Below are 72,089 nucleotides of genomic sequence, written 5' to 3'. Positions count from 1 at the left end.
GGGATGTCTGTGGTCTATAAGCATGAAAACATGCTTCACATGCCCCTGATTCACACTGGAATCCAGGTACAGTAAAGCATGTTTACAATCTTGAAGTTGCTAGATGCAGATTAATAGACCCCAATAGAACATGGGCCAGGCAGATGAGATGAAGTGGAAAGTTTTCTTTCACTGAGAGGACCTATCTCAAGTCAGTAATTGAGAGAAGAATAACATCAGAGCTCTCCTCTGGCCTCTGTGTGTGTGAGTCTTTGGGCATGCTCACACTCTTACATGCCTATACCATATGTGTGTGTGTGTGTGTATACCATAGACAAAAGTGCATATGTGTTCACATATACAAAAAAAACACATTTTTATGAGTAAAATATTTTCTTTTTACATGAAGATGTGTTATATAATTCTAAATAAAAATTGATTCTAACCAATAATAGAATAAAAAATATCTATATAATGATATGTAAGGTAAAGCCTGTATGTCTGGTTTTAAATTATATGTAAAGTCTTTGTGTCTGACTTTAAGTGAAATGTTTCAGCAAAGCTTTTGCTGTGGTTGGTTTAATCAGTACAGGATGAGAAATTGTTTGAGACTATTTTAATCTTGAAGAAATGCTGTCTTCCTCTAAATTATGTACATGAGAGCTTGTAGCCGCACAAACCTTGGTCCTATGACACTCCTGGCAAAGTTGAAGTTCTTACTTTAGAATGTGGCTAGCCATAGCCAAAGGGGATTAAGATTTGTGTCAGTTACCTTCACTCTCAGGTAGCAAGGGCAAATAACTTTGGTAGTTGGAATCTTCTCGGCTCCAATTAATTTTATATAATGATTAAATAAAAGTAGCTGGAATGAGAAAGTCAGTGTCAGTTCTTTTTTCCAAGAAGCCCAAACCCTTTGGAAAATGAAGGCTTAGCATTTTGATCACCTTATCGCTCTACGGTTACACTTCTGACCAACAACAATCAATATACTTGCATGGCAATTTAGTAATATTTTTCAGAAGACAACTCATGTATTTTTTTAGTAATTTAATAAACCATATGTATTAATATTTGATACACTACTCTGATAATTTTTTCTTTTTTTTTAGTTAGGTATTTTCTTCATTTACATTTCCAGTGCTATCCCAAAAGTCCCCCATACCCTCCCCACCACTCCCCTACCCATCCATTCCCACTTCTTGGCCCTGAAGTTCCCCTATACTGAGGCATATAAAGTTTGCACGACCAATGGGCCTCTCTTTCCACAGATGGCCTAATCGGCCATCTTCTGATTCATATGCAGCTAGAGTCACGACAATAATAATAAACACTATCCTTCTTATAGTGTAAATTAAACAGCAATATATTAAGTATACAAAACAGTGGAAGACAGAAGAAAGACTTGATGTGAAAATCAAATGCTCCAAAGACATTGCAAGCATGGTCATCAATATTATGGCATATAATAGTACAAGTTCACTAGAAAAGAAACATGGAGCGACTGATAGGATTTTCTTTGTTTTCTCATGTAATGTCACTGAATGACATACACAGAGAAACACTTCTGAACATTTGTACACAGAGAGAAAAATGAAGGAAGCAGCCGAAAGATGTCCCTATACTACAATTCAACATAGAGCAGGTATTTTCTGCTAGTGAATGTAAAATGTAGGACATCATAAAAAATGAAATGTTCTTTTACCTTTAACAGTAAAGGCAATGATCACTTTGTAGAAAAAAATTTGCACTAAAGATATAATAAGTAGTCTTTAAGGAAAAGTATAATTCTGGGTGATTCTATGGCAGAACCCAGAAACTGTATTACAGTAGTGAGTATATTTATTAATATGCACAGGAACACTGCATTAGACAAAACTAATTACTAAGTTACTAAGCTGAAACAACATGTTACCAAAAGCCAGTTGTATTATGTTAATAAGTCCCCTTGAGCTTTATACAAAAGCAATGTACTTACAAAATCAAACAAACATAAACAACAGCAGAAAAAAAGGAAAGCAAAATAAACAATTCAGATCTTCACACACCATAAGGACATTGAAGTCCACGTTTATATGCTAGTGTTTTTCTAATCATTGTGTGACCATGATTAGACATGCTGACAGCATACCCAAATATGATTTGAAAACAATCTACAGGAACCTAAGAAGTCTAAATGGAACTATTATGATGACTAAAGAGAATAAATATATAAACAAATGCACATAGATGCCATATTATACCTTGCAGGAGGAATGCCACAAACAGCAAATAAATTCCTCATATGAATGTAGTTATTTTTTACTTGCAAATAGTATAAACCCTGTTCTTCATGCTTATAATGTATAAATACAAACACACTCTGTTACACTAGATAAATCCCTTATTAGCTTGCTAAAATTCTGCCTTCTAATTAAGAGGAGCCAAGGAGATGGCCCAACAGGTTAAAGGCCTTGTTATTGAGTCTTATCCTCAGGGACCACCACATGGTAGAAAGAGAGAAATGACTCTTGTAAGTTGTACTCTGGTCTTCGTCCACTCTAAGACATGCACACATATACAAATAAATTTTAAAGTGACAAAAGCATTTTTAGTGATGTATTCAGAGAAATATGAAATGGGTTGGTACAAAGCAGGGCTATCTTTAGATATACAATAGAGTCATTATTTCCAGGATAAACATTCTGACAAAATCATAGGAAAGGTTCATTCAATTCTGGTTAGTAGAAATCCTCTTGCATGTAATATTTATGAGAGTATGCTGTATATCTTTTTCAATGACCTTTGAAGTGCATATTTTACATCTTTGTTCCTCAAACTGTATATCATGGGGTTTAACATGGGTATAATCAGAGTATAAAAGATGGAAGCCACTTTATCCGTGTCAAAAGAGTGACTGGACTGAGGCTGCACATACATAAATATTAAAGTACCATAGAAGACAGTGACCACTGTCAGGTGGGAACCACAGGTGGAGAAAGCCTTGCGTCTGCCCTCAGCTGAGTTCATTCTGAGAATGGCTATAAGGATGAACAGGTAAGAAACAAGGACCACCAGAAGGGAGGATATCAAATTAAAAGCTGCTAAGACCAGAATAATCATTTCAATTTCATTTGTGTTTGAACAGATCAAAGATAATAAGGGAAGACTGTCACAGTAGAAATGACTGATAACATTATAGCCACAGAAAGACAATGTAAAAATCTTTATGGTAACTAGAAGAGAAACAAATGTGCAGTACAAGTAGGGGATTGCCACCAGTACCTGACACACCCTTTGCGACATGATGACAGTGTAGAGGAGAGGCTTACAGATGGCCACATAGCGGTCATAGGACATTGCAGACAGAATAAAAAGCTCACTAATTATAAACACAAGAAAAAAAGCTAGCTGTGTAGCACAAAGATTATAGGAGATTATGTTCAAATCTACAACAAAATTTACCAACATCTTAGGTCCCACAGCTGTAGAATAACCAAGGTCTGTGATAGCCAGGTGTCTAATGAAAAAGTACATGGGTGTTTGCAATTTGGAGTCCACTGTGGTTAGAATGATCATGCCCAAGTTGCCAAGCATTGAGCTCAAGTAGATGACTAGGAACAATCCAAACAATGGGGCTTGTAGTTCAGGGCGCTCAGTAATGCCCATCAGGATGAATTGAGTCACTGCTGTGAGGTTGTTCTTTTCCATTAGTTTTTATTAGAAAATCTGTTCCAGACAGAGACACAAAAATAGAATAAGTACATTACAGTAACATCAAAGAGCAAATACCCAACATGTGATCGAATTTATGCACATGTGAAATAGAAAACAACAAAGTTATATGCAGTGACTCACATAAAATGTCGTCACAAACCTTTTATAAAAAATATGTATGTGTATACCTTTCCTAATATATTCCTTATATAACAATATCAATGATGTCTCACCTATTATAATGTTTGCATAGGCCTTGAAAGATTAGTTTACATGAATAAAATCATATTAGCTCAATAAATTGATCTATTTTATTTCTAGATATTTTCATTTATAAAGGTCAAATGCCATCAAATATCTTAACATTGAATTTTAGATCTTTCTTGAAAGCCATCTCTTGATAAGGAGAAATGCCACCTTAAAACAAACAAACAAAAAAGTACATAATAACACATCTAAGTGAAGTTAATAGACTTTAATTTTCATCATCTTAAAATCTTCCAGGGGAACCTGAGTTTTCCCAGCACTGAAGAATCCCTAACCTTGATGATGTTGTTAAATCTCCTCATGTGTAAAGTAAGATAATTATTTTATCCTTTTTTTCCAATTTAGTATTGCAAACATCTGACAACAGCAACTTAATATAAATTACAGCACATTGAAGTTCCTTGTGTATGCAGGTGTATGTGTTTGTGTGCTTGTCTGAGAACATGTGAACATGGATACATTGCATGAGTGTGGATTGATGTATGCTAGGGAAGGACAGGTCAGTGTCAGTCAGTCTTTCTTAGTCAATTCCATTTTATTTTTTGAGACAGTGTCACTCATTAGTTCTGGCCTCACTTATTACATAGATTGGGTGACCTTGAGTCCTGTGGATCAACCTAGCCCCTTGATCTCTTCTGTGCTGGGATTCCATGAACCCTCAGGGTTAATCTCTGGATCCTCATATTTCCACAGCAAACACTAACAGCTGAACCATATTCTCATCCCTTTAAGATTCATGATTAAAAGAATATACCCTAACTCTGAAATTCTACAGATCAAATTTCCATTCTTTTGTAAACCCTTTCTATTTCCATACCATCATCCCTATCAAGCCCACTCTTGGCCTCATTTAACTCTTTTCTTTGACCATTTTTACATATAAAATATCTATGCAAGAATATTTGCAAGGCCAATAAAGTTCTTGAATTAACTTCTGTTGAGTCAGTAACCTACATAAGATTATTTTATTTCCCTTTTACTAAAAAAAAAAAAAAAAAAAGTCTACAGCTACAAAAACTGGGTAGAATAATATAACAAATGCTTGTGTATCTTGAACACAGTCTGTAAAACATAATATTGCAAAGTAACTTGGAAATCTCCAAGGTCTCAAGAACATCCCAGTTCTCTTTTACTAAGTGTAACTAGCACCAGTCATGGCTTGATACTCTGATACAGATCCCAAGTTTCCTATGTGACAGAGCACATATTCTTAATACCTGTATTAGTGTTTCACAGGATTTTCCTAACCTTTAGGTAAATCTTATCAATCTCTATATTTTTATTTCTTGCTCGAATTTAAGTTTCAAGCAACCATACTCAGTGATACCTACAGCACTGCTTGCTTTATGTTCCATACCCGTAACATTCCATTATATGAATACCATGGTTGCACAGGAGGGCTCAATTCTTCACATGGCTCCTGGGTAGTTCTTACTATATGTCTTCTCTCTTCTATAACATTTTCCTGAACACTCACAGTCTTTCAATGCAGAAACGACAAGCCCCACCAGACCAGTGCTTCTAATTCTTCCTAATACTGAGACCATTTAATATAGTCATCATGTTGTGGTGACCCCCATCCATAAACTTCTTTTCTTGCATGCTATAAATATAATTTTTAATTGTTCTGAATGTAAATATCTGATATGTAGACCCCTGTGAAAGAATTGTGTGACCCTGCTAAAGGGTTTGTGATGCACAAGTTGAGAATCTTTGCACTAAACCAAAGTAGGAGGTGGGCAGAGTAATGGTAACATGTTCTGCAGATATGAGAGATTGACTCATCATGCACATTTAAGTCTATTTAAGTCTTTTCCTGACATTAGGCTTTATAATTCTACTCATTTACTGCCTGACAATAGATATTTTTTAAAAACAAGAAGAGATAGAGAGGGGCATTGAAAGTTATTTGAGAAGATATACAAGAGAAATCTTCTTTATTACTTTCTGAGAAAAAAATCTACTGGAAATCCATGAAAGTTCAGGTGTATACTGAAGTCAAGTGTCTGGTTGAGAAAAAAGTTCCTGTGAACAAGCTCTCTAGGATCATTCTAAGATATATACAGATGCCAAATTACCTCAAGATAAACTCAGGCCTGCTAAGCTTCCTCAGGAGAAATACTTATGCACATAATCGGAGAGCAGAGAGAGATGTGGGGAAATGAGATCACAGGAATCAAATACTGCCATGCCACAGTTGGTGAAAGCTAATCAACAAAGATCCAAATAAATAGCTTCAGCAAGTACTTCCAACTATTGTTGGTTCTGGGAGTCTTGGGTGCAGTTCTATTTTTACCAGGCCAGAAGGAAAGTCAGCTCTTCTTTACATATGGCCAGCTTTAAGAAAATTGCAGCTTTTGGTACAACCACTCTGCATATCAGTCTGGTGGTTCCTCAGAATACTGGACATAGTACTACCGGAGGATCCAGCAATACCTCTCCTGGGCATATACCCAGAAGATGTCCCAACCGGTAAGAAGGACACATGCTCCACTATGTTCATAGCAGCCTTATTTATAATAGCCAGAAGCTGGAAATAACCCAGATGTCCCTCAACAGAGGAATGGATACAGAAAATGTGGTACATTTACACAATGGAGTACTACTCTGCTATTAAAAACAATGGATTTATGAAATTCTTAGGCAAATGGATGTATCTGGAGGATATCATCCTAAGAGAGGTAACCCAATTACAAAAGAACTCACTAGATGTGCATTCACTGATAAGTGGATATTAGACCAGAAACCTAACATACCCAAGATACAACTTCCAAAACAAAAGAAAATCAAGAAGGAAGACCAACGCGTGAATACTTCACTCCTCCCTAGAATACAGAATAAAATATCCATTGAAGGAGTTGCAGAGACGAAGTTTGGAGCTAAGAGGAAAGGACAGACCATCCAGAGACTGCCCCACCCAGGGGTCCGTCCCATAATCAGCCACCAAACACAGACACTATTGCATATGCCAGCAAGATTTTGCTGTAGGGCTCACAGTCATCTATAGGATGGAACACAGGGTCCCCAATATAGGAGCTAGAGAAAGTATACAAGAGCTGAAGGGGTCTGCAACCCTATAGGTGGAGCAATAATATGAACTAATCAGTACCCCCAGAGCTCTTGTCTCTAGCTGCATATGTAGCAGAAGATGGCCTAGTCAGCCATCATTGGGAAGAGAGGCCCCTTGATCTAGCAAACGTTATATGCCCCAGTACAGGGGAACATCAGGGCCAAGAAGTGGGAGTGGGTGGGTAGGAGAGCAGGGCATAGAGAGGGTATAGGGGACTTTTGGGATAGCTTTTCAAATGTAAATGAAGAAAATATCTAATACAAAAATGGGGGGGGGTGGAGAAAATTGCAGCTTTAAGCCAAGACCTATTTGTTGTTCTAGATGCAATATGTCTCAGCATCCTGAAAGATGAAAGAGGTTAGAGATTCGAAGGTCTAGGCAGACTCAAGAGAGTTCTAAAAAATTCAGTACAGCTCTAGGCTCTTGCTCAAACCACACGTGCTCTAAGTAGCACAGTCTCTAGTAGATGCCTGAATTTAGTCACCTAGAAGTCCCAACAAAAAGAAAACACAGGATACATGAGGAATGCCATATTTAGTATATTTAGTCTATCCACACTAAAAATATCTCTAATAAGTGAGGTATACATGATTAAAGATCTTTTACCACATCTTCCATTTAAAATAAAGAACAAGTATAATCTATGCTGCTTCCTGACTGTGTGAACCAGGCTCGATTCCTGATAATTCTGAAGGCATTGTGATGGGTTATCTCCAGGAATCCTGTTATAGCATTGGTTACAAAACTAAATGTAATTTCTATATGTAGTAATTTAGACTATGTATGTCTTTATCCCAGCATTTCAGAGAAGTACCTATGACTGTCACTCCCCAATGTGTAGAGTACTAAGTTAAAGCATAAAAACATACTATTCAAGAAATGATCTAAGTCTCCTACACATGGCTTTGAGTTTGGAGCCAGGAATAGAGACTGGAAATCTACAACTGAAGGATGTGTGCACAAAGTATACATAGGATGCTGTAGTATTATATCACACACATACACACACACACACAGAGAGAGAGAGAGAGAGAGAGAGAGAGAGAGAGAGAGAGAGAGAGAGAGAGAGAGAGAGAGAGAACTGAAAGATGGTTCAGAAAGAGATAACAGATCAAAGTATCTGAGAAGGAGAGATTGAGAGACTAACCCCTTTTGTTACTGGCGTAGGCACTGCTATAGGGTAAGTGACCAGAATGAGAAATCAAAGAAAGAAGTGGAAAATAAAGAGTAGAGAAGGACAAGAAGAAGCTGGTAGAGAAAGAAGAAAAGTAGAGGAGAACGTGCTGAGCTTTAGGGTTTTCAGAGGCACTAGGTGGCCACAGGGTGAATCATCCACCATGAACACCATAACTATTCCTCCCCGTGCACATAGAAGTATGCCAATGTCTCCTGGCTTTGCAGTTGCTTTTGTGCTTGAATAGCTGATGTACAGGTTAGCAAACTCAAGGTGGTCGAGAGTCAATGCAACTTACTTTTTTGTGGAGGTTGCAGAAAATTTGGTATTGACTATGGAATGCCTATTGCTTTAGGCATGGGGTAGATCCTTGATAGAGAGCTTGTGAGCGTAATTACACAGCAATGCTGGACCAGGCATTCTATTTCCTAACAGTCCTTAAAATTCCTTACACTGATAGGCAAAGAGCTGAACATTTTACTACTCATAAAAAAAAAATCAAATATCCAGTTTTCATCCTCAGTTCTCTTCCAGTCTCTTATGGGACCCGCCTCCCCTCTGCCCAATATGACATCTACTAGATCATGCATATCTACTCTTATAGCCATTTCACCAGCCCATTCTTTTCTTTCAGTCACCAACTCCTATAGGCATTACCTTCTCTCCCACAAAAGCAATCCCTAGTCTCATCCTCATTACTTTAGCCCACTAACTGTTGTGACCTCTCCTTCTTCTCTGCCTCCATTTCTAGGGAACTAAGTCAATTTTGGTGGCATACCTTTCTTTCCTCTCTCAAGTGGACTATCTCAAAACACCCACCTTCAAGCCCATCTCCATCTGTAGGTATCAAGTCCCAGTACCAATAAACACATTCTAACAGGACTCCCTCCCCCCAGAGACCCTACCTGGCAGGATGACAGAAGAATTCCATACCAAACAAACGATAACCACCACACTCTCCTCAGAACCAGAGAGAGAAATGGAAATCAAAGGATTCAACACCCAACCAAAATCACCATCTAAATCTGAGAGCAATAGTGGAATAAGAATATATATTATGAAAAACTGTAATAAGAAAATGTATTATGAGAAAAACCTGTAGGAGAAAATGATAAAATTTTTCTTTATATGAATGTATTTAAAATGACAAATGATGCTATATGCTTATAGAGTTTATGCTATACCTTAACTAGATTTACACACCTTTCTTGGCCAAAGGATTAACAGAAACTCTTTATTTAATTATAAAATGGCAACATTTCTCTGCAGGGTTGAAGAGAAGCAGGGTCGATGATTAAGTGATTTATATACCTGCTAGCCTTAAGCAGCGTTCTCTACCATGAGCTACATGATGTTTCTTTAAAGGTGACAAGAACCTACCAAAAGAAATCTTCTTTTAAAAATGTGTGTATGAATGCCTTTGCAGAGGATGCTACATTCTTTTCAGAGTTACAACAAAGTATACATGGGAGACAGGTAAAAGCTGACCAATACGTGTGTCTTATGTCCACAGATAATGCCAAACCAAGCTAACATACTATGACAAAAGTAGAGCAGTGTCTTCAAAACTAAAATTGTACATTTCCTCAAACATTTGGATAAAATTAATGCAAGCTACTTTAATATAAAATTACTTAAAATATTAATTTTTCTTCTGGAGGCACTGTCACTACACATGAACTATCATTTTCTATAGATATCAGATGCATTTTTCTCTCCACACCTTTGGGATGAAAATGAGAGAAATTAGGAGAAATACAGGTTATTACAATGAAGGTCCTGAAATTCCCTTTGGATAATGGGTGCTAGATTTCGAGAGAAAAAGGGTCCTGAAAGTTATTTCTATTCTTTCTCTTTATTAAAAGTAGATTTTTTTTCTCATAATATATCCTGATTACCATTTTCCCCTCTTCTAATTCTCCCACTATCTCCTCCTTCATCTGGATCAACTTACATTCTGTCTCTCATTAGAAAAGAAGCAGGTTTCTAATTGATAATAATGTAATATAATAAAATTAAAAATGTTAACAAAAAGAATTTGAAAAAGCCAACCCAACAGAAGAAAAAAGCACAAGAGAAATACCAAGACAGAGATTCATTCATTCATATAATCAGGAATCCTATGATACTAAACATTTAAAATTATTTTGAAATGATTACTAAAGAATATAATTCACTAGTTTAATATTTGTAAAACTATGAAAATAAACGACTGAAATTTTACAGCTTCAAATTCTACCATATATACATGTATATGTATATATATGTACATATATATATATATGTATATATATATATATAGAGAGAGAGATATTCAATGGTTTTATATAGACATATATACAGTATATATATATATATATATATATATACATATATATATATATACAGACACATATACCTACTCACACATGTAAATACTTATGACATTTATGCATCATCTCTTCCTTTCATTTTTGTCTTTCATGAGAAATCACATAATTTACTATCATAAACACCCATCCATATAAGTGCACATATACAAAATTAAGTTTTTCATGTTCCTCACTGTCCTGATTTCTGTAAGTTCAAATATAACCTGAAAGAGTAGGCAAAAAAAAAAAAAAAAAAAAAAAAGACGAAATGTTGCTCAGACATCTTGTGGAAATAGAAATCCAAGAAAGTCAGAAATGTTCACTTACGTATGATGAAAAAGCCAGAACAAAATCTTCATTGTTTTAGATTCTGGATGTATCCTGTCTATTATGTTACTAGTAATGAGACCTCTTTATTTCTCCATGTGTTCTTTAACAGGGCACTGGTAAGGACAATTTAAAGAATTTTTTTTTTCACCATTTGAGACTCCCTCCTCAGGAGATGCCACACAATTTGCAGATTATCCCTAAAGCATTTGAAATCTTAATGAAATGGCAGAAAGTTAGCCACTAATTGTCAGAAACAAAGTATATTTTCCTCTGACCTTGTGCACTTAGTAATTGTGTATACCAGCATTCCAACATTTGAATTTTGTCCAAAACAAATGATATTTTTATCATAAGATGTCTGTGTGTTAGTATTCATGGTAGAGGATATTTAAAAATCAGAGATGTGGGACATACATTATCTGGAGACATATGAATTAGATATAAATACAAATAAGGAAATATTATATAATTCATCATAAAAGAGAGCAGTGTGCAATTACAAGGATGAATCCTTAGAATATGATGCTGAGTGAAACACATCAGTGCAAAACAAAACCCTAAACTTGCATATTCTGAAATTGGAGTTTATAACATGACAATGAAACCGTAAAAAATAAATTGTATAATGAAACAAATCTTGCATCTTTTAATAGTAAAAAACAACATGCACTGAGTTAATAATATTTTAGTAGGATATGACATAATTTTGTATTTATATAAATGTTATGTATATCAGGAATTTACAATTTGAAATAACACAAGTTTTTCCAAATTTATTAAGCTGAAGAAATTCTACTAATATTAAAAATACTGGTAAATTTTGAAATCTCTCTCTATCTCTCCCAGTCTGTGTGTGTGTGTGTGTGTGTGTGTTTATGTATATACATGGGAAAGTACATGTATGCATATGTCATTGAACACATGCAGAACTCTTCAAATTACAACTTGATTGTAACAGTCTTTTTATATATGTGAACAGATTTTTGGGTTTACTAAATGAGGTTTTAACAGCTGTTTGAAGTATGGGGACTAAGAAGAAAAGTGAAACTATTAGGAAATGAACTATACCTAAGAACATGCATACGGATGCCTCAAAAGATTCATTTATTCTTGAATCTGTATTCATGTTTAAGTAAGAGTGCTTGCATGACTTTATATCTGTCATTGGTAATCCATCTGAAGTATTTGTATCTGTGAACTGATGTTCTACAATTTACTCACTTCTCATCTATTGATTCAAAGTGAAAATATAAATAGGTATTCTTTCTCAAATCATTGTCATTCATCATAGTTTTAACTCATTTTCATGTCACAGCTTTTTATATTATATAAAGACACATTTCATAGTTCTTTATAATTTTTAATTTATTGACCTCTTTTATTTTTCATTTTTTTTCATTATTTTTGAGAGTTTAGATATGCATATAGTGAAATATGATCATACCCAATGCCATTTTCCTTCTCCAACTACTATCATGCTATCCTCAAAACACCCTCTTTGAACATTATAATGTTCTCACTTTTTTGTTAATCCACTAAATCCAGTTTCTTTTGTCCATATGTGTATGGGTGTGGTGGTATCTAACTAGACCATAGGAAACCTAACACTGGTCACACCACAGAAATAATGATTCTTTTACCTCTATACACTACTAAGAAATCGTGGTCTAAACATCGTCTGCTCCACATTGCCAGGACTTTGGCTGGCTTGATTTTGGGCAGATAATTATAGCTATTGTGAGTTCATTATTATTTCAGTAGACAGTATCAAACAGCATTCTCTTTCATCTTCTTGCTATTATGTTCACTCTGCCTCTTTTCTCCAGTGTTCCTGAGGCTAGGTGGTGGGGACTTAGTATAGATGTGGTGTCATTGTTGAGTGCTCAGTCTCACATTCCCAGCACTTTGAGAAGGTAAACATGTCTCTACTGGAAGCTGGTTCCCACAAAAAGTCTCTGACGAAGGTTGAGAGCAGCCAATGTGTATGGGTAAAACCACAAATTTTTATAAGGCAAATTGATAACCCTACCATTTAGTGAGACTATGATACCAGGTTCTACCCATAGGATTATGATTTCCTCAACCACAAGTCTTTGGATGTGGTTGATTACAGGAACAAGTATAAAACATTTTCCTGTGGACTAGGTCTCCCATCCACCCAGAAAATAACTATTTGTCCTATGACAGATATTTTTTATTTTTATTTTATTTCTTATTCTATCAGTGGATATACTTTTCCTGGCAGGGACTACAAGCAGTGACTATATCTGTGTTACATTTCCATCCCATCATTCTACCTAATAACTTCTGTATAAAACCATCCAGAGACTACCCTACCTAGGGATCCATCCCATCTTCAGACACCAAACTATTTCTGATGCAAAAAAGCACTTTGCTCCTAGGAGCTTGGTATAGCTGTCCCCTGAGAGGTCAGGTCAGAGCCTGACCAATACAGATACAGATGCAGGCAACCAAAGATCAGACTAAATGCTGAGGACTGAAGGAGCTGAAGGGGTTAGCAATCCCACAGGAAGAACAACAATATTAACCAACAAGACCCCCCCAAAACCCCCAGGAACTAAACCACCAACCAAAGATTACACATGGAAAGACCCATGACTCCAGCTGCATTTGTAGCCTTATCTGGCATCAGTGGGAGGTGATGCCCTTGGTCTTGTGGAGGCTCAATGACCCAGCATAGAGGAATGCTAGGGCAGTGAGGCAGGAATGGGAGGGTGGGTTGGGGAGCATCCTCATAGAAGCATAGGGGACAGGAGAGAGGATTGGGGGGTTAACAGGGAAGGGGGAATAACATTGAAATGTTAATAAATAAAATAACCAATAAAAAAAGAAGTTAAAGGTTCTTATAGAAGACCCTCAATTGGAGTCAAAGACTAATAAAAGCAAAGATGGATGGCAAACAAACAAATAAACAAACAAAAACAAAACCAAAAAAAGGAAGAAAAAGAAAAAAACTAAATAAACAAACAAACAAAATAAACCAAATCAAAACCAAAAAAAAAAAAAAATAGCCATCACAAAGGGAGTTCTCAGTGCCTTTGAGATTGATTGCTCTATGTTATACAGGTCAAACACGGCATTATCAGCTATAGGAATTTACCATGCAATCACAGTGGGCTACTAAGGCCCCATAACTCTGTTTTGGTTAATTGTATTTTTCTGTTGTCATCTCCTTCTCTTGCAAAGAGAAGTTCCCTTTATGAGGGTTGAACACTACAGTTTTCTGTTGGAATATTATCACATGCATATAGATTGTTGTTAGTGATTATACTGGATTGGCAAATTAGTCATTCTAGATTCTCCTCCAATTTGAGCAACATGAATGCCCTAATGTGAGGTAAACAAGTATGAAAACAATAAGCATGCTAAACTGGACAAAAACATGTCCATGGATCTCAACACTACACAAAGAACTATAGAAATTGATGAAAACTGGGAGCAGGAGAAATATACTTCTGAGAGAAGAGCATACCAGTTGGTTGTCCAGTGTCAAATGGTAATACTTGAAAACATCCATTCAAGTAACATTATATGGAGTTGAGCATCTTATATTTATGAATATTTATGCGACCATACATACTTGAATATATAGTTAGTGAGAAAGAGACTGTAGCTATGAAAGAGTGTGGGTTCTGTGGAAGACTTTTGAGGGAGAAAATTATGGAAAGAAATATTTTAATTAAATTCTAATCTCAATTATGGAAAATACTCTTTCTTTTTCAATAATATAAACAAATACACTCATGTATAAACCCACATACAATGTTAGTAACAACTTGATTTTTTTAGATATATACAAATAATAGGTATAAACGAACATGTTTTACTTTTGCCAATAAAGGAGATGATGTGTTACCACAAAGAAGAGTACATGAGAGTAGAACAAATTCTAACGGTGTTAAGTATGAATGTTCTATAGAGGATGCTCCATATCTGCATTCTTACAATGTTATCTGTCTTATTTAGACATATTTGCTTACATACTGTGCAGTAGGGTCAAGGTTATCACCCAGATGTAGTTCTTTAATAAGAAAGCATCTTTCAAGGGATGAATTAAATTTATAAAATAATAATTTAAAAGTGACATCCTACTGTCATCTTGCAATATATTATTCAAAAGTAGTATAGGGAATTCAAGTGTGGAGAGGCAGGAGTGGGTGGGTGGGGAAACACCCTCATAGAATTAGGGGAGGTATGTGGGATAGGGGATTTGTGAGGGGACCTGGGAAAGGGGATAATATTTGAAATGTAAATAAAGAAAAATATCCAATAAAAAATTTAAAAAGAGAGATAGCCAGACAAAAACTCAGCAGAGGGGGGAAAATAGTTTATTAATAAGAAAAAGAAGTTCAAGAAAGGCAAAGGAATAATATAAGTTGTTTTCAGGATTGAAAGGGACATTGGAACATTGAAAAGAGCTCTGTTGTAAGCAGACTTCCATGTAACAAAGAGCCTTTACTCTCAAGCAGAGGTGTCTGGCATCAAAAGGAAATTTACCCAAAAACTGAGTGGGAGAAGGCTTTCCAGAATTGGATAATGATGAGTAAATTATCTACTTTAAAGAGAGTCAAATCTTCTATTCAGTTTAAATTTACTCTCTGAATTGAATTTTGCTTCATTTTCTTTAGTTTTAATTTATTAATTTATTTTCTTTTATCAATATGACAATTTTGTCTGAATGCAAGAATGTGTACTACATGCCTGTCTCATTCCAGCCCACAAACTTAGAATACCCAAGATACAATTTGCAAAACACATGACACTCAAGAAGAAGAAAGACCAAAGTGTGGATACTTCGTTCCTTCTTAGAATGAGGAACAAAATACCCATGGAAGGAGTTACAAAGACAAAGTTATGAGCTGAGATGGAAGAAAGGACCATCCAGAGACTGCCCCACCTGAGGATCCATCCCATAAACAACCACCAAACCCAGACACTATTGCATATGCCAGCAAGATTTTGCTGACAGGACCCTGATATAGCTATCTCTTGTGGGGCTATGCCAGTGCCTGGCAAATACAGAAGTGGATGCTCACAGTCATCTATTGAATGGAACACAGGGCCCCCAATGAAGGAGCTAGAGGAAGTACCCTAGGAGCTAAAGGGGTCTGCAACCCTATAGGAGGCACAACAATATGAACTAACCAGTACCCTCCAGAGCTTGTGTCTCTAGTTGCATATGTAACAGAGGATGGTCTAGTAGGCCATCAATGGAAGGAGAGGCCCTCGGTCTTGTGAAGATTATGTGCCCCAGTACAGGGGAATTCCGGGACCAGGAAGCAAGAGTGGATGGGTTGTGGAGTAAGGCAGGTGGAGGGTATAGGAGACTTTAAGGATAGCATTTGAAATGTAAATGAAGAAAATAGCTAATAAAAATATTTGTTTTGAAAAAAATAAAAAAGATTCAGACCCAGTCTCTTAGGTGTCTATTTAACATTAAAAAAAGCAGACTGGGCTCCTCTAAGTTCTACTAGCATCCCTCAGTCCCTACCTGAATTTACCAGCCCATGCACTCATCCGTGTGTCTGTCTATCTCTGCATCGGCTTCCTCTTTGCCCTCTCCCCTGTCCTGCTGTTCTCTGTCTCAGAGACTCCCATCTGCCTGGCAACTTCCTTGGCCTCCTCCTGTAAAATTCTTGAACCAGCCAGAGAGCTGTACCTAATAAAACTGCCTTTATATACTTTATTTTGGCTTAAATTGGATCATTTTGTCAGTGGAGATAGTCTACCAGTGCTGCTGAAGGTTAGATGAGGGAATTGGAGCCCTAGGTAATAAAGTTCATCATGGTCATAAAATGCTATATGGTTGCTGGGAAATGAATCTTTACCCTCAGTGTGCAGCTGTGCTGTTACCTGCTAAACCAGCTCTTCTGCCTTCTTCTGTTATTCATAATTTTAAATATAGTCTCAATACCTACTTTCCATGTACTGTGAGAAACCAAAGAAAAACACTTATTTTTATGTGGGAAATAAAAGAGGAAGAAATTATGCTCCTTAACTCAACCACTGAAAATGTATGTGAATTTGTCCATGTTACTTTTTGTCATAAACAGTGAGCTATGAGGATGAATCATAGCACTGTGCATTATAAATCCCTGAGACATGCCCTGGGACATTGGAGCATTAGTATAGTTAGGATTGCATTTTTGATCATATTAAACTTAATCACAATTTCAATCATAGGAATCGATAAAATATCAATCACAGGATTTTAAGTAAAGAACACATAAAAATTTTGCGTGCAATTTTTGGTTATTTAATATCACCATAAATATATATAAATATATTAATATGGTTATCATACAAATTTAATGACCTAAATGAACTCTAAATTACTGAAAATAGCAAAGTAGAATATTATCTATTATGTTTACTTGAAAATGTTCTACAATATTGTTAGAGCTATGAATTTAAGCAAATATTCTCACTATGACCCTCATAATGACAAAGAAAACACCACTAAAATTTGCACTGTAATAATTAAAGGGAAAATATATATTATCAATAAGAAAAATTTCAAACATTTTCTCTTTTCATTTTACATCGTTGTTACTCTAACTATAAAAGAGGATCCAGCATGTGAATCACAATGGTGTGAGATATTAATACTACGATGTCCTACTCAAAGGTATAGTTGGAAATTGGTCTTATAGACATGAACACGTGAAAAATGGAAACTGCAGTTGTATGAAAGCAACAAGTAGAGAAGACTTTTCTTTTATCTTCAGCAGAGCATATCCTCTAGATAGCAGATAGAATGAAGCCATTCAAACATAGGACAATTAGGATTGTGACTGTCTCAATAAACACAGAACAACATAAGAGAAGAAGCTGATAAAAGAAACTGTAAGAACAAAAAAGGCCAGGTGAGCAGGGATGTTATGGAAAATATGAATGATTTCATTGGACCCACAGAAGAAATTGCTAAAAATGGTCACAGTGTAAATAAGAGCATGCAAGCCTGCTCCTTTATAACAAGAAATGATTAGTGGCAAATAGACCAGGGCAGCTTTAAATATACCTTATAAATATATTATCTCTTCCATATTAATCACATGAACATACAAGCATGAGTGGCTTCTGAAACTTTGAAAAATATTGGCGGTAGAATACTAGAAATATCATAAAACCATTCTCTGGAATCTATTCACCTATGGAACAAGAACACTAACATTTTCTTTATGAGACTGAAATAAATATTAAAGACAAATGATGTTAAAATGAATCTCTAATACAACTCTAACTACAGAATTGATGAATTAGATGACTCCACTAGTTCTATATGTACAAAATTCAATGAAATATATTTACATTATGGTGTTTTTCTGATATTTTACATCTTTGAAATTTTCATGTTCTGAAAAGTTATATTTATCTGAGCGGTGGTGGCACAAGCCTTTAATACCAGCACTTGGGAGTCAGAGGCAGGAGGATTTCTGAGTTTGAGGACAGCCTGGTCTACAAAGTGAGTTCCAGTACAGCCAGGGCTACACAGAGAAACCCTGTCTCGAAAAACAAACAAAAAAAAAAAATATATATATATATATATATATATATATATATATATATATATATAATAATACACACACACACACACACACAATACATGCTTTGTATGTGTGTGAGGGGATACCACATGTACATTTGTTGCATGAATAAGCCATATTCATATATCTGGTACATCAGATAACATAAAACGTGTATTACAGATGCTTCGAGTCCTCATGTATGTTCCATTAATGCACAATCCCATATACATACCCACATCTAAACACAGATACCAACCTACCACTCATACACATACACAGAGAGACACACACTCTCTCTCACACACATAGGCACATGTTCAGCTCTCTTTGGATTACTACTGGTATCTTTTAAATACTACAATGGCTTATTTGAGGAAAGGATCATGAAATGTTTCAGTTTATACTTTTATGAGAAATAAGTTTTTCCAGATGCTAAATTAAGGGTTATATTTGACATAGCTGAAAAATAATACTAAATATTTTTAATTTAAATTATCTACAGAATATAATTATAATTCTTGAAAATTGAATAACAGAGTTTGTTGTTAACGTTATTGAAAGTATACTTTAATAAATTTACTTTGAATAGAATTGAGAAAAATCCAAATTCGTTGGCATTAATTATTAGTTTTCAAGTACAAGAAGAATTTGGGAATTCATTATATCACAAATACTTTTGGAATTAAATTGTGTGCAGGTATTATTAATTTATTGTACAGAAAGTTTCATATTTGATAATTACGAAAGATAAGATGTTGATAGGTGTGTATTTGTCTTAGAGTTCATGGCATTTTTTATTTGCCCCTACCCCAGAAGATAAACAAAACAAAACAAACAAGCAAATAAAACAATAAGTCTCTGATGTATTTGAATATTTCTAGACTATTAATATACATTAAAATAATGAAATACTAATTAAAAAATAATTACTGCTTCAACTGAGGAATGATTTGTTATCCTGTAGTTATTACATCAAAATATAAAACCACAGATTAGTGACTATAACTATGACAGACACTTCCTTATATTCTACTGACAAATATATGATACTTCCTTTGAAATACATATATGTGTTAGTAAAATAAAACACATACAAACACATACACACATGTATATTACAACATATTTATTTATAAGAAGAATTAAATATTTAAGGGCTGAGAATATACCTTGGTATATAGCATAATTGCCTGTAATAGTCCCTGAATTCAAGATCTAGTACTCCATATCTAAACAAATTAATATATATTTTCTATTTTTATTGCTTCCCAAGATCACTTGTATAATACATAGGCTGAATTATAAATATACTTGATTTTAATATATATTATATGCCATACAACTACCAAGAATTCTAGTAGGCAATAACCAAAATAATGATTAAAGTTTTCTTTGAAATTTCAAAAACTTTTAAAAAATATCAATTGAAATATCTAAACCATTTATTTACCAAATATATTGATGGTAATTTTAAGTACATTAAATTCAGTCATTTCTGTTGCTTTTATATACTTATACAGGTCTTGACAACATCTTTAGGGAATGTACATTAGAGAATAGGCATAATTATATTCTCGATCATCATTTGAACATAATCATTTACTTCATACTAAAAAAGAGAATTACCTACCAGATTTTGTTTTTTTAATAAGACCATTTTTGGACTTATATTTGCATTTATTTGACAATTAGTGATTCTGAACATCTTTTATAAATGGCATGGACATTTTCTGTAAAAATTTTTTACATTCAGTACATTCAGGTACTGAAGTACATTCAGTTCTTTGGCTATTTATTTATTCATATTTGTTTATTGCTTTAATTATATTAAGTAATTTCTATTTTTATTACTTCCCATTTATCAAAAGGCATATGTAATTTAGAATTATTAGAAATTCAAAATACTATTAGCTTATTGATATATTTTTGCTCTCTTACTTGGTTTGGAATTTTCACGAGTTCATGAGAATACAAAGTTAAGACTAGGCGAAGATTTAGTGAATGCTTTTCAATATTTCATTTAAAAAATTTTTTTTGGCTTTTCGAGACAGGGTTTCTCTGTATAGCCCCGGCTGTCCTGGATCTCACTTTGTAGACCAGGCTGGCCTCGAACTCAGAAATCCGCCTGTATCTGCCTCCCAAGTGCTGGGATTAAAACAGTGTACCACCACCACGTGGCCTAAAAATATTTTTAATATTTTAAATGTGTGTGTGTGTGTGTGTGTGTGTGTGTGTGTGTGTGTGTGTGTGTGTGTGGTTGCTGATATTTGAAACAGTCTGAGGCTTCAGATATTCTCAAATATAGGCTTATAGGCAATTATGAACTGCTCAAAATGAGTGGTTACTACAAAAGCACTATAGATGCTTAACTACTGAGGTATCTTTCCAGTTCCACATAGAGTTTTTATATAACAAACACTTGGTATACTTGTAGTTGAGTATTAATGGAAACGTGAGCAGACAAGAAGGATACTTTAGAAAATTGATACTATCTGTATCAATGAACATGATTTCAAATTGTTGGTCAGTGAGTACCTTTAAACCTCTTTAAATGTATAGACTACAGTCGCTGCTCTTGGTTATTATTTAGAACACTGTTGTAAGAATGCATAGCTTCCATTGCAATAGGTTCCAATGCATAGCTTCTCTGCATATTACCAGAGAAGGAGCATCATCAACAGACTCAAATATCTGTGAATAATGGGAGATAAATAAACTGGTCTAGAAGACATACCCACTGATTCAATAGTGGCATTGATGGTGTGGGAATAACCCACTAGTTTTTATTTGATTTATCTCTCCACACAGAACTCATGCCTGTATTGTTAACTGGAAAATATCTCATGTCTTTCTAGGTTATTGGCCATAAGGCAAAACTTCTGATTTTGGTTCTAATAAAAGAATATAATAATGATCTATTCCCCTACATTCCACCTACTTTTTATTCCTCTAACTAGTCCCCTAAGTATTCCCCTATTTACTTATCTGCATGCCTGTAGTGCATTTCCTAATTCCCATGAGAAGCCTCTTTATGCAGTATGAAGTAGTTAAAAAGAGTCCCACAATTAGTCAATATGTAAAGAACACAAGAATACTCAGTTCTTAATAGAACATCTATATAAAACCCATTTTCCAATCCTGAGGAATCATCATAGAAAAAAGGTAGAAATATTGAAAAAACCAGAGTTAATGGATGTCTATATATGAGAGACTCCTGTTACACACATGGAGTCAGGACACTGGGGACTGCTGTGCTAATATATGCCATCTCAAGCCAGACAAATATCCAGAATAGAGGCGTGGGTATGCATGAAGTCCATCCCTAGTTGAGTAACTATTGTCAGTTAATGACTTTTGAGGGAATGAGTGTCATGTACCTTCCAAGATGAAACCCTTAAAATAAATTGACTGTTTTTACTCTACAGTAATCAACTGTTAATTGCTATAATGCTAGGTATAAGACTTTGTGTCCATATTTCATCTCTATGCTGTGATACTCTCTTATTTAAACTAGCACCTGTGCATGGTGAGCTTTGGTTGTCACTTGTGCAACTGTCTTGTTTTATCTGGATTATACTGTTCTCTTATAATCTACCAACTCTGCTTCTTTACCTTTCCAGCCCCCTTTTTGGTAAAGACCTGTAAACGTTTGAAGAAGAGGTTCTGAAATAGATGTCTCATTTATAGTGGACATATGACTGGTACTTTGTAGAATAAAAAATAAAGTTAGTACATTCTCCTTTAGGGTTTATGACACATATAGCCACAGGTTCTTCTCTTCAACAACAGTTCTAGATGAGGGTGCTGAAAGATCTTATAGAACAAGATTTTAAAAATGAGTTTATTCCAACAGATCTGTGCCAATATTGCATTAATGGGCATACCTTGTAGTCTTTATTTTGTTTTGTTTGTTTGTTTGTTTGTTTTTCTTTGTTTGTTTTTCAAGACAGGGTTTCTCTGTGTAGCCCTGGCTGTCCTGGAACTTGCTCTGTAGACCAGGGTGGCCTCGAACTCAGAAATCCGCCTGCCTCTGCCTCCCAAGTGCTATTATAGCTTTCATGCTTATAACTTTCTCTGGTAACATGTCCAAGACTTTATAGAACTAAGAGTTGAATGCTTCCAGATATACAGAGGAAGCTTCTATCTCAGTACTTATGTTAATTTCTCTGCGTTCCATGACTCAAGTACATGGTGCCTTTAGAAATAAGTACTTACTTTCAAGTTTTATTCATTAACCAAAGAACAGGCACATAAAAAATTCTGTAACATTTAGGGATCTTAAATTACTCACTGACAAAAATATCAAAATGGTTAATCCATTCCTGCCACTTAGATTTTTAATATTATGTAATATATTTTTGTTATGTGTGGTATTTCTTTGTATTGCTGTTTTAAAAATTAAGTAAATGGGAGATTTAAAAAAAAAAAAAGGGAGGAGGGTAAATAAACACAGAGAGCTACTTGATCTGGCCTATGTGAGAAAGGACACACCTAACCCTTGAGAGACTTGAGTCCTCAGGGAGTAGGGAGGTCTGATGGGGTGGAGGTGAAGGTGGGGACATCTTCTTGGAGTCAGGGGAAGAGAAGTAGGATGGAGAGCAGCTGGAAAGCAGAGCAGGAGGTTTCTAGCAACTGGACTGTGAAAAAAGATTAAAAATTAATAACTAAAAATATAAATATTTGAAAAGATATAGAAATAATACTATTACATATTTAAATTAAAATATCTACATTTTACCTGTGTGTGTACGTGTGTGTGTGTGTACGTGTGTGTGTGTGTGTGTGTGTAAAAGTAACTTTTATTTGCCTAATATAATTGTTATCTTCAAGGCTTGCTGCTTAATAAGCTTGTGCTTCCTAGTTCTTTCTGTATTCTGGCCAGCTGGTTCAACTAAGTTATTCTGCTCAGTTGCCTGCAGGAATTGGAAGGTAAGTACCTATGTATCTTCTAGTACTGTTGGAAGACATACCCATGAAGTATTATCAATATTAGTTTTTAAGTATGATCTGGATAATAATAACAGCAGCATACTTGTCAATGTGGAAGGGGGAAGAACATGAAATTCCAAACCTATGCAAAAGTACAGAAAAAATAAGTAATGCTGAGAACAAGAGCTATAGATTTTCCCCAGGAAGATTACCCCAGTTGGTCATCCAGTAACAAAGCTACCTCTGAAAACATAGATATAAGTAACACTACACAGACTGAGAAGATTTTATTTAGCTCTTACCCTCTTATTCTCTTGCCTCTCTCTTCCCTCTTACCCCCTTACTCCTAATTCCCTTCCCCCATCTCTCCACTCTCTCCTTCTCTTTGCCTTTCTCTGCCTCTGCTACCCTCCCCATGCCCTGAATAAACTGTATTCTATACTAAACAACTTGTTATTAAGAGATAAACATTTCAAAGAAAATTTACGAAAGAAATAAAAAACTATAGATGTGATAAAAAGCTGAACACAAAAGAGCAAAATATATATAATATACTGACATCCAACAGAGTACTAATATCTAAAATATATAAAGAACTCAAGAAGTTAGGCACAATATTCCTAATAAACACATACTCAAAAATACTTAATTAAATATTGTAAACAATATAGACATACATGGAAAAGATTATATACAATCACAAAGTTTGCTTTATCACTGAAATCTACAATGGTTCAAAATATGTAGTCAATAAATGTAATAAATCATATAACTGAACTTAACATAAAAAAATCATTTGATCCTCCCAAGATTTTGCTGAAAGGACCCAGATATAGCTGTCTTTTGTGAAACTATGCCGGGGCCTAGCAAACACAGAAGTGGATGCTCATAGTCAGCTAGTGGATGGATCACAGGGCTCCCAATGGAGGAGCTAGAGAAAGTACCCAAGGAGCTAAAGGGATCTGCAACCTTATAGGTGGAACAACAATATGAACTAACCAGTACCCCAGAGCTCTTGACTCTAGCTGCACATGTATCAAAAGATGGCCTAGTCGGCCATCACTGGAAAGAGAGGCCCACTGGACACACAAACTTTATATGCCCCAGTACAGGGGAACGCCAGGGCCAAAAAAATGGGAATGGGTGGGTAGGGAAGTGGGGGGGGGGAGGGTATGGGGGACTTTCGGGATAGCATTGGAAATGTAATTGAGGAAAATACGTAATAAAAAAAATATTAAAAATTAAAAAAAAATCATTTGATTTCACTATTCTTTGTCTAAATCTAACATGCCTTAATGATAAAAATGCTAGAGAATATAAGAATTGAAGGTATATACATCAACATGGTAAAAGCTATATAAAAATGTGGCCCACATCATTATGCATCAAGAAACACTAAAGGAATCCTAATGAAGTCATGAAGGAGAGAGGGATGCCCATTCTCCTTAATCTTTTTCAGCATTGAACTTAAATACTAGCTGGTGAAATAACACAACAGACAGAAACTAAAAAGAATATAAATAGGGAAAGAAATAAAACATTCCCATTTATAAATGAAATGATAAATATGGAAATGATAAATAAACACTAGAGATAGAAAAAGTTCATCCAGAAAAAAATTTTAGAAGCAATTAGAAATTGCAGAACAAAAGAAGATACAGGATTAAATTGCACAAATCAGTTCCTTTTCTATATATCAACAATAAGCATAGAAAGAAAGAGATCTTAAATCAATCTCCATTAATATAGTATCAAAAAAGGAGAATAACCAGGGACAAATCTAACCAAGGGAGTGATGGACTTTAAAAATGTAACCTACAAACCTTTGAAGAAAGAAATAGACAAAACCACTAGAAAATGAAAAGATAACCCATACTTATGGTTTGGTAGAAAAAACTTTGTGAAAATGTCCAATTTACCAAAATCTATTTACAGTTTCAATATGACCACAATAAAAATCCCCATTTCAATCTTCCCAGAATTTTTAAAAGATCCTAAAATTCACACCGAATAACAAAATACCCCAATATGTATCACAATCCCCAGCAAAAAGAAGGGTGGTGGAGAGATTACTATTGCAGATCTTAAGATATATTGCATAGGTATAGTAAGGAAAACAGTATGGTACTGGCACAAAAACAGACATGTACACCTATGAAACAAAATAAAAGATCCCAAAATTAGGACATGTAATTTCAGTCGCTTAGTATTTGACAAAGGCACTAGAAATATAAGTTGGAGAAAAGACAGCATCCTCAACCAATGGTGTTGATGAAAACTTGGTGTTCATATGCAGAAGAATGAAATTAGACCTGCATCAATAACTGCACAAAAAATAACTCCAAATGAATGAAACATCTAAATGTAAAATCTAAAACTGTTAGAAGTTTAAATTTATCCTAGTCAGAATGAAAAAGATGAATGGAACAACCAACATCATAGGTTTGAGAGGATACTGGGAAAAGCTAACTCTCATTCACTGTTGGTGGAATTGCAAACTGGTAATCCAATAAAATAACTATTAAAAACATGTAGAAAGTTGTCAAAAAAATTAATCTTCCATAGGACCCAACTACAGCTCTCTTAGGCATGTGCTGAAAATTCTCAATATCTTACTCCAAAGATATTGTTTGCTCATCCACATCTGTTACTGTTCTGCTCATAATAGCTAGTAAATGAAAAGAGGGTTAACATTCTTCAACAAATGAATGCATAATAAAACTATGGTACCTATACACTATGATATACTATATACTATTGAGCTGTAACTTAAAATGAAATCATGAACCTTTTAGGTAAATGGATGGAATGTAAAAAAAAAAGGATTAAATGTTGGACAACATATTCTGGACATTGAAAAACAAATGTCACAAGTTTTCTCTCACTGAGGCCTCCTAGCTCCTGTTCTTTAGATGCCGGTTTATATCCTGGAGAAACTGCAGAAATTAGGAGAGTAAAACTGGAGACTTACCAGAAAAAGGGAGTTGGGGAGTAATAGAGAGGAATAACAGGAAAAAGTTCTCTGAATAGGGATATCTGAAAGCAGGTCCTTAGGGAGTTGCAGAGAGATAAATGCCAAATGCCCAAGAAGGTTGAAGAGGATAAAGGGTACATATCAGGATACAAATGATTTGATAGAGTAAATTGGAAATGGGGGGTTCTTTAGGGAGCTTGGGGGAAAAGCTAAAAACCGATGAAAAGGAGGTGTGTAAATATACATGGACACTTGCAAAAAGAAGCATACTATTAACAATTTACTTAAAAAAACTTATAAAAACACAAAATTATGTGTGTTTTGTATGAAATTTTCTCCTCTGGAGAGATAATCTTCTGGACAAGAACCAAGGACCATATTAGAGAAACCACAATAACTCTTCATGATGACTAGCGTCCATAGTAACATAAGGCATCATTTAAGCTTCTAAGGGAGAGAGGCAACTGGAAGTCCTACCTACCTATGGTGCCAATGAACCACGTCAATGACCAGCATGACTCAATAACTCTAAGGGCTGAATAGTGGCACACACACCTTGGAGGTAACAAATATGTTTTTAATTGTACCTATGTCCTTTGAGTAAGAGGGAAAATGTAACTTGTATTGCAAATAATTAAGTGAACTTACTACTTAGTACTAATGAAATCATAGCTATTTAAGAATCTACAACCATCAGATTGCTAAAAAAAGCAAATCAACAATAACCAATAAACATCTGTTCTTATACCCTCAAACAAATACCCTCTAGCCCAACTGGACCTAGAGTAAGTACCCACGGAGCTGAAGGGGTTTGCAGCCCTATAAGAGGAACAACAATATGAACTAACCAGTACTTTCAGAGCAACCTGGGACTAAACCACCAATCAAAGAGTACACATGGTGGGGCTCATGGCTCTAGCTGCATGTGTAGAAGAGAATGGCCTAGTTGATCATCAATGGGAGAAGAAGCCCTTGGTCCTGTGAAAGTTCTATGCCCCATATAGGGGAATGCAAGGGCCAGGAAGTAGGAGTGGGTGGGTTGGTGAGCAGGAGGAAGGGGGAAGGATAGGGATTTTCAGTGAAGAAACTAGGAAATGGGATAACATTTGAAATGTAAATAAAGAAAACATCTAATAAATTTTTCTTTATTTATAACAAGTGGATATATTACAAAAAAAAACACCCACAGGCAACCAAAATGCAGAGTTGTGGAGGCCATTCCTAATGTATATATCTACGAAACTTTTGTGCACCTAAGACTCAGGAAACTCTGCTTAAGGTGGGTAGAATGATTATAAAAACCAGGAGATCAGGATGCTTGCTGTGAGTTTGTATCTCCCAGCACTTTCAGGAATTTATAGCCATAAATTCTCATCAACATGATTGGCTAAATGTGAGCTGAAAAAGAAAATTATGTCAAAGGAAATGCCAACGCAGACTGGGAAAAGCCAATGTGGAAATAACAGTAAAAAAAAAAAAAAAAACTACAGGCAACTTGAAAATCCTGGGAGCAGGAGCAATAGCTTTCCCTGGGGACAAACACAATTGTTTTTCCAATACAAATTATCCTCCCTGAAAACATACATACAAGTAACATTATAGGGAGCCAAATGGCTATACTTAGAAATATTTATGAATGTTAATGTACTCATATGTATGTAACAAGAATTTATATATATGAAAAAGTCCATAGATTTGAAAGAAATCAAACAGAGGTATACATAAGAGTGTAAGGAGAAAAATAAAGGAGAAAATTACAAAGAAAATAAATTAACTATATTCTTTCAAGACGTTAAAAAGTAACAAATAAATGAAAATTGGAGGTGAAACTAGAAATATGCAATTTGTCTAAGTTAAATTTGAAAAGTTATTATACAATAAGCTTTTAAAATATGTCAACAATTACCAAGATAGAAGTATTAAAAGAAAAAAAAAGAAAGAAAAAAAGAAAAGAAAACACCCCAACTGGTTTTCTTGATAAGTACAGAAATTTACTTTCACAGTGTTGATACTCATTCTTGTTTAACTGGAAAATGGTGAAGTATAGAGAGGGGAGAATTATCTTTTCTTTGAGATCTGGTATGATGATATCAAATATAAGCTTAGAAAAACATTTTCTGGAAGAGGCATTTTAACATTTTGTTGTTGTTGTTTATTCCCATTTCCCTTTTTTTAATTGGATATTTTATGTATTTAAATTTCAAATGTTATCTCCTTTCCCGGTTTCCCCTCTGGAAACTCCCTATCTCACCTATCTCATCTTCCCTCCTTCTGCTTTTATAAGGGTCCACCCCTACACGACCACCCACTCCTGCCTACCTGCTCTGATGTAACTGTGCTTATTTTTATTCTGCAATCATGATTTTTATTTACTCTTATTGAATCACTCTAAAAATATTTTTATTTTTATGTTACTTAAAGAAAATGTAAAATTCCTTTGTTATATTACATTGGTGGACTTAATAACCTTAACAATTATAGATCTTTGAAACTGAAAGGGAAAAAGAATTGTAATAGGTCATTTGGTGCTGCAAATTGAACTGAAAATTAATTTGATTAAAAATCACTGTAAGGAGGGAAGGAGAATTTGTAGGGTTTATCTTAAATTTACCAACAAATGGAATAAGTACTTTCTTATTTTGATTTAGACTGTAGCATTCACATATGTGAGTCAAAGTTTTGTCACTGTCCTTCTAAGACAAAATTGAACAACTGGGGAAACTTTATCAAGATAACAACTGAAATGATCACGTTGAATCCAGACACAATGTTGTTGCTAGACATGGAAGCATGTAAGATGCAGCAGAAAACTCTAACGGGTCACTATGTTTATATAAATCTGATTTATAGAGGACTGTGAGCTTTAAGGTATCTTATTTTTACATTTCTCACTAACTTTCCACACTGATTGGAATCTAAGCACCCATTGTATAGATGACTGGGAACTCTCAGACACACAGACCGACATAGTATTTTCTCAATGTTTTGCCATTTATTCTTTGCATAAATATTAATTTTTAATATTGAACCTTCACAGAGAAATTAAACCTTTCTGCCACATCAAATACTTTTCTCAATATTTTTCAAAATTCCCCTCTTCTCTAGGATTGCATCCAGTCCTTTCATTGAACTTTAAATTATTTTTTTTAATTTTTAATATTTTTTATTACATATTTTCCTCAATTACATTTCCAATGCTATCCCAAAAGTCTCCCATACCGCCCCCCACTTCCCTACACACCCATTCCCATTCTTTTGGCCCTGGCATTCCCCTATATTGGGGCATAAAGTTTGCAAGTCCAATGGGCCTCTCTTTCCAGTGATGGCCGAGTAGGCCATCTTTCGATACAAATGCAGCTAGAGACAAGAACTCCGGAGTACTGGTTAGTTCATCATGTTGTTCCAACTATAGGGTTGCAGATCCCTTTAGCTCCTTGGGTACTTTCTCTAGCTTCTCCATTGGGAGCCCTGTGATATATCCAATAGCTGACTGTGAGCATCCACTCCTGTGTTTGCTAGGCCCCTGCATAGTCTCACACAAGACAGCTATATTTGGGTCCTTTCAGCAAAATCTTGCTAGTGTATGCAATGGTGTCCGCGTTTAGAAGCTGATTATGGGATGGATCCCTGGATACGGCAGTCTCTAGATGGTCCATCCTTTCATCACAGCTCCAAACTTTGTCTCTGTAACTCCTTCCCTGGGTGTTTTGTTCCCAATTCTAAGAAGGGGCACAGTGTCCACATTTTGGTCTTCATTCTTCTTGAGTTTCATGCATTTAGCAAATTGTCTTATATCTTGGGTATCCTAAGTTTTGGGCTAATATCCACTTATCAGTGAATACATATTGTGTGAGTTCCTTTGTGATTGTGTTACCTCACTCAAGATAATGCCCTCCAGGTCCATTCCTTTGGCTAGGAATTTCATAAATTCATTCTTTTTAATAGCTGAGTAGTACTCCATTGTGTAAATGTACCATAATTTCTGTATCCATTCCTCTGTTGAGGGACATCTGGGTTCTTTCCAGCTTCTGGCTATTATAAATAGGGCTGCTATGAACATAGTGGAGCATGTGTCCTTCTTACCGGTTGGGACATCTTCTGGATAAATGCCCAGGAGAGGTATTGCTGGATCCTCCGGTAGTACTATGTCCAATTTTCTGAGGAACTGCCAGACTGATTTCCAGAGTGGTTGTACAAGCTTGCAATCCCACCAACAATGGAGGAGTGTTCCTCTTTCTCCACATCCTTGCCAGCATCTGCTGTCACCTGAATTTTTGATCTTAGCCATTCTGACATCCTTATCTTTCTCCTATAACTTTTTTTCTTTTTTATTAGGTATTTATTTCATTTACATTTCCAATGCTATCCCAAAAGTCCCTCACACCCTCCCCCACCAACTCCCCCACCCACACACTCCCACTTCTTGGCCCTGTCGTTCAAATTTGCACGACCAATGGTCCTCTCTTTCCACTGATGGCCGAATAGGCTATCTTCTGATACATATGCAGCTAGAGAATTGAGCTCCGGGGGTACTGGTTAATTCATATTTTTGTTGCACCTATTGGGTTGCAGATCCCCCCCAGCTCCTTGGGTACATTCTCTAGCTCCTCCATTGGGGGCCATGTGATCCATCCAATAGCTGACTGTGAGCATCCACTTTTGTGCTTGCTAGGCCCTGGCATAGTCTCACAAGAGACAGCTCTATCAGGGTCCTGTCTGCAAACTCTTTCTGGTGTATGCAATGGTATCTATGTTTGGAGGCTGATTATGAGATGGATCCCTGGGTGTGGCAGTTCTCTAGATGGTCCATTCTTTTGTCTCTGCTCTACTTTTTCTCTGTAACTCCTTCCATGGGTGTTTTGTTCCCAATTCTAAGAAGGGGCAAAGTTTCCATACTTTGGTCTTCATTCTTCTTGAGTTTCATGTGTTTTGCAAATTATATCTTGGGTATTCTAAGATTCTGGGTTAATATCTGCTTATCAGTAAGTACATATCATGTGAGTTCTTTTGTGATTGGGTTACCTCACTCAGGATGATGCCCTCCAGGTCCATCCATTTGCCTAGGAATTTCATAAATTCATTCTTTTTAATAGCTGAATAGTACTCCATTGTGTAAATGTACCACATTTTCTGTATCCATTCCTCTGTTGAGGGACATCTGTTTTTTTTCCAGCTTCTGGCTATTATAAATAAGGCTGCTATGAACATAGTTGAGCATGTGTCCTTACCAGTTGGAACATCTTCTGGATATATGCCCAGGAGAGGTATTGCTGGATCCTCCAGTAGTACTATATCCAGTTTTCTGAGGAACCGCCAGACTGACTTCCAGAGTGGTTGTACAAGCTTGCAATCTCACCAACAATGGAGGAGTGTTCCTCTTTCTCCACATCCTTGCCATCATCTGCTGCCACCTGAATTTTTGATCTTAGCCATTCTGAATGGTGTGAGGTGGAATCTCAGGGTTATTTTGATTTCTATTTCCCTGATGATTAATCTCTTAGCTCTTTATGCTGCTTAATTCCAGGAACAAAACAAATTCACTTCAGATCATGCATTTGCACCACATATATCTTTCCTTGTTAGCTTTTGATGAAAGGTCTACAACCAACGTCTGTATTATGTGAGCTTTTCACAGGCTTGTATTTTCTATGGATCCAAGAAAATAAGATATGTCTTCTGTGTCATTTTACCTCTCCTGGCTGTTGTGGTTGTTTCTGATACACAAAAGTCAACTTTCAGTTGTCTAATTTGTGGGGTCCATTGAGATAGTCATCATCCTGATTATTCTGGTTTTCTATGAATTAAACTTGTTGGTTATTTTTTATCCATGTTCTCTGCATCTGATTTATCCCTGGATTTTATTTAATTTTCTGTGTGATTTTTTTTTTTTGAGATTTAAAAACCTTTGGTGGAGATGGGGAAAATATTATGGGTTTCCATTGTTTGCACCTATGAGGCATGGGAACCATCTTCTATTTTTATCCTTTATGGTGTGGTTGATACAATGCATTTTCACTGCAAATCAAATATAAAACCATGTCATAATTCTAATCTCTGTAATATAGCTTTATGTACTTCTAGATTTATGAAGTAGGAGTTTTCCATGACTGTTCACCTATGTTATAAATTTATTAACCTGTAATATCAAATATTCTTCAGAAAATTTGAAAATAGGACCAGGATAGATGAATCATAGTGTTTTGGAGCATTAATTGCTCCAACAAAATACTCACATAGCACACAACTTGTAACTCCAGGTCCAGTGGATCTGGTGACCTCCTCTCACCTCTCTGGACTCTTCCAGTTGTGTAGTACACATTAAGTTATGTGAGCAAACAAACATACATATAAAATATATAATTGTATACCTTAAATAAAAATAATTCTCTGTTTTGTAGTGTTTGATTCCATTTGAAATGCATTTTATTAATATTTTTCAAACAAATAGGAATGATATGATATACCAATAACAGAAAAACACTTATTTTACAGAACGGAAATGTGCCAATAAAAGGTAAGACTCTAAAACCTGAAAACCAGAGCTATTGAGTTCCATCTTATAGGACACATGGGATTATTTCGATCTTCTTGTATCTGTTGAGGCCTGTTTTCTGACCAATTATATGGTCAAATTTGGAGAAGGTAACATTAAGTGCTAAGAAGAAGGTATGCTCTTTTGTTTTAGGATGAAATGTCCTATAGATATGTGTTAAATTCATTTGATCCATAACTTCTGTTGGTCTCACTGTGTTTCTGTTTAGTTTCTGTTTCCATGATCTGTCCATTGGTGAGAGTATGGTATTGAAGTCTCCCACTATTATTGTGTGAGGTGCAATGTGTGCTTGAGCTTTAGTAAAGTTTCTTTTATGATTATGGGTGCCCTTGTGTTTGAAGCATAAATGTTCATATATGAGAGTTTATCTTGGTAGAATTTTCCTTTGATGACTATGAAGTGTCTGTCCTTCCTTATCTTTTTTGATAACTTTGGTTGAAATTATTCTATATTAGAATGGCTTCCCCACCTTGTTTCTTGGGACCATTTGCTTGGAAATTTTTTTGCAGCCTTTTTCTCTGTGATAGTGTCTAACTTTGTCACTTTGATATGACATCTGTCCAGGATATTCTTGCTTTTATAGTGTCTGGTGAGAAATCTGGTGATATTCTGATAGTTCTGCCTTTATATGTTACTGACCTTTTTCCCTTACTGCTTTTGATATTCATTCTTTGTTTTGTGCATTTGCTGTTTTGATTATTATGTCGAGAGGAATTTCTTTCTGGTCCAGTCTAATTGGTGTTCTGTAGGTTTCTTATATGTTCATGGCCATCTTTATCTTTAGGTTAGGGCAGTTTTCTTCTATAATTTTGTTGAAGATATTTACTGGCCCTTTAAGCTGGAAATCTTCACTCTACTCTATACCTATTATAAGCAATAGAAACCAATGCTACATGTAGGTTTGGTCTTGTCATTGTGTCTTGGATTTCCTGGATATTTTGGGTTAGGAGATTTTTGCATTTTGTGTTTTCTTTGACTGCTGTGTGAATGTTTTCTATGCTATCTTCTTCCCCTGAGATTCTCTCTTCTATCTCTTGTATTCTGTTGGTGATGCTTGCATCTATGATTCCTGATCTGCTTCCTAACTTTTTTTTTTTTATCTCCAGGGCTGTCTCCCTTAGTGATTTCTTTATTGTTTCTATTTCCATTTTTAGATCCTGAATGGTTTTGTTCAGTTCATTCACCTGTTTGATTGTGCTTTCCTGTAATTCTTTAAGGGATTTTTCTGTTTCCTTCTTAAGAGCTTCTACCTGCTTACCTGTGTTTTCTTGTTTCTTTAAGGGAGATATTTATGTCCTTCTTAAAGTCCACTATCATCAAACTGAGAAGTGATTTTAGATCCAATTCTTGCTTTTCAAGAGTGATAGTGTATGCAGTACTTGCTGTGGTGGGAGAACTGGGTTCTGATGATGCCATGTAGCATTGGTTTCTGTTGCTTATGTTATTGCAATTGCCTCTTTTCTTCAGGTTATTTCTAGTGCTACCTGCCCTCTCCATCTCTAACTGGAGGCTGTCCTTCCTGTGATCCTTTTTATGTAAGAAGTCCTCAGAGTCTAGTTGTCTCTGTGGTCCTGTGATTCTGGTATTCTGTTATCCTGAGATCCTGGGTGGATCAGAGCTCCTGGGAGTCAAGCTACTTCTGGGATCCTGAAATCCTGCTGTGACAAAGCTCCTGAAATCCTATGATCCTAGGCATGTTAGAGCACCTGAGAGTTAAGCTTCCTCTAAGTGTTGTGAGACTGGGTGAGGAGCTAGTGCCCAAGGTTTGCTCAGGGCACTGGCTCAGACTAGAAGGAACCTGTGCCAATCACTGGGTTGGGGTTCCTGTGTCGCTGAATCCTGCTTGTCCCAGTAACTCCCAGATTTGGGGCAGATATTGTGGTCTCCTCACCTATGATACTGGACATGTTAGAGCACCTGGGAGTTGAGTTTTTTCTGAATATTATGGGACTGGGTGGGAAGTTAGCATTCAAAGTCTGCTCAGGGCAGAGGCTCAGACTGGAAGAAATACACAGATTTATTAATACTGTAACTTGTATGAAGAAGGAACTTTGCTTGTGGATTAAACTGCTAATCTCATTTGCTCAATGCTATATATAATTATCATTAATTCTTCTTGTGTCTGTCACTTTAATATATTAGATAATCATTAAGTATTTTCTCTCCATTCATCTATTGAAGGACATCTGGGTTCTTTCCAGCTACTGGCTATTATAAATAAGTCTGCTATGAACATAGTGGAGCATGTACCCTTATTACCTGTTGGAGCATCATCTGGGTATATGCCCAAGAGTGGCATTGCTGGTTACTCAGCTATTACTATGTCCAATTTTCTGAGGAACTGCCAAACTGATTTCCAGAGTGGTTGTAACAGCTTGCAATCACACCAGCAATGGAAAAGTGTTTCTCTTTCTCAACATCCTCACCAGCATCTGCTGTCACCTGAGTTTTGGATCTTAGCCATTCTGATTGTTGTGAGGTATAATCTCAGGATTGTTTTGATTTGCATTTCCCTGATGACTAAGGATGCTGAACATTTCTTTAGATGCTTCGCAGCTATTCTGTATTCCTCATTTGAGAATTCATTGTTTAGTTCTGTAAGCCATTTTTTAAATTGGGTTATTTGGTTCTCTGAAGTCTAGCTTCTTAAGTTCTGTGAATATATTGGATATTAGTGCTCTATCAGATTTAGAATTGGTAAAGATCTTTTCCAAATCTGTTGGTTGCCTTTTTGTCATATTAACAGTGTCCTTTGCCTTACAGAAGCTTTGCAATTTTATGAGGTCTATTCCTGATCTTACAGCACAAGAGTATTGATGTTCTGTTCAGGATTTTTTCCCCTGTGCTCAAATGTTCAGGGCTCTTCCCTACTTTCTTCTCCATACGTTTCAGTGTATTTGGTTTTATGTGGAGGTCCTTGATCCACTTTAAATTGAGATTGGGAGGCTGATATAGCTGTCTCCTGAGAGGCTCTGTCAGTGCCTGACAAATACAGAAGTTGATCCTCACAGCCATTCATTGGACTGAGCACAGTGTTCCCAATGAAGGAGCTATAGAAAGTACCCAAGGAGCTGTAGAGGTTTGCAGCCCCATAGGAGGAACAACAATATGAACTCACCAGTACCCCCAGAGTTCCCAGAGACTGAACCACCAACCAAAGAATACACATGGTGGGACTCATGGCTCTATCTGCATATGTAGCAGAGGATGGCCTAGTCAGTCATCAATGGGAGGAGAGGCCTTTGGTCCTGTGAAGGCTCTGACCCTCAGTGTAGGGGAATGCCAGGGCCTGGAAGTGGGAGTGGGTGGGCTGTTGAGCAGGGGAAGGGGGTAGATGATAGGGGGTTTTTGGAGGGAAAACTAGGAAAGGTGATAACATTTGAAACACAAATAAACAAAATATCTAATGAAAAAAAAGAAAATATTTTGTCCATGATCATGACTAGACAGGATTTTTAAAACTTTACCTGTGCTTCATTTAAGGACATTTCCATTGTAAACTGGTTGAAATTATGGATGAGTCACTTCATCAAAAGATATACCTCTATTTTGTTATCCAAATAACTAAAATATACTGCACCATAGAAAATTTTCTGTCATAAATGAACCATACTATATTGGCCTTCTTTTTGAAAAATCTTTATTTTTAAAATATAAATACTCATTTCCCAAAATACACTCTACAGAATTCAAATTGTATCTTTTTATAATGTGTTGAGATTTTCTTGATGGGATTTATTTTTTTGGAAACATGTGTGAGGAAATGATTCCTGAAGGCTGTATGTCACAGAACCTGGAAAGCCTCATGCCTGCTATATAAAGGAATTTTAAAATGTGGATTTCTTCGTCTCTCTCTAAAGAAAAGTTAAATATTGAATAGTTTTCTATACTTTATTAATTCTTGACAAAGTTCCCTGAGAAATGAAAATCAGGAAAAAAAAAAAGAAATTATTTCAGATTACAATTCCAGCAGTCAGGGATACAGTGTATCATAGTGTGAAGGAGTTCTGCTAGCAGAAGCAGAGAGTGAGAGTGGTGGTCATAGAATATATCCACAGTCAAGTGGCAACAGTGATTAATGTTAGTGCTCAATTCCTCTTCTCAGTTTTACTAAGTCCAGGATTTCTTCAATGAAATAGTGCCTCAAATCTTGCATAACTTCTTCCATATCTTCTGTCCAGCATTCTTTACATCCTTGTTCCTCAAGCTGTAGATCAAGGGATTCAACATGGGGATAATCATGGTATAAAAGATGGATGCCAACTTGTCAGTGTCAAAAGAGTGACTATAATTAGGCTGCAAATACATAGATATCAAAGTCCCATAGAAGACGATGACCACAGTCATGTGTGATCCACAAGTTGCAAAAGCCTTGCGCCTGCCCTCAGTAGAGTTCATCCTCAGAATGGTTATGAGGATGAGGAGGTAAGACACAAGGACAACCAGAAGAGAACAAATCAAATCAAAAATGGCAAATACTAAAATTATCAACTGAATTTCATGAGTGTTTGAACAGAGCAATGGTATCAAAGGGATGCAGTCACAGAAAAAATGATTGATTATATTGTAGCTGCAGAATGAAAGCCTGAACATCTTTAAAGTAATTATAAGAGACAGAAACAAACCATATAGATAAGCGATTACTATTAGGAGCCAACATTTCTTCTTTGACATGATGACATTGTAGAGCAGAGGGTTACAGATGGCCACATAGCGGTCATAGGACATGGCAGACAAAATAAAAAGCTCACAGGTAATGAACAAAAGAAAGCAAGCTAGCTGAATAGCACAAAGATAATAGGATATTGTATTTTGGTTCACAACAAAATTTTCTAACATTTTAGGTCCTACAGCTGTAGAATAACCAAGATCAGTGACAGCCAAGTGTTTGAGAAAGAAGTACATGGGTGTTTGCAGTCGAGAATCCACTATTGTGAGTATGATCATGCCCATATTTCCCATTAATGAGATCAGATAGATGATGAGGAACAGTCCAAACAATGGACCCTTCAGCTCAGGCTGATTAGTGATGCCTATAAGGATGAAATCTTTCACGTCTGTGAGGTTCTGTCTCTCCATGCAGTCATATTACTAAATTAATTCTGGGTAGGAACAGTTAAATCAATTTTTAATGTCATCATAAGGTGATTTCTGTAATGCAATTTTGTCATATACATGGTACATTGAAACTATCTAATAGTTATTTCAAAATAGATACAGTTTACAAATATATGTGTGTGTGTGTGCGTGTATGTATACATACACACACACATATATATACACACACACACACACAAACACTCAAAAGTATATATGAAGAAAGTAAACTGTGAAATCTGATGATTTCACTGATATGAAATATAGTTCAATGGCTCAACTTGGAGAGAAATTGAATTATACATAAACTTGTTAAGACAAGAAAGCTTGTACATGACCTGCTCTAGAAAACTTCTAGCTCCAAACAATTATTGTATCAATAACAATTGCTTTCACTATTAAAAACTGTGACATAGATTAAATAAAAGATGAACAGATGTACTTTACTGGTTCATGCACACACACACACATATAGTAGAATAAAAGAAGATGTAAATATAGTACCATATTATGTAAAAGCAGTAAATACTCTTTTTTCCTTAATTTCTTTTATTATTTAAATGCATTTTATACATTGAACATATTAATAATATTGAGTGCTTTGAGAATCAAATAATACATACAAAATTTATTCAACTTTTCTATTCATATCGTTTCATACCCTAAACATATCATTAATGAATATTTAATACTATCCATAACTGAGGATTCTATATCTAATGTTGAATACTAAAGTGGTTCAAAACATACAAAGTATTCTTTGGGAGCTAAGAACAGTAAAAGAGCATATGATATTTAAAATGAATCATTAAGAAATATATTCAAAAACCTTTATTTGATACCACCTGACATGGTGAAAGAGTATTTAAAATGCATTATGTAACTGTGTACATTGTCTAACAATAAGTTTACTTTAAAAACTTTATCAGTGCTTCTAGGAGATAAATTGTTTTATCACTAAGTATATTTTAAAATTTTCAAAATAGCAAAAACTTTTTGAAGTTAAACATTAAGAAAATGCTAATTTCAAGCACAGTGAGAAAAATTATCAATACTTCCATGATGTTTGTAGAACATGATTTTAATATTTCAACTGTTAATATTCAACAAACAGAATAAATATTTTAAGATATATTTCATTGTTATATCTCCCTTTTCATTTCTGATTTTATTAATTTCAATATTGTCTCTGTGCCCTCTGGTTAGTCTGTCTAAGGGTTTATCTATTTTGTTGATTTTCTCAAAGAACAAGCTCCTGGTTTTTGTTGATTCTTTGTATAGTTCTTTTTGTTTCTATTTGGTTGATTTCAGCCCTGAGTTTGACTATTTCCTGGGGTCTACTCCTCATGGGTGTATTTACCTCTTTTTGTTGTAGAGCTTTCAGGTGTGCTGTCAAGCAGTAACTACTCTTAGCTGCTGCATCATTTCCACATCCCCATAATTCACCAATTTAAAATAACAATATGAACTAAACAGAACCCCCAGAGCTCTATGGGACTAAACCACCAATCAAAGAAAACACATGGAGGGACTTGTGTCTCTAACTGCACATGTAGCAGAGGATGGCCTAGTCTGTCATCAATGGGAGGAGAGGCCCTTGGTCTTGTGAAGGTTCTATGCCCCAGTATAAAGGAATGCCCGGGCCAGGAAGCAGGAGGGGGTGGGTTGGGGAGCAGGGGTAGGGGTAGGGGATAGTAGATTTTCTGAGAGGAAACTAGGAAAGGGGATAACATTTGAAATGTAAATAAAGAAAATATCTAATTAAAAGGGGAAAAAAAGAAGTATGTGATGAGATACAGCTCAGTAGCATTCACCAATATCTGGGTTAGTTTCCTAGTATTTTCTAAAATATGTAATACATTCCTATAATTCTATTATCTGGCAGTAGAAACAGGGAGAATCAGAAGCTCAAGGATATAATCAACTACCAAGCAAATCTGAGGCAAGCCTGAGTTCTAGGAGACCATGTGTCAAAAGAATGAAAAACAGAAAAACATAAAGTTCCCTAAATTTCTTATACCTACATCTGGTACAGTTGAAAGTGCAAATATTCTTGATAAATATTTTGCTTTGGAAATATAATTTTTATTTTTCAGTTGTAAAATGATGCTTAAATAAATAATGAGTTCAATAGGTCATAACGCATGCAAAATCTTCCCCTCTCTACCTCATTCTACTGACAGGACATGACTAAAACTAAACAAGACAATTCAATATCTAGATGAATCATATCATTTTACTATATATGTACATATCTGTGAATCTTGTTACATATAAATTACACTTAATTAATTTGAATATATGTTTACAGTGTCTACCAAGGTGCTGTTCCAGTGAGATAGTGAATTTAAAATATATGAGGTTAAAACATTACATAACGTATTCAGTAACTGGAACAACAAATAGATGTTTCTTTACATCATTTTTCAGTTTAGTGTAACAAGGCTCATTGCTTTGTCACCCAGAAATACCATCACTGAATATCTTTATGCTAATACTTACCATGAAATATTTCCATCAAAGTTCATTGTAAAATGATAATTTTAACCTAACAATAAAATGTGGTCTTTAATGCCATTTCACATACAGATATACACACACACACATTCACATACATATATACACAATCAATAAAAAATAACTGTTGCCTCAACAACAGATAAGGAAATCTCACTCACAGATTAACGTGCTAAATAAGAACATCACAGAAGAGTTATAATACCCCAAACATCTTAATATGTGCAAGCACATAAAATAATTTACTCACATGTTTCGTTTCTGAGTTTAAAATTTAGAATTTCTTTACTTGTATTTCACTTCCCCTCTTACTTTAGAATGTATTAACTATAAAGTAAATGTATGTAAAATATATTTTCTAAGTAAATATTTGCAATTAATTTCGTGTTGCAAATATATGTATGAACATGTTATCTCTAACCAACAGAGAAAATATAAGGAAAGGAAAGGGCCTGTAATTACTGTTACTCAAATGTGATGGTGAAGGAGTTACAGAAAACAAATCAGAAATAGTCTCCTATATTATATGACAAAACCAGATCAGAGTGCAGTTGTTCCTGTGGGTTATGATGGCAAGGAACAACTCAAGTAGCTTTTACCTGTCTTACTTGTAAGAAAACACTGCTCTTCATTCTCCCGTGTGCTTCTTTTATTGCATTCCCTGGGATGGTTTATGAATTATGTTTGAATTTTAGAAATAATCCCTGTGGGGTTGTAAGCTATTTGTTGAGTATCCCTAAAGCATTGTCATGCATACTGATTTACTTAAAGGTTGTTCATTAATTAACAGGAAAAAACTGCCTATATGTTTGAATTATGTATTAAGTAAAGGAATTGGTAAACTTACTTCTGGGCTCTAATTTAAAATATTGCCATTTTGCTCTCAAAGAGATATTCTGATATCCCCTGTAGTGGTATTAAAATAGCTAAAAAGTTGAAACAAATAGTCATTAATGAATGAGTGGACACAGTGCAAGCCCATTACCCAATAGTACCATGAAACTCTAATCCATGGCAGGAAATTATAGGAATCAACCACAGGACAAATACTACCAAGTCAAAACACATCTAAAATACTTAAAATACTTAAATGAAGTGACTGCATTAATCATACTAAAATAAATTTATAAAAGTATTGGAGTTATAGGGCATGCTATTAGTTTTTATTTATTTACATTTTTAGAAGGGAGAGGAAATGAAAGTGTATGTAATCTTTGATAGCTCCAACTGTCCAGTGCAATCCTAAAACAGAGTTTTAGGCTCCCATAAAGAAAAAGTATGTAATCTTAAAACTTTCTGAGTTAGAGGCATGTCCTCCACTTGCTTACAATTATCAATGACTAGTTGAAGAACAGATTTCTCTGTTGAGAAATCTGGTGTAATTCTTATAGGCCTGCCTTTATATGTTACTTGACCTTTCTCCCTTATTGTTTTAAATATTCTTTGGTGCATTTGCTGTTTTGATTTATGTGATGGGAGGAATTTCTCAGTGTTGAGCTATGTTTCTGCCTTGTTTACAGTCCTCTCTGTTTAGGATCTAAAGGGCACTTGTATTCTAAGATTTTCATCCAAAACCCAGTTTTTGGATGTATGAAGATTCTTTGTCCTAAAAGTATATTTTTATTACTTTCTGTATATTTTGATTTTGAAAACAAGGAATATGCATTCATAAAAATAAAGTTATATATGTATATACATGTGTATATATGATACATACAAATATATTTTGTATACATATGATTTCAGGGCTAGACACTTGGTACAGTATAACCAAACAAGAGCCTATTACTTGGAAAAGAGTGTTCTATGTTTCCCATTTCATCATTCCTTAGTTTTTGTTTTTATTTTTTGTCTATGCTTAAGGTTCTTTGACCTTCCCCATTGCCATGTTAGCATGTTAGCTTTTCTATTGATATTCAGTGACTTTCTTTATTAATTTATTATTTTATTTTTATTTATTCTTATATAATACATGCCCTCCTCAGCCTCCTCTCCCTGTACTCCTCCCACTTCCCCCAGCCTCCCTTCTCTCCACTCCTCCTAGTACCCTCTTTCACCCCTCTCCTGAGATTTACTGCTCCTCTGCTTCCCTTCAGAAAATAGAAAGCCTCCCAGTGGCATGAATAGAATACAACACAGCAAGATGCAGTAAGACTAGACACAAGTCTTCACATCAAGGCTAGACAAGGAAACCAACTAAGAGGCTAAGAGTCCCAGTAGCAGCAAAAAAGTCACAGACACTACTACTGTTAGAAGTCCCACATAAATCCCAAGCTGAACAACCACAGCAGATATGCAGAGGACCTACTGCAGGCCTTTCGAGGCTCAATGATTGTAGCTTCATTCTTTGTGAACCCCTCTATGTCCTGCTTTGTTGATTCTCTGGGTCATGTTCTCTTGGTATCATTGACTGCTCTGGATCTTACAATTCACCTCCTCCCTCTTCTGTGGTGTTCTCTGAGCTCTTACTAGTGTTTGGGTGTAATGCTCTGTATCTGCCTCCATCAGGTTCCAGAGCAAGCCTATCTCATTGCAATTGGGCTAGGACCTATCTGGGAGTATAAGAGAAAAGAGAATAGCATACTACAATTAAGGATCATTTAATTGATATTTTTCCCAGTCTGATTTGGTTCTACCCTAGGTTTTTATCCATTTAGCTCCTAGTTGCTTGTCATCCAGGCAATTTATGACATGGGTTGTGTCTCATAGCTTGGGCCTCAAGTTAAATTGATCATTTATTGACCACTCCCACAAGTTCTGAGCCATCATTACTCCATCATATCTTGCAGGCAGAAAAAAATGTTGGTAAATGGGTTACTGTTCCAGTTTCATCACTAGGACTTATAGCAGATGACTAGTACATGCTCTGTATCCTTTATATTTAGTCTTTTTTTTTTTTTTCAGTCTAGTCCTTATCCCCCTCGTGGTCCACCCTACTGCAGTTCATCATCTCATTCCTCCTCCCCTATCTCCATGAGTATGTCCCCACCCCACCCCACCTTAACCCTTGCCCCCCACAAGTCCTCCCTACTCCCTGGGGCCTCAAATCTCTAACAGCTTAAGTGAATCTTCGATCACTGAGTCCAGACCTCGCAGTCTTCTAATATATATGTGTCAATGGCTTTGTACTAGCTAGTGTACACTGTCTGGTTGGTGGCTCAGTGCCTAAGATATCACTGGGGTCCAGGTTAGTTGAAATTGTTGGTCTCCCTATGGGGTTGCCCTCCTCCTCAGCTTCTCTCAGTTTTTCCCTAATTCAACAACAGAGGTCCCTGACTTCAGTCCATTAGTTGGATATAAATATATGCATCTTACCCTTTCAGCTGTGTGCTGGGCCTCTCAGAGAACAACCATGCTAGTCTTCTGCCTGTAAGCATACCATAGCATCAATAATAGTGTCAGGCTTTGGAGCCTTCCCTTGAGCTGAATCCCAATTTGAGCCTGTCACTGGACCTCCTTCCCCTAAATCTCGCCTCAATTTTTGTCCCTGTGGTTCTTTTAGACAGAAACAATTATGAGTCAGAGTTTTTGAGTGTGGGATGGCAACCCCATCCCTCCCTTGATACCCTGTCTTTCTACTGGATCTGAAGTCTACAAGTTCCCTTGCCCTACTGTTGGTCATTTCATCTAAGGTTCCTCCATCTGAATCATGAGAGTCTCTCACCTACCAGGTCTCTGGCACACTCTAGAGCCACCACACACACACACACACACACACACACACACACACACACACACACACAGACACTTCCTAGCTCCCAAGGTTGCATATTTCCATTCATTCTACTGGCCCTCAAGACTTCACTCCTGTGATCTCCCCCATACCTGATCATGTTTCTCTTTACACCTCTTCCTCCCCTCTCCCACCCAGGCCCCTCTCTCCCTCTGCACCCCCATTATAGCTTTCTTCTCCTTCATAATTTGAATTGTATCATCTCACTTGGGACCTTTGGCCACTTAACCGTGAGTTCTATTGATTGTATACTGGGTATTCTGTACTTTTTGACTAATATCTACTTATTAGTGAGTACATACTGTTCATGTCTTTTGGGTCTGAATTTTCTCACTCAGGATGATGTTTTCTAATTTGCCTTCAAAACTTGTGATGTCCTAATTGTTCATAGCTAAATAGTATTCCACTGTGTAAATGAACCACATTTTCTGTATCAATTCTTCTGTTGTGGGGTATCTGGATTGTTTCCAGCTCCTGGCTATCACAAATAAGGCTTCTATGACTATAGTGGTACATGTGCCCCTGTGACATGGTCAGGCATCTTTTGGGAATATGACCCCAAGTTGGGTCTTCAAGTTGATCTATTTCCAATTTTCTGAGGAACTTCTAGATTGATTTCCAGAGTGGTTGTACCAGTGTGTAATCCCACCAGCAATGGAGGAGTCTTCCTATCTCTCCAAATCCTTGACAACATGTGATGTCATCTGAGCTTTTGATCTTAGCCATTCTGGTGTAAAGTGGAATCCTAGGGTTGTTTTGATTTGGATTTCCCTGATGACTAAGGACTTTGAACATTTTTCTTTAATTTCTTTTTTTATTAGGTATTTTCCTCGTTTACATTTTCAATGCTATCCCAAAAGTTCCCCATACCCACCCCCCTAATCCCCTACCAACCCACTCCCCCTTTTTGGCCCTGGGGTTCCCCTATACTGGGGCATATAAAGTTTGAACATTTTTGTAAGTGCTTCTCAGCCATTCCAGATTCTTCTGTTGTGAATTCTCCATTTAGTTCTATACCCCATTTTTAAAATTGGATTGTTTGGTTTTTTTTGGAGGTCAGCTTCTTGAGTTCTTTATATATTTTGGATATAGCCATCTATCATATGTGGGGTTAGTGAAGATTTTTTTCCCCAGGCTCTATGTTGCAGATGTTTCCTGTTGACTATATCCTTTGCCATACATAAGTTTTTCAGTTTTGCGAAGTCCCATTTATCAAGTCTTAATTTTAGAGCCTGAGTCATGGGCATTCTGTATAGGAAATCTGCAAACACACACCCCCACACCATGCCAATGAGTTCGAGGATCTTTTCTACTATCTCTTCTATTAGATTCAGTGTATCTGGTTTGATGTTGAAGTCTTTGATTCACTTGGGCTTGAGCTTTGGTAAAAATAAGAAATATGGTTCTATTTTCATTTTTCTACATATTGACAACCAGTTAGATCAGCACCATTTATTGAAGATGCTTCCTCTTGTCCATTGTATATTTTTGGCTTCTTTGTCAAAGATCAAATGTCCATAAGTGTGTGCTTTTTTATTAGATATTTTCTTTATTTACATTTCAAATGTTATCCCCTTTCCTAGTTTCCCCTCTGAAAATCCCCTATCCTCTCCTCCCTCCCCCTGCTCCCCAACCCATCCACTCCCATTTCCTTGCATTGGCATTTCCCTACACTGGGGCTCAGAGCCTTCACAGGACCAAAGGTCTCTCCATCCATTGATAACCAACTAGGCCAACCTCTGCTACATATGCAGCTAGAGCCACGAGTCCTGCCATGTGTTTTCTTTGATTGGTGGTTTAGTCCCAGGGAACTCTGGGCAGCCTGATATAGCTGTCTCCTGAGAGGGTCTGCCAGTGCCTGACTAATACAGAAGTGGATGCTCACAGTCATCCCTTAGATGGAGCACATTGTCCCCAATGAAAAATCTAGAAAATGTACCCAAGGAGCTGAAGGAGTTTGCAGCACCCTAAGAGAAACAACAATATGAACTAACAAGTGTGTGGTTTTATTTCTGGGTCTTCAATTTTAGTTTATTGATCAATCTGTCTCTGTATCAATCCCATGCAGTTTTTATCACTATTTCTCTGTAGTATAACTTGAGATCAGGAGTGGTAATTACCACAGAAGTTCTTTTATTGTTAAGAATTGTTTTCCCTATCCTGGGTTTTTATTTGTTTTTTCTTTATAAATTTGAGAATTTATCTGTCATATCTTTGAACAATTGTGTTGGAATTTTGATGAGGATTCCATTAAATCTATAGATTACCTTTGGTAGGATGGCCATTTTTACTATGTTAATCCTACCAATCCATGAGCATGGGAAATCTCTCCATTTTCTGAGGTCTTCTTTGATTTCTTCAGAAACTTAAAGTTCTTCTCATATAGATCTTTCACCAGTTTGGTTAGAGTTACCCCAAGATATTTTATATTATTACTGACTATTGTTAAGGGTAATGTTTTCCTACTTTCTTTCTCAGCCCATTTATCATTTGTATAAAGGAAGACTACTGAATTGTTTGAGTTTATTTTATATCTGGCCACTTTGGTAAAGTTGTTTATCAGTTGTAGTTCTCTGGTAGAAACTTTGGTGTACTTTATGCATACTAAAGTATTATCTGCAAATATGATACCTGGAGTTCTTCTTTGCTAATTTGTATCCCTCCACTTCCTTTTGTTGTCTTAACACTCTAGGTAGAACTTCGAGTACTGTATTGAATACATATAGGGAGACTGGGCATCCTTTTCTTGTCCTTGATTTCAGAGGAATTGCTTCAAGTATCTCTCCAGTTAATTTGATAATGGTTGTTAGTTTGCTGTATACTGCTTTTATTATGTTTACGTATGGACTTTGATTCCTGATCTCTTCAATACTCTTACAATAAAGGGGTATTATATTTTGTCAAAGGCTTTTTCAGCATCTAATAAGATGATGATGTAATCTTTTTTGACCCGTCCAGCAGGTCCAGTTATTCGAGGGTCTCGAGGGGACCTTCTCCTAAGAACCAAATGGGGGGGGGGGGTTGGAGAGATGGACACCAAGTACAAGAACGACATGGAAGCAGTCTGAGTAGCATCAAGGTCTCTCTATTTATCAAGGCTCAAAGCTTAAATGCACAAGCAAAAGGGGTAGTACTTCTCAGCAGGAGGAATGGGGGAGCAGGAAATGCACAAGCAAAGGAGGAAGTACTTATCAGCAGGAGGGATGGGGCAGCAGAAATTTTTCTTTTGGCAACTACACTGGGAAGCAGGAACTTGGTGGTATCAGGGTACATCTTGTGGTCATGACATCTGGAGCTGACTTAGGGCTGGAACATTCTGTGGTTGTTCTCGACACGGTGCATCGGTGGTTCGCTTTTGACCTCCTTTACTTCTCGGGGGGAGAGGCCCAATTCGGAGATCAAGACAATAGAGTTGTCTTAATAGCTCCCAACATTTTTTAATTTGAGTTTGTTTATATAGTGCATTATGTTAATGCATTTTCATATATTGAACCAACCTTGCATCCCTGGAATGCAGCCTAATTGATTATGGTGAATGATGATCGTTTGATATGTCCTTGGATTTCGTTTGCTAGAATTGTATTTAGTATTTTTGCTCAGGTATTCAGAAGAAAAATTGGTTTGAAGTGCTGTTTCTTTGTTTGGTCTTTGTGTGTGGTTTAGGTATCAGAGTATCTGTAGCTTCATAGAATGCATTAGGGAATGTTCCTTCTGTTTATATTTTGTGGAATAGTTTGAGGAGTGTTGGTATTAGCTCTTTTTTGAAGGTCTAGTAAATTCTGCACTAAAGCCATCTGGCCCTGGGATTCTTTTGTCTGGGACATTTTTAAGTACTTCTTTTATTTTGTTAGGGTATATGGACCTGTTTAGATAGGTCTTGATTTAATTTTTGGTATGTGGTTGCTGTCTAGAAAATTATCCATTTCTTCTATATTTTCCAGTTTTGATGTATATAGGGTTTTATTGTAGGATCTGATGATGTTCTTGAATTTCCTCAGTTTCTGTTGGTAAGTCTCCTTTCTCATCTCTGATTATGTTAGTTTTAATGCTTTCTCTTTGCTCTGTAGTTAGTTTGCCTTGGGTTTTATTCATTTAGTTGATTTTCGCAAAGAGGCAGCTTTTGTTTTTTGTTTTTTGTTTTTTTTTTTGTTTTTTGTTTTTTTTTTTTTTTTTTTTTTGATTCTTTGCATTGTTTTGTTTGTTTCTATTTGGTTTATTTTGGCAGTGATTTTGATTATTTCCCACTGTCTACTCCCATTAGGTATGTTTGTTTCTTTTTTTCTTCTAGGGCTTTCGGGTGCGCTGTTAATTTGCTATGTAGGCACTCTCATATTTCTTTAAGAGAGCACTTAGAACTATGACTTTTCCCCTCAGCAATGCTTTCATTGTGTCCCCTAAGTTTGAGTATGCTCTGCTATCAATTTCATTGAATTCCAGGAAGTCAGTAATTTCTTTCTTTCTTCCCTGACCAAGTTATCTTTGAGTAGAGATTTGGTCAGTTTCCATGGCTATATGGGTTTTCTGTTGTTTTTGTTGTTGAAGCCTAGTCTTAGTCTGAGGTGATCTGATAGGATGCATGCGATGACTTCAATCTTCTTCTATATTTTGAGGCTTGTTTTGTGACTGATTATATGGTCAATTTTGGATAAGGTATCATGAGGTATTGAGATAAAGGTATATTCTTTTGTTTTAGGGTGAAATGTTCTATATATAGTTGGTAAATCCATGTGATTCATAATTTCTATTTGTTTCACTGTGTCTCTGTTTATTTTCTGTTTCAATGACCTGTCTATTGGTGAAAGTGGGGTGTGGAAGAATCCACTATTATGGTGTGGGATTCAATGTGTGCTTTGAACTTTAGGAAAATTTCTTTTATAAATTTGGGTTACCTTGTATTTGCAGCATAGATGTTCAGAATTACGAAATTAAATTGGTGGATTTTTTCATTTGATGAATATGAAGTGTCCTTCCCATTTCACTGAATAACTTTTGGTTGAAAGTCTATTTTATTAGATATTATTATGTCAACTCCTGGTTTTTTTGGACCATTTTCTTGGTAGATGTTTTAGTCTGAAGTAGTATCTGACTTTGTTATTGAGTTGTGTTTCTTGTATGCAACAAAATGCTGGATCCTATCTATGTATCCAATCTGTTAGCTTATATTTTTATTGGGCAGTTGAGCATATTGATATTGATAGATACTAAAGACAGGCGATTTTTAGTCCCTACTATGTTTGTTGTTGTAAATCATTCTCTCCTCAGTTTTTTTGTGAAATGATTATTATCTTGTTTTGTCTTTGGTGTAGGTATTATCTTTGTGTTGGATTTTCCTTCTAGGATTCTGTGTAGTGATGGATTGGTAGATTGTTCTTGTTTAAATTTGGTTTCATAATGGAACATTTTGGTTTCTTCATCTATGAGGATCAAGTGGTCAGAGAAAAATTTGTCTTGGCTTCATTATTCTTTTCTCGCAGTCTAAGTCTCTTTCAGCCCCAGCCTGCCTTCCAGAAATATCAGGTTCATGTAGGCCGTGGGCTGGTTTACTACACACTGTCATTTAAGATCTCTGTTGATAAATCTGGTGTAATCTGATAGTTCTGCCTTTGTATGTTATTTGGCCCTTTTTCCTCTTAGCTTTTAATATTCTTTCTTTGTTCTTTGCGTTTACTGTTTTGATTGTTTGGCTAGAGGATTTTCTTTTCTGGTCCAATCTACTTGATGTTCTATAGGCTTCTTGTGCATTTATGGCCATCTTTTTCTTTAAGTTGGGGAAGTTTTCTTCTATTACTTTGCTGAAGATATTTTCTGGTCCTTGAGCTGGGAATCTTAGCTCTCCACAATTCCAATTATTATTAGATTTGGTCTTTTCATTGTTTCCTGGATTTTCTGAATGTTTTTGGTTAGGAGTTTTTTAATGTTTTGAATTTTCATTGACTGTTGTGTCCATATCTTCCAAGAAATCTTATACCTGAAATTCTCATTTCTATCTCTTAAATTCTGTTTTTGATGCTTGCATCTGTAGTTCCTGAGCTTTTTCCAAAGTTTTCTATCTCCAGGGTCTCCCCTATTTGTGTTTACTTTATTGTTTCTACTCCCAGTTTTAGGTACTAGGCACATTGTTCAATTCCTTCACTTGTATGATTATATTTTCCCCTGTTCTTTAAGGGATTAATTTGTTTCCTCTTTTAGGGCCTCCTCCTATTTCCCTATGTCTTCAGAGAAGGAGACCTCAATAGTGGTTTTTTTTTTTTTTTTCCTTCTCTGTTCCTTTTTAACATTTTAGATCTTTGGCTTGTGAATTATGATTTCTGATAATATGGGATTTATTTCTGATTAATATGGGCTTTATGTTTGTGAATGTGTGTGTTTAAGGGTCTATGCATGCTTTTTGTGCTTTCCCTTGGTTCTCGTTCTCATGTTTGTTTTATTTTTCTTATTTTACACTATTATTTTGTGGATGCCTGTTTTTATTCTGAGAGAAAGAAAGAAAAGTTTGGATATGTATGTGTGTGGATAAATAGAAAGAAACTGGGAGGAGTTAGGAAAGGGAATACATAACCACAATACACAGTATGAAAGCAATATATTTTCTATAAAATAAATAGATAATGATTATGATAGATAGATAGATAGATAGATAGATAGATAGATAGATAGATAGATAGATAGATAGATGAGAAAATTAACAAATAATTATAATGTCTTATGTTGACCTTAGGATGTTGGAGATGCTAATACCACTGAATGGGAACAAAGGAAAGTTATAGTGCCATGTGAACTGATGTCAGCTAAAAATCATTCTCTATCTATTAGAACTGAAGCATAAAGTTTGTTTAAGATTGTTGGAACTGATCTAAGGCCACAATGGGTCCCTGATAACATACATGGAAATGTAGGATAATTTTAACTTTCTTCTGTGTTATGTGGGGCTGTGTTTGTACCACTAATTTCTTTATTTTTCTACATCTCTCATTTTTGAGATGAGAATGCTTATTCTGTGTTCTCATATCTTAGAAATTGGGTTATTATTATCATCATCATTATGATCATCTATATCATTATTATTTTTCCAGTGCTGGTAAGAGACTGTCTTGATCCTGAGAAGAGTTGTGGGGTGATTAAGCTCCATTATAGCAGTTTAGGCTTAGATATTTTCTAGAGAATAACTAAAGTCACTCTTCATTAGAGGGGGCTTATGAGACTTTGGAACCAGGAGTTAACTACTATAATGTAAATTGATATTCTGATTTGTTAACTTGATGAGAGATAGCCATATGCTGGCTAATCTTCCTTGTCAACTTCAAAGGGATGAAGTTCTTTAGAGCACATATGTTTCAGGGTTTCTTTGTGAGGCTGTTCTGTTACTAGCTCTGTAGACCAAGTTGATCTAAAACTCACAAATATTCACTTACATAAGTACTGAAATTAAAGCTATGTGCCACATCTGTCTTACTAGGCAGATTTAACTGTGACAAAAAGAAAAACTTTCAATTTGGGAACACAATAGGAGGATCTGGCATTCTACTAGAAGAAAACATGGGAAAGAAAAGAAAAATATCATGACTCTCAGAATTTTTTTCTTGATTTCTGTTGCAATGATGAATGAGGGAGGTAGGGATCAATAACCCTAAAGCTGCTTGAAAAGGATCAGGGGAAAATTATGTTATGTTAATATATGCATATATATATATATATGTGTGTGTGTGTGTGTGTGTGTGTGTATGTATCTGTGTATATATATTCGTATATGTACATGAATGTTTAATGGCAAATTGCACAACTTGGAGAATAATGTTTCCCCCAAGAAAATCCTCAATGCTAAATATGGAAATCTCTGAGTTATTGAATCAGAAAGAATGGCAAAACAATACAGGTTATTGCCATTCCCTTAGCTTCTTCCAAAAACTTAAATTTAATCACCAATTGCAGACACTACACATAATGAACACAGGACTCTGAACAACTAAGTTTTAATGAGCTGGAAGTCACCTCAGTGAGGGCTAACTCTCAAAATATCTGAAGACAGACTAAGCTTTCTTGTCTGTGATAGATTTTATGTTATATATAAATGACAGAGAAGCTGTACCCATAAATCCTCAATAACTTGATTGCCATAATAAGACCTACATGACAGCAAAACTATTGAACTTGCCAACCTAGGTGGTGAAAATCTTAGAGTAACACCCTAACCCATACATATGAGTGACAGTAAAAGACTCAACAAGGATATATACATATAATGTGTGTGTGTGTGTGTATGTGTGTGTGTGTGTGTGCGCACGCACGTGTGTGCATGTGTAACCAATAATAATTAAAGTTCATGGACATGCTCTTCTCTTAGTCCCTTGTCTTAGGGTTTCATATAATTCTTATAAAGGTAACTCTTATAAGGAAACTCTTATAAAGAAAAACATTTCATTGGTGCTGGATTACAGTTTCAGAGATGAAGTGCATTATGATCTTGGTGGAAAACAGTGTCCAGGCAGACATGGTATTGGAGGAGCCAACCATTGTCCATCTTGATCCAAAGGATGCCAGAATGAGGCTGTATTTGGCTGGAAGCCAGGAGGAGGGTGTAGATTATACTGGCAAGACTTATGCATATAAAAGATATTTCCAAACAATACCTCCACAGTGACACACTTCCTCTAAAAAGGCTATACTTCCTAAAATAAGGTCATACCTCCTAGTATGGCCACTTCTAGTGGGCCAAGAAGATTCAAACCACTGCATCACGTAATGCGGTGAATGGTAAACAAATTGGACTCAAACATGAATTTTATGCTCAAGTGATTTTTTGTTTTTGTTTTTAGTTTTTGTTTTTCGAGACAGGGTTTCTCTGTATAGCCCTGGCTGTCCTGGAACTTACTTTGTAGACCAGGCTGATCTCGAACTCAGAAATCTGCCTGTCTCTCCTTCCAGTGCTGAGATTAAAGGCATTCGCCGCAACGCCCAGCTGCTCAAATAGATCTTAATGTATTATTATTCACAAATATTTCTAGATATTCAATTAACATTTTGCTTATTTTTTCACACATCATTGCCTTTAATATTTTCTTCGATTTGTTTCCGAAAATGTCAGAAGGTACATAACTGTTTAGGTGCTCATTTAAACCAGAAGCATTTCTGAAGAATAAGAAAACTTTTCTCTAAAATTTACTTGAATTCAGGTATTTAACTGCCTTAATCTGGTTTGGGGATAGTCGGAGAAAAATTATTTCCTAAAACAAAATTTCACATTAAGATTCTATTCAAAAAATTTTAATGTATTTTTATTAGATATTTTCTTCATTTACATTTCAAATGCTATCCCAAAAGTTCCCTATACCATCTCGCTACCTATTCATAGAAATAATAATAAATAAATAATATTTTAATTTTTCTATATTTTAATAAGAGCTTAAATTAATCAGCAAGGTCACACTGCTTATAGAATAAAGCTAGGATCACAGAATATCTTTCAACAATCATTCTCATCATTCCTAAGGTATTTATTTTTTTATTTTTTATTTTAATTTTTAACAATTTTTATTAGATATTTTCTTCATTTACATTTCAAATGCTATACCAAAAGTCCCCTATACAGTGCCTCAGCCCTGCTCCCCAACCCACCCACTCCTACTTCGTGGCCCTGGAATTCCCCTGTACTGGGGCATATAATCTTTGCAAGACCAGGGGCGTCTCCTCCCATTGATGGCCGACTAGGCCATCTTCTGCTACATATGCAGCTAGAGACACGAGATATGGGGGTACTGGTTAGTTCATATTGTTGTTCCTCCTATGCAGTTGTAGCCCCCTCATCTCCTTGGTTATTTGCTCTATCTCCTCCATTGGGGGCCCTCTGTTTCATCCAATAGATAACTGTGAGCATCCACTTCTGTATTTGCCAGGTTCTGGCATAGATTCACAAGAGACAGCTAAATCAGGGTCCTTTCAGCAAAATCTTGCTGGCATATGCAATAGTGTCTGTAATTGGTGTCTAATTATGGGATGGATCCCCAGGTGTGGCAGACTCTGGATGGTCTTTCCTTCCATCTCAGCTCCTAACTGTCTCTGTAACTCCTTCCATGGGTATTTTGTTCCCCATTCTAAGAAGTAGCGAAGTACCCATACTTTTTTCTTCCTTCTTCTTGATTTCCCTATATTTTGCAATTGTATCTTAAATTTTCTAAGTTTCTAGGCTAATATCCACTTATCAGTGAGTGTATATCATGTGAGTTCTTTTGTGATTGGATTACCTCACTCAGGATGATATCCTCCAGATACATCCATTTGTCTAAGAATTTCATAAATTCATTCTTTTAATAGCTGAGTAGTACTACATTGTGTAATTGTACCACATTTTCTGCATCCATTCCTCTGTTGAGGGATATCTGGGTCCTTTCCAGCTTCCAGCTATTATAAATAAGTCTGCTATGAACATAGTAGAACATGTGTCCTTATTACCAGTTGAAACATCTTCTGGGTTTATGCCCAGGAGTGGTTTTGCTGGTTCTTCAGGTAGTTTTATGTCCAAGTTTTTGAGGAACAGCCAAACTGATTTTCAGAGTAGTTGTATAAGCTGGCAATCCTGCAAGGAATTGAGGAGTGTTTCTCTTTCTCCTCATCCTCACCAGTATCTGTTGTCACCTGAACTTTTGATCTTAGCCATTCTGACTAGTGTGAGGTGGAATCTTAGAATTGTTTTGATTTGCATTTCTCTGATGATTAAGGATGTTGAACATTTTTTCAGGGGCTTCTCAGCCATTTGGTATTCCTCAGTTGAGAATTCATTGTTTAGCTCTGTACCCCATTTATAATAGGGTTATTTGATTTTCTGGAGGCCAGCTTCTTGAGCTCTTTGTATATATTGGATATTGGTCCCCTATCGGATTTAGGATTGGTAAAGGTCCTTTCCCAATCTCTTGGTGGCCTTTTTGTCTTATTGACAGTGTCTTTTGCCTTACAGAATCTTTGCAATTTTATGAGGTTCCATGTATTGATTCTAGATCTTACAGCACAATCCATTGCTGTTCTGTTCAAGAATTTTTCCCCTGTGCCCATATCTTCAAGCCTTTTCTCCACTTTCTCCTCGATAAGTTTTATTGTCTCTGGTTTATGTGGAGTTCCTTGATTCACCTAGACTTGAGCTTTGTACAAGGATATAGGAATTGAACAATTCACATTCTTCTACATGATAACCACCAGTTGAGCCAGCACCATTTGTTGAAAATGCTTTTTTTTTTTCCATTGCAAGGTTTTAGCTCTTTTGTCAAAGATCAAGTTTCCATTAGGTGTGTGGGTTCATTTCCAGGTCTTCAATTCTATGCCATTGATATACCTGTCTGTGACTGTACCAATACCATGCAGTTTGTTTTTTTTTAAATCATAATTGCTCTTTAGTACAGCTTGTTGTTGGACATGGTGATTCCCAGAAAGGTTCTTTTATTGTTGAGAATAGTTTTTCTATCCTAGGTTTTTTGTTATTCCAGATGTAAAGAATTGAGTTGGTATTTTGATGGGGATTGCATTGAATCTTTAGATTGCTTTAGGCAAGTTATCCATCTTGAGTATATTAATCCTGCCAATCCATGAGCATGGGAGATCTTTCCCTTTTCTGAGATCTTCTTCAATTTCTTTCTTCAGAGACTTGAAGTTCTTATCATACAGATCTTTCACTTCCTTAGTTTTAGTTACAACAAGGTATTTTATATTATTTGTGACTATTGTGAAGGGTGTTGTTTCCCTAATTTCTTTCTCAGCCTGTTTATCCTTTGTGTAGAGAAAGGCCACTGATTCGTTTGAGTTAATTTTATATCCAGCTACTGCACTGAAGCTATTTATCAGGTTTAGGAGTTCTTTGTTGGAATTTTAGGGTCACTTATATATACTATCATATCATCTGCAAATAGTGATAGTTTGATTTCTTCATTTCCAATTTTTATCCCCTTGATCTTCTTTTGTTGTCTAATTGTTCTGGCTATGACTTTAAGTAGTCTACTGAATAGGTAGGGAGAAAGTCTATTATATAAAATATCTAATTTTTTAACTCAAATTCTTCCTAGATTGGACCTCAAAATCAGGATATTAAATTAAAAGCTGTGACATTGGCAAATGAGTACAAACATATAATAAACTACAGACTATTCATTTATTATTTTTTATTAATCATTTTATTAAGTTTACATTTCAAATGATATCACCCTTCCTCGTTTCCTCTCTGCAAAACATCCATTCATTCACACTCTGCTTAACCACTATGAGAGTTCTCCTCCACCCACTCCTGCTTCACCTCTCTAACATCCCCCTAAGCTTGGGCACCAAGACTCCATAGTACCAAAGGCTTCCCCTCCCATTGATGTCAGATAATGCCATCCTCTACTATATATGTAGCTGTAGATATGAATCCCTCCATGTTTACTTTCTCTAAAGGGTTTGTAGTTTAGATCCTGGGAGCTCTGTGTGTAGGACCCCAAGAAGGAGCCCCCCACTCATGTCTAGGGACACAGGGTTACTAAAAGAAACATGAGAGAGTTCCTTGATACAAAAGCATGAGGTAGCTTTAATGGCGGAGCTCCGGGTCTATACGTATCTCGCACAGGAGACAGAGGAATTGACCACGAGGCTTGGAAGTTAGGGGTTTTTATACTAAAGAGGCCGAGGCTGGGGCTGGGGGAAGAATTGGCGCAGTTGCACATGATTGGTTCATTCAAACATCAGAAGGGAGGAATTGGTGGTTACATATGATTGGCCCATTTAAACATCAGCAATATGATTATGAGTCAGCAGAGTAGTACATGCAGGCTGGGGCGTATAAGGATTCTAAAACCGGGGGCTTATCTGAGTTGACAATGTATCTGGTTAATGTTTCAGCTTTTAACTATGCTCTTTATAGAAAGGGGGGGGTGAGCAGGAGGCGCCTGGCTATTTGACATACATTACATGAATCACAGGTCTCAAGTTTTATTTCCTTTCATGTGTTGTCCAGTTAGTCTGTTCTTCCTATAGGGTTGCAATCCCCTTCAGCTCCTTACTCTTCCACTAGCTCTTTCATTGGTGTTCCTGGTCTTAGTCAGATTGGTTGCTGTATCTGCATTTGTATTAGTCAGGTGCTGGCAGAACCTTTCAGAGGACAACCATACAAGGCTCCTGTCAGCAAGCACTTAAGTAAGAGTTTGTGTGTTTGAAATTTCAAACAGAGAGACTGTACATAATCAGAACATGTACAAAATCACAAATGTAGAAACAGACAAAACTGTTTAGATGGGAAATAACACTTATAAATAGCACACAATAGCATAGTATACAACTCTAGTTTCTAGTGTTATCATATAAAATCTATTCAGATTTCTATATAATTAGTTATCATAAAATGCCACGGACCAGGCTCAATCAGCCCCCCATCAATCTGTGAGAATCAGGGGTTCCAACAGGTGTGCATAGAGTCGGTGAGAATTGACAGACACAGGCAGAAAAGAATGCTGAATCTGAATGTATTTTGTCCAAAAGAACACCAGACTTTTTTAATACAGAAAACAAAGGGATAGAATGTCACAGCAGGTAGAGTACATTGAAGTATCTGACACAAAGTAGAAAAATGACTTCAAAGGACTTACAGGAGCCAGGTAATGTTTACAAGTAAAGATAAAAATAGTCATGCCTAGAGTCAGCTCATGACATGTAACGATTTCACACCCTAGTCACAATTTGTGCTACTCCTTTGAGCCTTGTGAAAGCTAGCACCAGGGGGTTCTGCTCTAGCAGACCTTCTCATGAATAATGCAGTACCACAACCCCCCCTATTTCCTAGGCCTTGGTAAATTCTTGCATATGAGTGTAACTTGGCTGTTCTTTTAAGTATCTGTAGGGTATCTCCATTTGTCAGAAGAACTCACCAACTTGTTTCTAATATGCAATGTAGTCTGCTATACCTGGCTGGAATGAAGATTCTAAGAATACTTTCCTAAGCTTGCCCTGAGATTTCTAACTCTTATCCAGTAAAATACTGTAAGAAAGCATGCAAGACCCACCACAATATTGCAGGAACAAATGTGGGGCATTCTAGCTATGGGAATGTCAAGGTTCCAGAAGGCTAAGTTTCCTTGAAACTCTTTGCCTCATGACTGCTTCCAGGTTTCTAAACCTGTAATGCGAGTCACTACTGGAGAGGATGTAGCAACAAGACACTGCATCTTCCCAAGGATGGCAATGTCTTTTCATGAATATTTATTGAGGTATGTATGATGCATTTAAATTTAAATCATAACCAAAGCACCAATATTTAAGTATAGATCGACCTCTGTCTGCTTTATGTACCTTCTTATTAAAGATAGTTCACATTTCTCCCTAATATGTAAGATTCATATTGCATGAAATCTCTAAGGGAAGATCTTACAAATATTTCTCCAAGTCCTATGTAGGGCAAATTTTACATCCTTGTTCCTCAAACTATAGATCAAAGGATTCAGCATGGGTATAACCAGGGTGTAAAAAATTGAAGACACCTTATCGTTGTCCGTAGAATGACTGGACTGAGGTTGTACATACATAAATATTAAAGTACCATAGAACACTGTCACCACTGTCAGGTGGGACCCACATGTTGAGAAAGCCTTGTACCTGCCCTCTGCAGAGTTCATCTTGAGAACTGCTATGAGGATAAACATGTAGGATACCAGAACAATAAGAAGAGACACAATCAAATCAAAAGCTGCAAAGATCATAACAATAAATGCGATTTCTTCTGCATGTGAACAGAGTAGAGACAGCAAGGGGATACAGTCACAGTAGAAATGGTTAATGACATTGTAGCCACAGAAGGATGAAGTAAAAATCTTCACTGTGATGAGAAGAGACACAAATGTGCAGTAGAGATAAGGCATTGACATAAGAACCCAACATACTTTTTGGGACATGAGGACAGTGTAGAGCAGAGGCTTACAGATGGCCACATAGCGGTCATAGGACATCGCAGAGAGAATGAATAGCTCACTACCAATGAATACCAGAAAGAAAGCTAGTTGTGTGGCACAAAGATTAAATGAAATTGTATTTTGATCTACAACAAAATTTTCCAACATTTTGGGTCCCACAGCTGTAGAATATCCAAGATCTGTAATAGCCAGGTGTCTGAGAAAAAAGTACATGGGTGTTTGCAGGCGTGAGTCCACTGTGGTGAGAACAATGATTCCCAAATTACCTACCATTGAGGTCATGTATATGGCAAGGAACAACCCAAATAATGGGGCCTGCAATTCAGAGTGGTCACTGATACCCATTAGGATGAATTCAGTCATTACTGTGAGATTGTGTGCCTTCATTCTCCTGCATCAAAACAAAACAAAACAAAACAAAACAAAAACAAAAACAAACAAACAGAGAAGAAAAAACAGTGAATAGCTCTCACATACTTGGCATATAAAATATACATTATGCTGCACCATTATATTATGATGTATCAAAATTGTGTATGTACATGTGCTTGTGTGAATGTGCTTGAAAATATACACTTTATACTTTTGTTAAAAAAATATATATAGGCAGATTCATGAATATATAGATGATTGTTTTACATGATTTTTAACAAATAACAGTATTATATTTATAATGATATTTATAGTATACTGTGAAAAAGGCTTCCACTATCGTGTAATACCAAAATGGTATTAATAAGGCATTGAATTGTGTTTGAGAAAAACACAATTTGAATTATCAATAGATTTTTTTTAAAAAACTGAGATAGATAAATATAATAGATATATGGTACATGATATCTGTATGGAATAAATAATAAAATAGTTATAAAATATATACCTGTGCAAATATATTTACAGGTCAAAAATAAAAGAATATTTAAACATTAAAATTTCTATTTGTAAAAATTTAGTTATATGTTGATGTGGAAGTGGCAATCTCACCACAGTGAACTCATGCCTGCAAGCACCCATGTACTTATTACAGTATCTTACCTCTACCCAAAGAAATTAAGGCAATAAATAACTGCCAAGGTATGTGAGTGCCTTCATTGGTTGTCGAAACAAAAATAGTTTTTGTGAAACTATATACACACAAACAGCAAAACCTAACTCACCTTGCTTTATTTATGTACTTCGGCATGTGTGAGTATAAGTGTATATATGGGTGTTTGTGTATGTGTAAAGTAATACTATGATGAAGAAGTCATAAGGTTGGCAGCAGGCGATGAAGGAAGGGGCTAGAAAAAGGATAGAAAGTTTTCAGAAGTAATGCTATTATATCTTGATTAAAATATAAAAATGATGTGGAATTCGTTAATTGTTAAAGTGCCCAATTTCCAGATATTACCTGCATATGAATCTAATTTCTTTGTGATATTAATAGCTAATTTAATACTGTTATATATTTAATATATAGATATATTAGAATTTCTATTGGCAAATCTATAAGGTGCATAGAATTCCATCAATTAAAACGTCATTATTTTGGAAGAGATAGAGCTGACAATAGATGGAAACAAAATAACTAAATGTGCAGTTGAGTTTAATCAGATTTTATTATAAATACATTTAAAATTTCATCATCTGATACATTTTTCTAAAACCAATACTTAGTAATATATATTTTTAATATCTAATGGTCGAGGGTGGTATATATTTTGCAATCACATTTGTTGGGAGCTGCAGGAAAGACTATGAGGAGGCTGAGATAATACTGAGCTACATTCAGCCTGGGATATAAGAAAACTAGTCTTTAAAAATGTTTCATTAATAAAGAAAATTACATTTCTATATAATATTTACAAGTAAAGATATTCATCCAAAAAGTATAGAAATGACTGAAAGTAATGTGTTATACTTTTCAATTCTGGAATTCATACAGTTGAGAATAATCTCATTATATGAAAAATAATGCAGATAATGTATCATAAACATAAAACCTAGGACTCATATTAACTTTGTTTACACAACGTTTACAAGGGACTAGGATTTAACCAAAACTCTATACAACTCTGTGCAGTACCTGAAGTGAAGCTAACTGCTTATAGAAAAACGAGCTTATACCTTCAAAGCTTATTCCTCACAGACATGAGTGTATTTCCACTCACTGCCAATCTTCTGTACCACTTATTTTAACTCAGTAGTTTAGAATGTAACTGCATATATGTTCTTGAGACTTATTATTCTGTATATGAGTGAATAGCTACATGTACATATGTGTACTCAATACATACCTTGAGGCCAGAAAAGGTCATTAAATTAGAGCTACAAACAATAGTCTGTCATCATATGGATGCTCAGAACCAAATCTGGGACTGTGTAAAAGCAGCAAGTGCTTTTAACTGCTGAGTCCTCTCTTCAACCCTTTACTTACATTTCTATTGTTAATACAGAATACAATTGTTGATGCAAATAAGGAAAAAGTCTCTATATGAAACATCTTTTTCTGTTGTTGGGAAGGAAAAGTATCACAAAATATGTCAATTGTTCCATGATGCTAGAAGTAATCTTCTCAGAAAATATATGAAATATGTATTTTTATTTTTAAAATAGTGGTAATTTAATTAAAAGAAGTTTTAGATATGTGGGTTTTTATTCTGTGTAAGTGTTTGCATGTACGTGTGTCTGTTCCTCTGTGTGTAAGGTTTGTCAGGTTTTAGTGATAAATATTTGTTGAAGAGAGTTAGTGTTGACCATCAGGATGAATTTTATCATCATTCTGAGACTGTTGCTAAACTTGGCACATCTCTTAGTGGCTTGACACAAATTAAAGTCATTTTGATTATATGTGATTTTTCACAATATCTCAAGGTAAGTTTTTTACATAAATTATCCTATTATTCATGCCCATGTACAATTTCACATTCATGGAAACTGGTTAATTTTTCTGCAGCAAATTATCAGAATTTTGTTGTGCAAGATCCTGGGGAAATAATGGGAAATCTGAACAAATTAATAAAAAAAGAAAGACTACTGGCTTTGATGTCACATAAATAAGGCTATTAAAAACTCCTTTTATTTGTAAGAATGATATCTTAAAAGAAAACAATTACATTCAGTAATTCATGTTATGATTCTACATTGCATTACTATAGAGATAAATATAATATGCTAAAGGTGTTTATATATACATATATAAGTGTGTGTAGTATACTCAGATTCACTTATTTAACATTCATATATAGGAATATCAAAGTCATTTATAGAATCTTCAGTGCAATATAACTAACAAAAATATCCCCATGCTTCGTAGCACATTATTCTAAAATAATTCTAAGTACCGGTAACAGTAGAGGTTATTATTTGCATCATGAGGCCAGAACAATACATCAAAGTAAGTAGCTATTACTTCAGGTCAAAATTATAACCACCAATATCCTTAGTTTTTTAATGACACACTTCACAGCAGAAATTGGAAGGACAACTGTCTCTAGAAATACAATCACACAATTATGCATACAACTTGTGGATAATAATTGCATTTCATAGGAAACAGTCTATATGAATGTTACTACCTGAGAAAGATTCTTACTACTATTCAACTCTGACCTCATCTACGCATCTTCCTTATAGATGAACACATATCAGATCATAATCTTAAATAAATGCAGGGTTATACAGGGTTTAGGTCTTGCTTTTGGTTCTTATAACAGTTGTATTTGCAATCATGAAACAAAACACTGTAAGCTGCATCTAATAAACATCTATAGTCTGCTATGTAAATGGAGATAGTACTGTTTTATCCCAGCTATATTTAAATTTAATGGGTAGAAATGTATTGCTGTTTCATATTTTACTGTACATACACAGAGCTTACATTTATCTTTTAACACTATAATCAAGAAAAATTAATTAATTCCCACAATGAAATACATGGCATTGTGCCATTGCCACAGACTGGAATATTTAAAAATCCTTTCATACTGAAAATGTGTTAGTATTTAAGAAAATTAGCAATGAGTCTCACACAAGCCTTCATTTACAGAATGAATGAGAATCAACACAGATCTACAGTCTCTAAAGGCCTAAGTGTTTACAAGGATGTTGAATGTATTCATCTCTCTAATTCCTCTCTAACACAGAACAAAACAAACAACAAAACTCCCACCATGCAATCTGTGCTTTTAAATCAATGCTTTCTCTTCATTTCTGTCATATTTTGTCATACAAATTAATATGCCAACACAAATGATTTCCAAACTAAAATAACAAAGGTCATTTTTCCACACTGAGTGTGAAAATGTTCTGTTAATTTAGTAGTAGATAGAGAAAATAAGTATGAAGAATAGAGCAGATGGGTCTGGCTACTGCTGCATATCATGGAAAAAAAAATGGAATCACAGACAGAATAAAAAATGAGCACTTATGCTACCCAGGAAGGCCACAGCAGCACCTCACCATTACCACTGATACTGAGCACACACAGAACCTCAGGGAAAAAAATGGTTTTCTTACCTGCAAAGAGATTTCTCTTCTAATTATTTGATCTGTTCTTTAACATGGAATTTTAAAGATAATTTATACTTTTTAACTTTAGAGACTTCCCTCTAAGGAATTACTGAGTAATTCGTTGATTACACTAGAGAATTTCATATGGTCTGTTGTCAGGGACAACTTCTTTCTCTCTTTCCCTCTCTCTAATAAAACCTGTTTCTGAGTTTTGTCCAAAAATATTGGCAGTTACAAACAGGGTATTACCTGCTTTAAGCAGGTTGTCCTGCCATGTGTAATAATAAAAGTAATCTTATGGAGAGCACCCTAAATGAAGTATATCACTTATAGGGCAAATACCTCCAGCTGACTCGTCCATATCCTTATGTCTAGAGTAATGCACCCTTATAGTACCAAAGATTGTATTCAAAGGAACAGATTGTGAGAAATGATTATTCATTAATAAGTACACACAGAATATTAATTATAAAAATAATGTACTGAAACAATCTGGTAAGAAGTTTGCTGTATTACCGTACTGTGTATTTGAAATACTAAAAGAATCAATTTGATGCTTAGCACAATAAAATGCAATAAAAAAAGGCAAGTGAAGTTGTAATATGTTTCTTGTGAAAGTTGGGCATAAATAACTATTGACATATCTCTGAAAAAAAAAAAAACCTTTTCCGTTGACACCCCTTTTCTGTTGACAAAACACTTACTGATATAAATGTAGGAAGACTTAGACTGCAATGTCCATGTAGGTCAGCCTTCCTCAGGGACATTAGTATCAGGATGAGTTGCCATTATCTGCAGAGAGAAGCTGTCAATGGAAGGAATGCTGATGATACAATTAGATGGTTTCTTAATTCCTATTGATGATTCTATAAAATTCCTAAATTTATACTATTAATAATTGAGCCCTTTATAAAAGGGGCTACAATTAGGACTCTGCAAGCCCTCACATGTCATGATTTAATTGCACTAAGAGAAAAATCAGGAGTGTAACAGATTTACAATTAAACACTCCTTTCAGACAAACTCTGAAACCATTATCTGATAAAGGTCATAAAAGGGATTGAATAATTTATTGTAGGTTCAAGGACAGAATATATAACATTGACTGGATTTATCTATACAAAATTTCAATATTAATAAGAAAATAGACAGATTATTTGCTTCATAATTTGACGTTTGAATTATTGATTTAAACTCTCAATAGTACTATGGAGCTCCCAGGCACTAAACCATCAACTAAAGAGTTCACATGGAGTGACCGATGCCTCCAGCCCCATATGTAGCAGAGGATGGCCTTGTTGGGCATCAAAGAGAGGAGAGTCCTTTGGACCTGTGAGGAATGGATTCCCCATTTTAAGGGAATGCCAACAGGAGTGGGTGAGTGGGTGGTGTAGGAACATCCTTGTAGAAGCTCGGGAAAGGGGGGTGGGATAGGGGGGTTCCAGAGGGTAAACCTGGAAAGGGGATAACATTTAAAATTTAAATAAAGAAAATATCCAATCAAAAAAAAGAAGAAAAAAGAATGTTTAGTTAGATAACTATTCTCAATGGAAAAACATGTAAATATCTGTTTTACCTACTCATTAAATTTCTGATTTGAGTTTATGTTTAAACTCATTGTGAACTTTTGAAAAAAGATGCTTAGAATACAATGTTATCTAATCACCTGAACAAAAACAAGAACTACAAATGATAATGGAGAGATGAGAAGAGACAAAGGAGAGCAGAGCAGAACAGAGTAGAGGGAGCAGGCAAGCTTCTTCTCTGCATGAGACATGTTTTTCCTTAATAGAAAAGCTTCCTCTTACTGAAAAGAACAGAGCTTTTTTTCTTACAGATGTGGGTTTCCTTCGTTTATCAAAAGTAGAAGGTTTTTCTCTCTCTATGCAATAAAAATTTGACCTTATTTTTCATCCAAAATGAGTGAGTTCTTTCTGCACTGGGGCTTGGACTTGGTCTTTTCCTCCATCCACCAAGTATATATATGCATATGTAAGTCTCTCTCTCTCTCTCTCTCTCTCTCTCTCTCTCTCTCTCTCTCTCTCTCTATCTATCTCTGTGTGTGTGTGTGTGTGTGTGTGTGTGTGTGTGTGTGTGTGTGTGTGTGTTTGAATTGATGAAATAGATGGCTGAGTGGCTGAGTCTGGCCAAAGGATATGTGTGTAAGAATATGTATGTATGAATATATGTGTGTTTCTGGACATATTTACTTGTGTTAATCACTTGGGGGGGGGAGTGTTGCTGGAGAGATGGCTCAGCAGTTAAGAGTACTGACTGCTTTTCCAGAGGTCCTGAGTTCAATTCCCAATAACCACATGGTGGCTCACAACCATTTGTAATGGAATATGATGCCCTCTTCTGTCTGAAGACAGCTACAGTGTACTCATAAAATTAATCTTTTTTTTAAGTACTTTTCTTTCTGCAAGCATGACTCTTTTTTCCTGGTTCAGTAAAATTTTATTAGTTGAATCCTTCCTCTTGGCTAGCCAATGACAAGAAAGATTCCTGTGCAGAACAGAAAAGAAACCTTAGCAATAAATCTTCTACTAAATTATCCACTGCTATACAACATATGTTAATTGCCAGAGAATGTTAATGTAAACAAGAGATATGTTTTCTAGTGCTTATTAAGCACAGAGAATTATAAGGTAAAAGTATAAAGTAAAGGTTATACTTTTCCAGTGCTTATCAAGCATGGAGTATTATATGGTAAGTTTATAAAGAAATTAACAGTTAAGTTTTTCATTGATTATCAAACACAGAAAAGTATAAAGTTAGTTTATAAATTAAGCAAGAGTTAAGTTTTCTAGTTCTTATTCAAGCACAGAAAATTATGAGGTAAATAATAAGACAGATGAGTCAAGTTTCCTCAGTCCTTAGTGAAGCACTGAACAGTAATAAAGAGCTAAGGTTTCCCCACAGAGCAACAAGATTTTAGTCTTCAGTGCTTAATGAAGCAAAAAATAAGAGTTAAGTTTTTAGCACAGAACAGTAAGAGTTATGTCTCAACCATTTAATAAAACTCAGAAACTTATTAAGTAAAATGAAGCATAGAGTGTTAAAGAGGAATGAAACCAGTGTTTTTTGTGAAAGAATAAGCAAAGAAGTATTTAGATTTGCAGAAGCTGTCAGCTTCAGAATCCAGAACAGTTAAAAGGTCAGAGATTATCACATATTTTATTAATTAATTAATAACTATTTTTTCTTAATTTTAATTATTTAAATGCAATTTATACAACAAACATATTAATAATATTGAGCATTTTGAGAATTAAATAATATACAAAAATTTGCTCAACATTATATTCATATCCTTTCATAACTTAAAAATATTAATGAATATTTAATACTATCCATAACTGAGGATCCTATATATAATGTTGAATACTAAATAGTTTCAAAATGTACAAAATATTCTTTGGGAGTTGAGCATAGTAAAAGAGCACAAAATATTAAAAATAAGTCATGAGGTGAGAGAGCCATCTTGTATCCCAGGTCCCTCAGAGACCAGGCTATGAAGGAAGCCTGCAGACTGCAGAAGCAACATAGCTTCTGGGACAGGCCCCATTTTGGGCTATCATCTTCAGCCAGGAAGCAGATCTGAGCTCCAGACATCTGTGCTCTTCCCTCCAGAGGAGACATGGCCTGCAGAGAGTACTCTGACCACTGAGACTCAGTAGAGAGTTGGACGCCCAGGACTGCTTGACAGAAGCTAACAGACACACAGGAGGAACAAGCTCCAGCCAGAGACAGCTATAACAACTAATGCCTGAGATTACCAGATGGCAAAAGGCAAACATAAGAGTCTTAGTAACAGAAACCAAGACTGCTCACCATCATCAGAACCCAGCACTCCCACCTCAGCAAGTCTGAGATACTCCAATAAACCCGAAAAGCAAGATTCAGATTTAAAATCATATCTCATGATGTTGGTAAAGGATTTTAAGAAGGAAATTAATAACTCACTTAAAGAAATACAGGAGAACACTGCTAAACAGATAGAGGGCCTTAAAGAGGAAGCACAAAAATCCCTTAAAGAATTACAGGAAAACACTGCTAAACAAGTAGAAGCCCTTAAAGAAAAAACACAAAAATCCCTTAAAGAATTACAGAAAAAAAAAAAAAACAAAAAAACAGGTGATAGAATTAAACAAAACCACCCAAGATCTAAAAATGGAAGTAGAAAAAAATAAAGAAAACCCAAAGGGAGACAACTCTGGAGATAGAAACCCTAGGAATAAAATCAGGAACCATAGATGTGAGCATCAGCAACAAAATACAAGAGATAGAAGAGAGAATCTCAGATGCTGAAGATTCCATAGAGAACATGGACACAACAATCAAAGAAAATGCAAAATGCAAAAAGATTCTAACTCAAAACATCCAGGAAATCCAGGACACCATGAGAAGACCAAACCTCCGGTTAAAAGGAGTAGATGAGAATGAAGATTTTCAACATAAAGGGGCAGCAAATATCTTCAATAAAGTTATAAAAGAAAACTTCCCTAACCTAAAGAAAGAGATGCCCATGAACATACAAAAAGCATATAGAACTCTACATAGATTGGACCAGAAAAGAAATTCCTCCTGGCACATAATAATCAGAACAACAAATGCACTAAATAAAGAGAGAATATTAAAAGCAGTAATGGAAAAAGTTCAAGTAACATATAAAGACACTCCTATTAGAATTATACCAGACTTCTCATCAGAGACTATGAAAGCCAGAAGATCCTGGACAGATGTTATACAGATACTAAGAGAAGACAAATGTCAGCCCAGGCTACTATACCCAGCGAAACTCTCAATTACTATAGATGAAGAAACCAAAGTATTCTATGACAAAACCAAATTCACACAATTACTTTCTATGAATCCAGCTATTCAAAGGATAATAAAGAGAAAACACCAACACAAAGATGGAAACTACACCCTAGAAAGAGCAAGAAAGTAATCCTTCAACAAACCGAAAAGAAGACAGTTGCAAGAACAGAACCCCAACTTTAACAACAAAAATAACAGGAAGCAACGATTACTTTTTAAAAAATATCTCTTAATATCATTGGACTCAATTCCCCAATAAAAAGACATAGACTAACAGACTGGCTACACAAACAGGACACAACATTTTGTTGCTTACAGGAAACCCACCTCAGGGACAAACACAGACCCTACCTCAGAGTGAAAGGCTGGAAAACATTTTTCCAAGCAAATGGTCAGAAGAAAGAAGCTGGAGTAGCCATTCTAATAACGAATAAAATTGACTTCCAACCCAAAGTTATCAAGAAAGACAAAGGGGGGGCACTTCATACTCATCAAAGGTAAAATATAGCAAGATAAACTCTCAATCCTGAATATCTATGCTCCAAATGCAAGGGCAGTCACATTCATTAAAGAAACTTTAGTAAAGCTCAAAATACACACTTTCCCTCACATAATAATAGTGAGCCCTAGTCTATGGTGATCTGACAGGTGCAGAGGATTATTTCAGTCTTCTTATATCTGTTGAGGCCTGTTTTGTGACCAACTATATGGTCAATTTTGAGGAAGGTACCATGAGGTTCTGAGAAGATATACTCTTTTGCTTTTGGATAAAATGTTCTATAGATATGTTAGATCCATTTGGTTCATAACATCTGTTAGTTTCACTGTGTCTCTGTTTAGTTTGTTTCCATGATCTGTCCATTGCTGAGAGTGGGGTTGAAGTCTCCCACTGTTGGTGAACTTGCATTTGGGGCACAGATGTTCAGAATTTAGAGTTCATCTTGGTTGATTTTTTTCTTTGACCAGTATGAAGTGTCCGTCCTTATCTTTTCTTGATGACTTTTGGTTGAGAGTTGATTTTATTTGATATTAGAATGGTTATACCAGCTAGTTTCTTGGGACAATTTGCTTGGAAAATTGTTTTCCAATCTTTTGCTCTGAGGTAGTGTCTGACTTTATCACTCTGGTGCATTTCCTGTATGCAGCAAAATTTTGGGACCTGTTTGCATATCCAGTCTGTTAGTCTATGTCTTTTGGGGGGAATTGTGTCCACAAATGTTAAGATATATTAAAGAAAAGTGATTGTTACTACCTGTTACTTTTGTTGTTAGAGGTGGAATTATGTTTGGGTGGTTATCTTCTTTTGAGTTTGTTGAAAGATTACTGTCTTACTTTTTCTAAGGTGTAGTTTCCTTCCTTGTGTTGGTGTTTTCCATCTACTATCCTTAGTAGGTCTGGATTTATAGAAAGATATTGTGTAAATTTGGTTTTGTCATGGAATATCTTGATTTCTTCATATAAAGTAATTGAAAGTTTTACTGGCATTATCCAAATGCCTGGACTAGCACTTGTGTTCTCTTAGGATCTATATGATATCTACCCAGGATCTTCTTGCTTTCAAAATCTCTGGCGAGAAGTCTGGTGTAATTCTGATATGTCGGCCTTTATACTTTACTTGACATTTTTCCCTTACTGCTTTTAATATTCTTTCTTTGTTTAGTGTATTTGGTGTTTTGATTACTTGTAAGTACACTGTAGCTGTCTTCAGACACTCCAGAAGAGGGCATCAGATATCATGATAGATGGTTGTGAGCCATCATGTGATTGCTGGGATTTGAACTCATGGCCATTGGAACAGCAGTTGGTGCTCTTAATTACTGAGCCATCTCTCCAGCCCTGGTGTTTTGATTATTATATGACAGGAGGAATTTCTTTTCTCATCCAGTCTATTTTGAGTTCCGTAGGCTTCTTGTATGTTCATAGGCATCTCTTTCTTAAGGATAGGGAAGTTTCTTCTATAATTCTGTTGAAGATATTTACTGACCCTTTGAGTTGGGAATCTTTGCTCTCTTCTATACCTAATATCCTTAGGTTTGGTCTTCTCATTGTGTCCTGGAATTCCTGGATGTTTTGTGTTAGGAGGTTTTTGCTTTTGCATTTTCGTTGAGTGTTGTGTCAATTTTTTCTATGGTATCTTCTGTACCTGAGATTTTCTCTTCTATCAGTTGTATTCTGTTGGTGATGCTTGAATCTATGACTCCTGATCTCTTTCCTAGGTTTTCTATCTCCTGGTTTGTCTCCCTTTGTGATTTCTTTCTTTTTTTATTTTTAATTTCAATTTTTAGATCTTGGATGGTTTTGTTATTTCCTTCCCCTATTTATTATATTCTCCTGTAATTCTTTCAAGGATTATTGTGTTTTTTCTTTAAGGGCTTCTAGCTATTTACCTGTGTTTTCCTGTATTTCTTTAAGGGAGTTATTTACGTCCATTTAAAATTCCTCTATAACCATCATGAGAAATGATTTTAGATCCAAGTCTTGCTTTTCCCGTGTGATAGTGTATCCAGGACTTGCCATGTTGGGAGAACTGGGTTCTGATGATGCCAAGTAACCTTGGTTTCTGTTGTTTATGTTCTTGTCCTTGCCTCTTGCCATCTGATTATCTCTAATGCTACCTGCCCTTGCTATATCTGACTGGAACCTGTCCTTCTTGTTATCCTGCTTGTGGTACAATGCCCCAGAGTTCAGCTGTTTCTGTGATCCTGTGATTCAGGGATCCTGTGATCCTGATATCCTGGATGTGTCATGTCTCCTGGGAGTCAAGCTGCCCCTGGGACCACAAGATCCTGGTGTGACTAAGCTCCTGGATCTAGGGATCCTGGGATCCTGTGGACCTGAGTGTGTTACAGTGCCAAGGAGTGGAGCTTTTTCTCTATGTTGTGGGACTGGTTGCAGTTAGTGCACAAGGACTAAGGATCAGGGCACCTCTGATTCTATGATACTGGGTATGTTAGAGCGCCTAAGAGTGGAGCTTCCTCTGGGTGTTAGACTGGCTGAGAGTTTGCTCCCAAAGTCTGCTCAGGGCACAGGCTCAGACCAGATGGAAGCTGTTCCACTGGTCAGGCGGAGTTCCTGGGTGCCTGGGTCCCGCTGGTCCCATTTTCTCCCATTGTTGGGGCAGATGTTATATCTTCCTCAGCTCTGATCCTATGATCCTGGGCATGTTAGAACACTTAGGAGTGGAACTTACTCTGGGTTTTGTGGGACATGCTGTGAGTTCACCTCCAAGGACTGTTCAGGGCACCAGCCCAGACAGGAAGAGGATCATCACGTTTTTTACCTGTGTCCAATGCTGTGTTCTGCTTCAGCACCCATTCCCCAAGCCTGGACAGACTCACAGCATTCCTGGAAAGGTTGTGCATGTGAGCATCATATCAATTACTAAGGCTTCAAGATTACAGAGTAAGATGAGTTTTGAACTTATTTTTTAAAATGAAAAAAAGGAAGAAAAATGGAAAAATATATTCTATCCATTAAGAATAAAATGTATCTTGTGAGACTATGCCGGGGCCTAGCAAACACAGAAGTGGATGCTCACAGTTAGCTATTGGATGGATCATAGGGTCCCCAATGGAGGAGCTAGAGAAAGTACCCAAGGAGCTGCAACCCTATAGGTGGAACAACAATATGAACTAACCAGTACCC

At 35.9% G+C, this 72,089-nt stretch overlaps 3 protein-coding genes across 3 annotated transcripts; all 3 read right to left on the bottom strand.

The window, feature by feature from the left end:
• Positions 1-2,724: 2,724 nt before the first annotated feature.
• LOC110289355 (olfactory receptor 8K3-like) lies at positions 2,725-3,666 on the bottom strand. The gene has a single exon (XM_021155520.1). It carries the CDS (start codon positions 3,664-3,666, stop codon positions 2,725-2,727), a length of 942 nt encoding a protein of 313 aa, XP_021011179.1.
• A 33,347-nt stretch (positions 3,667-37,013) lies between these two features.
• Positions 37,014-37,949, bottom strand: LOC110289713 (olfactory receptor 8K3-like). Its single transcript, XM_021156068.1, has one exon. It carries the CDS (start codon positions 37,947-37,949, stop codon positions 37,014-37,016), a length of 936 nt encoding a protein of 311 aa, XP_021011727.1.
• A 20,625-nt stretch (positions 37,950-58,574) lies between these two features.
• Positions 58,575-59,516, bottom strand: LOC110289631 (olfactory receptor 8K3-like). Its single transcript, XM_021155922.1, has one exon. The coding sequence runs from the start codon at positions 59,514-59,516 to the stop codon at positions 58,575-58,577; it is 942 nt and encodes a 313-aa protein (XP_021011581.1).
• Between the last annotated feature and the right edge of the window lie 12,573 nt (positions 59,517-72,089).

Source organism: Mus caroli, unplaced genomic scaffold (genome assembly GCF_978045245.1).
Source record: "Mus caroli unplaced genomic scaffold, Mus_caroli_1 scaffold_2, whole genome shotgun sequence".
NCBI lineage: Eukaryota > Metazoa > Chordata > Mammalia > Rodentia > Muridae > Mus > Mus caroli.
The sequence above is the reverse complement of the archived record's forward strand: the minus strand, read 5'-3'. Positions and strand labels throughout refer to the sequence as shown.

Bases quoted from the DNA above. Each gene is read 5' to 3' on its own strand.
- LOC110289713 (XM_021156068.1), bottom strand. From the start codon at position 37,949: ATGGAGAGACAGAACCTCACAGACGTGAAAGATTTCATCCTTATAGGC.
- LOC110289355 (XM_021155520.1), bottom strand. From the start codon at position 3,666: ATGGAAAAGAACAACCTCACAGCAGTGACTCAATTCATCCTGATGGGC.
- LOC110289631 (XM_021155922.1), bottom strand. From the start codon at position 59,516: ATGAAGGCACACAATCTCACAGTAATGACTGAATTCATCCTAATGGGT.